The sequence below is a fragment of the Eulemur rufifrons genome, chromosome 16 (genome assembly GCF_041146395.1).
Source record: "Eulemur rufifrons isolate Redbay chromosome 16, OSU_ERuf_1, whole genome shotgun sequence".
Taxonomy (NCBI): Eukaryota; Metazoa; Chordata; class Mammalia; order Primates; family Lemuridae; genus Eulemur; species Eulemur rufifrons.
In genome coordinates this window covers 38,854,177-38,924,498 of record NC_090998.1, presented here as the reverse complement: position 1 = coordinate 38,924,498, position 70,322 = coordinate 38,854,177, and the positions used below count along the sequence as shown (strand labels likewise).

General features: G+C 50.4%; 2 protein-coding genes across 2 annotated transcripts; both read left to right on the top strand.

Annotated features, from left to right (window-relative positions):
- The first annotated feature begins 13,997 nt into the window (after positions 1 to 13,997).
- Positions 13,998 to 45,887, top strand: FAIM2 (Fas apoptotic inhibitory molecule 2). Its single transcript, XM_069490809.1, has 12 exons — positions 13,998 to 14,053; positions 16,514 to 16,709; positions 19,004 to 19,107; positions 19,526 to 19,590; positions 19,997 to 20,050; positions 26,441 to 26,491; positions 26,834 to 26,873; positions 27,391 to 27,428; positions 27,982 to 28,069; positions 28,354 to 28,449; positions 30,073 to 30,126; positions 45,738 to 45,887. The coding sequence occupies exons 1-12, from the start codon at positions 14,039 to 14,041 to the stop codon at positions 45,885 to 45,887; spliced, it is 951 nt and encodes a 316-aa protein (XP_069346910.1). The 5' UTR covers positions 13,998 to 14,038.
- A 16,020-nt stretch (positions 45,888 to 61,907) lies between these two features.
- BCDIN3D (BCDIN3 domain containing RNA methyltransferase) lies at positions 61,908 to 67,738 on the top strand. The gene is made up of 2 exons (XM_069490492.1): positions 61,908 to 62,147; positions 66,112 to 67,738. Exons 1-2 carry the CDS (start codon positions 61,911 to 61,913, stop codon positions 66,754 to 66,756), a joined length of 882 nt encoding a protein of 293 aa, XP_069346593.1. The 5' UTR covers positions 61,908 to 61,910; the 3' UTR covers positions 66,757 to 67,738.
- The last annotated feature ends 2,584 nt before the right edge of the window (positions 67,739 to 70,322 follow it).

Below are 70,322 nucleotides of genomic sequence, written 5' to 3'. Positions count from 1 at the left end.
TTTTTTTTGAGACAGAGTCTCACTCTGTTGCCCAGGCTGGAGTGCTGTGGCATCAGCCTAGCTCACAGCAACCTCAAACTCCTGGGCTCAAGCAATCCTCCTGCCTCAGCCTCCCGAGTAGCTGGGACTACAGGCATGTGCCACCATGCCCGGCTTATTTTATGTATATATATATATATATATTTTTTTTTTTTTAGTTGTCCAGCTAATTTCTTTCTATTTTTTTTAGTAGAGACAGGGGTCTCACTCTTGCTCAGGCTGGTCTCGAACTCCTGAGCTCAAACGATCCACCCACCTCAGCCTCCCAGAGAGCTAGGATTACAGGTGTGAGCCACTGTGCCCAGCCCAGAAAAACAATTCTTAAAAAATACCCTTATTATAATGGCAACAAGTTGACACATTTTAAATATATTTAAATCCATGAGTTCATGATAAGAAACAAATCATTGATCACTTTTAGAGATGCTAGGGAACGAGCTCGTTATTTTGAAAACTGTAAATAAAGGGAAAGAAGCGCCGATTCTGCTTTTTCTGCCTAGTTGATCAAAGTTAACTCACATTAACCAAATGGTCGAGAGAGGGAAGTTTCTCTTAGTAAAAGTGCATCAGCTATTACGTGCAGAAGGAGTGGTGGAAAATCACCGTTTGCAAACCCTAATGAAATAGAGGAGCCAGGCATTGATCTCCAACAGCTGCTTTCATTACGTGTCACCCATGGAAGAACACAAACCACCGGTGAAATCGTCGTCCCAAACGTTGAACCTAAATCCCATCAAGCCTCTGGTAAAGGGATGCAATCAAATGCTAGGCTGTGGGACACTCTACAGGAAAAATGAGTTGGTTTCTTCAACAAATAAATAATAAGGGAGGGGAAAAAGAGACAAAAGGAAAACCTGTAATTTAAAAGAGACCTAACAGACATCAAACATTTGCAACACAGTATGTGGACTTTATATAGACTCTGATTTCAACAAATTATTTTATAAATGAAAAAACTATAGAATTGGAACAGAAACTGGGTATTTGAATTAAATAATTGTTAGTTTTTCAGGTGTAATAATGGGAGTGTGGCTATTATTTTTTCTTTTTAAGAAGTCCTCTTCTCTTAGAGCTACATCTGAAATATTTACAGATGAGATGGTACAATGCCCGAGATCTGCTTTCAAAGAAACCCAGGGCATGCCAGGGCTACAGACGAAACTCAATTGGCCACTGAAGTGGGGCCATGAGTACATGGGGGTTATCGTATTCTTACTACTTTTGTATATGTTTGAAATTTTCCATAAGAAAAAGTAAAAGAAAAAACTGAGTGATGTAAAACCATTTTGTCATTGTAACTGTGTCTAGATGTTGCTCCTCCTCGGGCCTCATTTCCCCAACTGCAAGTGGAGCTAAACTGTCCACCAACACTGAGTGCTCACTATGCACGAGGCACTGTTCTAAGCTCTTGATTTGTTTTCAGTCATTGAATCTCTGAACCTCCCTATGGGCAGGGGACTTTTGTGCCCAATTTAGAGATGAGAAAACTAAGGTCTAAAGAAGTTAGTCAACTTGCACAAGGTCATATACTGCAAGTGGCAGAGCTGAGATTTGAACCCAGGTGTGCTGGCTCCAGAGCCCAGGTGCTTATGCTCTACGATGGGCTGCCTCTCAATATGCAGGGCCCACAGTACGTCCACCTGAGCTGCTCTGGCATCTTTTCTGTATCTATGGGCTCTCCCCGATCCTGCCACATCGATACCTTGCCCGCTGCTGGACCGGAAGAGGCTTGCTAAGGGTGGCACCTCTGGGAACTTGCCAGTGGGACCCCACCTCGAGAGTCAAGGTGTGTGAGGAGGGTGCTCCTGAGAGTCGCTGACCCATGACTTAAGTAAGGGTAGGGCCCAGGCTTGAAGTGGGGGCAGGCTGTGCCAGGCGGAGGCGGCTCAACGTTTCCTCCTGCCTGGGGCTACACGTGTGGCCTTTACCACCCTGGCCCGAGTGTGGGGAGACCGCCTGGACTTCCTCCCACGTGCGTGTGCATATGGGGAAGGAGCAGGCTGGAGCTCCTAGGATGACTGCAGGCGTGGGAGGAGTCTGCTCCTGTGCAGGGGAGAGAGCAGGAGGCTAGACGCAGTGACCCTGGGGTGTCCTCACTGCCTGTTCCCAGTTATCTCTAGCTACCGAGAAGTGCACATGTGGTGTATAGAGTTTGGCTTCCCTGCTTTCTGGGAGATTATAACCTAAAGGATTTGAGGATTCAAAATCTCCAAACACTCCAAGCCCTGGAGCCACCCAGGCAGGCCTGGCACCATCTCGGCCCAGTGCTTTGCTGTCTGGACTCTCTCCCCATCCTATCCCTCCCCTCGTTCATTAATTCAGTTCATGTTTTCAAGCACTTACTCTGTGGCAGGCACTGTGCTTGGCCCTGAGGATATAAAGATGAATTATTTTTCTCAGGGTGCTCATAGTCTACTAACAGAGAAATATGAGGGTAAAAGAGAAAATACGTGTTCCACGCTCCCCTCTTCCCAGGAGCCCGGTCAGGCTTAGCTATGTATCCCCTTTGAATCCCTCCCCATCTCCAGCCCGGTCTGGGTGGATCTTGCTCCAATGCGTCACAATCCCTCTCCATGGAGTCTCCCCCATAACCTCGCCCTGGGAGATTTCCCTCCAGAGTAGGAAGTGGGGAATGGTTCAACACAGATCAGCACGGTTCCATAGACAGAAATATAACATGAGACACTAATGCCAGTCACATATGCCATTTAAATTGTTTTAATAGCCACATGAAAAAGTAAAGATGGGACGTGGTGGCTCACACCTGTAATCCTAGCACTCTGGGAGGCTGAGGTGGGAGGATCACTTGAGGTCAGAAGGTCAAGACCAGCCTCAGCAAGAGTGAAGCCCTGTCTCTACTAAAAATAGAAAGAAATTAGCTGAGCAACTAAAAATAGAAAAAATTAGCTGGGCATGGTGGTGCATGCCTGTAGTCCCAGCTACTCGGGAGGCTGAGGCAGGAGGATTGCTTGAGCCCAGGAGTTTGAGGTTGCTGTGAGCTAGGCTGACACCACGGCACTCTAGCCCGGCAACAGAGTGAGACTCTGTCTCAAAAGAAAAAAAAAAAAAAAGAAAACAAGAAAAGTAAAAAGAACAGGTAAAATTAATTTAATTTAAATCAATTAATTTTTTTTTTTTAGTGTCTCATTCTGTCATCTAGGCTAAAGTGCAATGACATTATCATAGCTCACTGCAATCTCAAATTCCTGGGCTCAAGCAATCTTCCTGCCTCAGCCTCTCGAGTAGCTGGCACTATAGGCATCGTGCGCCACCAAACCCGGCTAATTTTTTAATTTTTTGTAGAGATGAGGTCTTCCGATGTTGCTCAGGCTGGTCTCAAACTCCTGGCCTCAAGCGATCCTACCACTTTGGCCTTCCAAAGTGTTGGGATTATGTAAGCATGAGCCACTGCATTTTAAAACCTGCCAGTTTTAGTAACATATTTTATTTAACCCAATATACCTAAAATATTATCACTTCAACATCTAATCAACATAATTACAAAAAAGATATTTTGCATTTGCTTTTCATACTGTCTTTGAAACCCAGTGTGCATTTTACACTATAGCACATCTCAGTTTGGACTAGCCGAATATAAAGTGCTCCATAGCCACATGTGGCTAGTGGCTACCATATTGGACAGCACAGATCTAGACTACCCATCCTGGGATTTGGTCTGCCTTACTTAGTTTTGGAGCTGGAGACACAATTCCGTTACCTAAGAAACAGGCTCCACCTCCCTGGGAGACTTTGCCTGGAAGGAGGACTGCAGCCTTGTTCCTGCCTGGAGTCCCAGCCTGAGGTGCCAGGCAGAAGAATGGGCTGAAGATGGGCCAAGGGTGTGGCCCATTAACCACTCAGAGCTGAGGGCTGGGGCCCAGGAAGATTAAGGGTCCTGCCTGCCTGTGGGTACCTAAACAGCCTGGAAACACCACACCCTCGCTCTGCCGTGTCCTGCATTCTGAATGCCTTTCCCCCTCTTCTTTCAACTGCATCTGCCAAATGCCACCCTTCAAAATGCTTAAGCTACAAAATTCAGTGAACAAAGAAGGCAGTGTAACACAGAGAAAAGACCAGAAGAAAACACACCTATATTTCAACCATAGTTTTCTCTGGGTTTTGGAACTAGATAACTATTCTCTTCTTTTTACTTTTCTACATTTTCTTTAAAATTTTTATATTATGAGAATAGATTCATTACTTGTATAATTGGAAAAAGTAATCTGCTTAATATACATTTTTTTTTTTTTTTTGAGACAGAGTCTCACTCTGTTGCCCAGGCTAGAGTACTGTGGCGTCAGCCTAGCTCACAGCAACCTCAAACTCCTGGGCTCAAGCGATCCTCCTGCCTCAGCCTCCCAAGTAGCTGGGACTACAGGCATGCGCCACCATGCCCGGCTAATTTTTTCTACATATTTTTAGTTGTCCAGCTAATTTCTTTCTATTTTTAGTAGAGACGGGGGTCTCACTCTTGCTCAGGCTGGTCTCGAACTCCTGAGCTCAAACCATCTGCTCTCCTTGGCCTCCCAGAGTGCTAGGATTACAGGAATGAGCCACCGCACTGGGCCTGTTTAATATACATTTTAAAAAATCCTATGTGGTCTTCAAAGACCAGTTACAACACCAACTCTCTGAGAGCTTCCCGGCCTCCATCTGCATCACTTGCCTGTGTTGAGGTTCTTCCCACACAGCCTGCTGGCCCTGGGTTCAACAGTTTCACGTGGGCCTGTCTTATCTTCTCTGCAGCATCTTGAGGGTGGCACAGCGTCAGCCACCCGGTGGGGGCTCTCTGTGCCTTGTGGATGGGAGACTGAGGCTGGATGCCTCCGGGCTCTGCAGAGTCCCCCGTTCCTTCTTCTTGGTGACCCAGTCAAGTGACTTTCTTCCCGCACTTCCTCCCCCAATATCTAAAATCACAAAACCTTCAAGCCAGAGGACCCCTTGAGAGGTCACACCGTCCAGTCCCCATGACTTTCTGTCCTCCCTTTCCTCTCCCAGCCTCAGTATAGGTTTTCTACTTAGTCTGCCCAGCCTGGGTAGGTGTGGGCATGACCCTACCCCTGACCCTGACCCTAACCCCAGAGATCCAGGCCCAGGTCTACTTGCTCTCAATTCTGACTTCATTCCCTGCTGTGGGGGCACAGTCTGTTCCTTTCCTTTCTTTTCTGGGTTCCCTGCAGCCCTCCCAGGCCCCGTGGTTCTAAGTCTATAGGTTGGGTGTGAGTGTGCAGTTGGAGCAGCCCGTGCATGGCTGTCAGCGCTTGGCTGTGGCCGTGTTTGGAAACGGGACCGTGGGCTGGCCCATGCCCTGGCTTCTCTCCAGAAAAAGCCTGCAGATCTATCTCACCGCAGAGATTGTCAGCTGTTCTGAGGAAAGGTCTTTTTTTGAAACTGCAGCTGATCAAACACTTGTAACAGGCCCTGAGACATCTCCAGATCTCACCGTCACAGGTGCTGCAGAGAACAGGCTTCACAGCCTTGACTACACAGAAACCACTGAAATATTTACGAGGCTCCTGGCTTGTGAAACAGAGCTTTTGGCTCAGGAGAAAGGGAAGGGATGTGGCACTTGGTAAATACCTGCCACGTGTCACACTGTGCAGGGAGCTTCCTGGCTCAGTGAGGGAACTGCCATTAACCCCATTTAACTGGCTGGGACACTGAGACCCTGAAGTGGATGACATGGTGGCTACAGGGGCTGGAAGGCTGGTGCCATCACCCGCCAATTGTAGGAGACCCTGGGCAAGTTCCTTAACCTAAGTCTCCATTTCCTTGTCTGTAAAATGGAGATTATAAGGGACCTACCACTGTCGTGAGGACTGAGCAAAATAGCCTGCGTAGCAACTGAGCGGTGCGTAGCAACTGAGCGGTGCCTAGCTTATGTTAAATGCTCAACGTTATCCTTGTCGGCCAGTCACATCACACAGCCAGAAAGCGAAGGGGCTTGAGATGGAACCAAGGTCGCTCACTACCAACGGCAACCCTCCAAGAACTCACCAGGCCCTCTTCTGTCTACCTCCTGTCCCGTCACTCAGCTGCTCAAGCCAGAAACCTCTCCCTCTCTCTCATCGTCTTCACTGGACCCTGGCCATCTCCCCCCTTAAATAAGTCCTGAATCTGTGAATTTCTTGCACCTTCTCTATCCAACTCAGGCCCCAGCTTGTCACCTCTGTCACCTTTGCTGATGGCAGCAATGGTTTCCTCTGTCTTTCCTCTGTCCTGCAGCCAGGGGGGCCTTTTCAAATTGCAAATCTGAGTGGGTCACCTCCCCCTTCACTCCCCCACCCCATAACTTCCCAAAGTCCTCCCCAGGCGGCCTGCGCCAGCCCGTTCCCATCTCGCAGCCTTTGCACGGGCTCCCTCTGCTTAGAACACTTCCCTCACCACCTGCACCAGCCTCCGGGGCTCCCACAGGCCTCCGTTCTTCTGTCTAAGTGACTGCCCTGTTTCTAGCCCTCGTGGCAGCTTGGCTTTTCCTTCGGGGCCCCTCCCAGGGGGGCCTGATTATGCGTTCAGTGTGTGGCTGTTTATTAATGTCTGCTCACCCTGGGCTGCTTGTTAGCTCCTGGAGAGCAGGACTGGGTCTCCTGCTCACTCCCGCACTCCCAGCTGCCCCCCTGGCACTGGGCTGTGCTCAGCACCCGTTGTTGAAGGAGGAGTGCAAGTTCCCACCCAAGCAGGGAGGAGCAACCCACAGTACCGCTGGGCCAAACTACACTGAAAATACGGCCTTGCTGTGTGGGCCTGGCACAGCCCGCCTCCCAGGGGCACAGCAGGAAGGGCTGAGGAGCCCTGGCCAGGTGAGGGGAGGTTGTGGACACAGCACTGACACTTGCTCATCCCTTCCCAGTGACCCAGTCCAGCAGTGCTCCGTCAGTTACAGATGGCCTGTACCGCTGAGGTCATGCACGAGACCTGGCATGGCGAGGGCTCTGGCCCCTCTGGTACTGCTGGCTCTCCACTGTTCCCAGGTCTCTTTTTCCCAACACTCCCTCCTTGGTCCAGAACCATCCTTCCATGTTATTTCATGATATTCCTCTGGGGATGCTTTGCCACCCACCTGAATGCTTGCCCAAGGAGGGAAATTTCTAACAGTGGAATTTTGAGCCTGGTGTGTAGTCTCGGCCAACGGCAGAGGGCTGGGAACCCCACTTCTTGGGCAGCTGCCTCCTGTTCCTGTGAATTCAGCTGCTTTGCCTGGGTCAATCTCCAGCCTCACGCTGGGCGAGGTCATCTTTTTCCTGGGATTAAGCACAAAGTTGGTGCCTCATGTTTTCCTGTCTCGATGCCTTTATTTGCATGTCATTCTGGTCCTCTGGAGTGCCTCTTCTTGGGTACCACGGTTTCTGTCTGTTGAATCTTATTCTTTTCTTCAAGACGCAGCTCAAAAGCCACCCCTCTCTCCCACCAATCCTTTCTGATCTCCCAACCAGGTATAACCTCTCCTTTTTCTGAATCCCCCAAAAGCACAGTGCTGATAATCATCAGTTATGTGCGGCTTTGTCTGAGGGATATTGGGGGTGAACAGCTGTCTCTGCCATACCTGACATTCTAGAGTTTCACGGTTCTCTGTAGCATGCAATACAAGTTGGTTCTGGTCACGAGCTTCTGAACAGTGATGAAGATGATGCTGTTTGACACACAGTAGGTGCATTAGACTGCGGGTTTCTTGAGGGCATGGATGACATTCCACATCTTTGTCTCCCAGCACCTAGCATGGTGCCAGCACATAGTGAGTTCTCGATAAATGGTTCTGAATGGATGTTCACAAAAATAGCTCTAACTTGTCAGGCCTACCACGTGCCGGGCACTGTGCTGAGCCCTGTCCATATGTCGTCTCACTGAGTGCTCACAATCAGTCACTCTCTGAGATGAGCACTAACAGTGCCCACGAGGAAGTAAGCCCTCTAGGACAGGGGTTTGCGTCTATGGTGGTTAATATGCATATTAATGCTTGACATGTAATAGGCCCTCCTAAATATTGGTTGAATAAATGAATTCATTAATGAATATTTATTTTACAGGTGAGGACACTCAAGCTCAGAAAGGTTGAACGACTTGCTGAACATCAGTCATCTAGTAACTGGAAGAGTCAGAATTTGCATTCTGACCCGATTCCAAAGCCGGCATTCTTTGCTGCTGAACTCTCCCAGGTGCAAGGAATTGGGGGACGGCGCCGCAAGGCTCGAGATACACAGCCCGTGGCTTTAAGGAACTTTCCACCTGGTGGAGGAGCAGAAACACACACACACAGCAGCACATGTGATGGTAACAGGACCGGTGCCCATCCCAGGCATTAGGCACGGCAGGTGCAGACACAAGACCCAGGGGAAAGGATTGACTTCTCAAAGGCCTACTGCAGGTGAGCGGTTAAGCCTGGACTCAAACACCAGTTTCCTGAAAATTCTGGTTTTTTCCATTCATCTAATCTGCAGAGTGCCTGACCCAGGCCTGCTGAGGAGAGAAAGGCTGCTGAGAGCTTGTGGAAGGCGAGGCTGGGGTGAGGAGCCTGGAAACCGACTCTCCTGCACTCAGCCGAGGGCTGCTGCAGCCTCGGCTCCCAGCAAAGCCCGCAGGAGCAGGCGGAAGGGGGAGAGAAAGGAAGAGGGAGGGACAGGAATGTGGTTTCACATCTTACCCAGCAATTCCTGCCGCTGGGAAGAAGGGTGATTCAGGATGTTGATGCTTGCCAAAGGCTTTGGCTTATGTCCTGTGTTTTGGAGACTGTATCTGGGGAGGCACAGTGGGAAGTGGGCAGGGAGGCAGGAAGAGAAACCCCAGCATAGAGGGGTTGTGCAACCGGGCTGCAGGTGATCCGTACAGGTGTGCTGAGTTCTTTGCTGTAGGGCCGCCGGGGGTTGGGGGGCTGCCATGGCTGAAGCCCAGGTATACCTGGGAGGAAGCAGCCTGATGCCTGAGCTTACCTGGACCACCCACCTCTCGTGGCCCACCCTGTGAGTGACCTGAGCTCCAGGCCCTGCCTCTGCCTCCGCCATCACTGGCCTCAAAAGCACAGGTTCTGTCTTTACCTGAGAGGTGGGAGACAGCAGTGCAGGCTGGCGTGTGGGTCCACGTGTGCGTGGGGTATCAGTGAGGCTGTGGGAACAGGTGCCTGGACGGCTCTGATTCTGCCCACCTAGGAAACCTCAGAACCTTCCAACTCCTCCCGCACTCCCAGCCTAAGTGTTGTCACTGAGCTGATGGTCCCTGAGCTGGGGTCAAGTGTACCATTTTCACTCTGGCTTGTCCCCCAACATGTCGTGTAATCTTGGGTTAGTCACTCAACCTCTTTGGCCTTGTGTTTCCACATCTGTAAAATGAGAAGTTGCCTCTGTCCACACCTTTGGTCCCCTTCCCTCCCCTCCCTGGCACTTGTCCCAAACAGAGCTGGCTGGCAACCAGAGCAGAACGTGAAGTGGGACGGGCCACCATGCCACGGTGTGAGCCTGCAAGGAGTAGAGAGGAAAATGCCTGGGGCCCAAACCTCCCTGGCCCCTAGGAGCAGCCCTGAAAGTGTTGCCACCTGGTCTTTGAATCCCTCCACTCTCACTCAGCCTGGGCCCAGTCGTTGAAGATGGCGAGGGGATTCCAGAGGCAGGACAGAACTTCCTTCTGCCTCCTGCTGCTGCCTGGGGCCGCTCACCCCTGTCCTCTCCCTGTGCTTTCCTCTCTTTGAGCCAAGGAGTCCCAAACTCCTGTGGCCAGCCCAGTCCGGGGGCACCAACTGCTCAACTCCATGGGCCCAGGGCTGGGCTTCTGCATAAGAAGGGATGTGGGTCTCCCCCAGAACACAGTGCATGGTGCCTCCTGGGGCTGTACATGGAAGAGGCCCTGCCTGGCACCAGGAGTCTCTAGCTGACTGCCCACAGGACATCTCCACCTGGATGTCCCACAGGCCCCTCACACTCAACTCGATCCCAACTGAGTACATTAGCTCCTTCCTCCCTTTTCAAACTGGCACCATTCTCCCAGGGACTCCATGGGCAACTCTGTCCCTTCTGATGCCCCTTCTCCCTTTTTCCCACATCTAGCCTCTTCCAGTCCTGTCAGTCCTGTCCCAAACTGTCCCTTCTCTCCATCTTTTCTGCCTCTTGATCACTTGTCTTTTTTTTTTTTTTTTTTTGAGATGGGGTCTTGCTATGTTGCCCAGGCTGGTCTCAAACTCCTGGCCTCAAGTGATCCTTCTGCCTCAGCCTCCTGAGTAGCTGGGATTACTGTACCCAGAGGTAATCTGGCTTGTCTTATTTTTAAATTATGAAACAGGAATAGAGCATTTGTTAGATGTCTGGTTCTGCCCTAAGTGCTTTATAAATCCTAACTCCCTTAGTTCTCACAACTTTCAGTTTACAGATGAGGAAACTGAGTTTTAGAGAAGTTATGCATCCTGCCCAGGGCCAGGATTGGGGCCCAGGCAGCCTGCTCCAGAGCTGGGCTCGGAGCCTCTGTCATAAGGCTATCAGGAAGTCTCCATGCTTGTCCCTTCACTTTCACTCTCTTCCTCTCTCGATCCCTCCCACATGCTGCTCACAGACCAAACTTTCTTTCTTATTTGAGAAAATACTATAATAACAAAAATTACTACAGCAGGTAGATCTCTCTGAACCATGGCTTTGAACATATCATTCTCCTTACTGTCCCCCAGCCGTCCTGTCCATGCCTGCGCCCCCACCCCACCCCAGCACGGCCCATCCCCTTCCTGCACAGGACTGAGTCTGAATGAACCTCATCCTCCTCAAAGAACGGCTCCTACTGTGGTGTGTCACAGAGAAGGGCATGGCAGACATGATGAATAACTGAAACCGAGCTGCCTTATGGGGATGGAAATTAATTATTTCATTAAACAATACTGCGGAACACTGAAAGCTAACACAGTAGCTAACGGCAAGAGCTTATTATGTGCTGGGCCCTCTGTTAAACACTTTACACACATTATCATTTAATCCTCTCTACAATCCTATAAAGTTCATACTATTCCCCATTTTACAGATGAGGAAACTGAGGCTCTAAGAGGGGAGTTCACTTGTCCAGAGTCACACAGCCTTTTAGTAGAGGAGATGGGCCTGGACCAAAGCTGCCTGCCTCTGTGGCCTGTGTCTCTGACACCACGCTTAACTGCCTCCAGATGCCAGGGGAGTGTACACAAATATTTCAATATCTGGGTGATGTCCAAAGACCACCTAATGGGGACATATATGTGATGTCATGGTAAAGAGTCCAACATCTGAGAAACATCATAGCACTGACAATGTCAATTTGTCTGAGGCATATAAGGATTTTGTATAATGCTGTACTTTACATGTCCAAATATTTATCAACCTGCCATAGTGCCAGGTGCTATTTTAACCCACAGGTGTAGAGCAATGACAAAATACCCCAAAACTCCTCCCCTCGTGTAGCTGACATTCTAGTGGCAGGGGTCAGGGGAGAGAGAGAGAGAGGTAAACAAAAAATATATATCAGAGGTGACAAATGCCATGGAAAAAAATAAACCTGAGTCAGGAAAAAGGGACTGTCCAGTGTGCTGGGTGGGGGTATGTTGGTGGCATTGCTACGTTGTGTAAGATCAGGAAGACCTGCCCTATAAGTGACGATTGAGCAGAGCAGTGAATAAGCGAGGGAGAGAGCCGTGCAGGGATCTGTAGATACTCCAAGCAGAAGACAGAGCAAAGGCCCTGCACTAAGAGCATGCTTGGCCCCATCAAGGCACAGCCAAGAGGCCTGTGTGGCTGGAGCAGAGCGAATAGGGAGAGAAGGAACAGGAGGAATTCCCAAATATAAAAATTCTGAGGCCCACAGGCTCTGCATAATGCCACATGTCTGGAAATATTAATAGCTACAATGTATTGAGTGCACGCCACATGCCTGCCACTGTGCTCAGTCCTGCTGAGGCAAAATTGCTCCAGACAGGATCCTTAGGGTCTAAGAGGGAGACGGACCAGGAAACTTCACAGTGCCATGTGACAAGTGCTACTTCAGGGTGCTACACCATCACAGAAGAGGAGCATCTAACCCCAACAAGGGGGCAAGAGGGCTCCCTGGACGAGGTGGCACTTGAGTGGTCGAACAGAAGAAAACACCTCCAGAACGTAGATGTAGAGAGGAAAGGTAGGCCAGAACCCAGAACAGTGGGGCAGAACTTCAGCAGCAGTGCTGGGGGCCAGGGGCCAGCTTGCTGGAGGAAGGGCTCATGCCTGCGGGGGCTGAGAGAGCCTCTGGACACAGAGGTCCAGGCTTGAGTAGTGTGTGGGAAACTGGTGTAGGCAAAGGGCAAGAAGAATTGGAACAAAGGCCAGGCGCAGTAGCTCATGCCTGTAATCCCAGCACTCTGGGAGGCCAAGGCGGGAGGGTCACTTGAACTCAGGAGTTCGAGACCCCGTCTCTACAAAAACTAGAAAAATTAGTCAGGCATGGTGGTGCATGCCTGTAGTCCCAGCTATTTGGGAGGCCGAGGCAGGAGGATCGCTTGAGCCCAGGAGTTTGAGGTTGCAGTGAGCTATGATGACATCACTGCACTCTAGCCCGGGCAACAGAGTGAGACTATCTCCAAAAAAAATGAAGTAGAATAAAGACTTTAATAATTTACCTGCCTACCTAAGGTCCTGTTTCTCTCTGGTCTTTAGGTGGGTCTAGCTGGGAGACGACAGGGAAGCAGAAGGTAAGGGGCCACCCCCACCTGCCCCAGGTCTTGGTTTCTCATCCCATCCTCGGAGGTTCAGATCCTTCACTGAGGCACGTGGCTGAGTCCTCACTCTGGGGCGGCCTAAGACATTCTGATAAGAGATTCCTCAGTTAACAGTAGCAACTTGAATACATGCAGCGTGCGGCACTCGGGGGCTCCAACATGCCTTCACTGCCATAACCTGCGTCTCACAGTCAGTCTGGGACGGACAGTGCTTGGTTCTTATCCTCCTTTTCATAGGAGATGCTGTAGCTCAGAGAGGTTAAGGGCCTTGCCAAGGTCACACAGCCAGTGGGTGACTAAATTGGGACCTGAGCCCAGCTCTTGAGATTGCAATCCCCACAGTGACACTGCGTCAGCTGCAGAAAATGGGGCCTGGTGATGGCTGAGCCCCAAGGACAAGGCTGGGAAAGGGAGTGGAACCAGCTCTGGGGGGGGGCGGGGCAGATGGAGACAGGGGTGATGGAGGCTGAGAGTGGAGGCAGGAAGAGAGCAGAGCAGGGGGTTGGAGAGGCTTTGAGACAGAGCTGGAGGTGTCTCCAGAAAGACCTCCTTATATGTCCCGGCAGGGTTGAACAAAACAGAAGCTGCATCCTCCCAACCCCTATCTCTGTGAGACAAGGGGTGGGGGGCGGCTATTGTTCCCATTTCGCAGGTGAGAAAGGGGAGGAAAGGACAGGTGGCTACTCGGCTTGCCCAAGGCCCATAGGAACTTGGGGCTCAGGGGCCCTGTTAGAAGCGGACAGGGTGGCAGGACGTAGGGGACTTTTCTCACTCTACAGGGGATGATGAAATAGGGGGAGTTGGAGATGGCGACAGAAATCAGGGCCGCATCCAAAGAGAAAGGGGGAAGGCAGAGGCCCGGCCTGAGCCTGTCAGCGGGCAGGGATGGTGGAGAGATGGTGGAGCAATAAGGCCCGGCCACTCAGCTCTGGTTACAGCAGGCAGCATCAGCTGGTCGGTGTCACAGAGTTCCCGCGCCCCTCCCCCGCCCCCGCGGACCCATCCACTTGGGCTGCTCCGCAGCGCGACGCTCTGGAGTCCTGGGGGAGGGGGTGAGGGCCCGGTGTGGGGGGCGGGGGAGGGGGCGGTGCGGGCCTCCTCCCCCTGGCTAGCGAATCCGCAGCGTCCTCCGCAGCATCCTCCAGGCCCGGCCCCTCCTCCCCCCGCGCGCGGATGGTACGCTCCGGTCCGCCTGGCCCTGCTGCGGTGGATGTTGCTAGAACCCACGCGGAGGAAGGAAGAGACGCAGGCAGGCTGCGGTGACCCAAGCGGCCGCCCCTGCCTCAGGGACCCCTTTGCCGAGAGACAGACGGCACCATGACCCAGGGCAAGGTACTGGCATCTTCCCCGCCTGCACCATCCTCCATCCTCTGGCTCCCCCGCTCCCCATCATCCTAAGCAAGCTCTCTGGACCACTGTAAGCATCCTCCTCTGGCTTTACTGCGAAGGTCCTCTGTGGTCCTTGCTGGAGTCAGAGAACCAAAAGGCCCACTTCAAGGAATGGACTGGTCATCTTCCAGCCCATGGGCTCTCCTCTCCTCCCCGGCCTCCCTTCCACCCCGCGCTTTGGCATCACGAGACTCTTCATAGGCGCCCAGGCCCCCTTGTGTGAGCCTGGGTGTCTGGTGTGACTGTGTGTACGTGTGTGCGTGTGTGTATGCCAGGGTGAGCACTGAGGGGCAGTGCCTATAGGGCACCCCACTCTGGTCCAACGCTCCAATTCCAAACCCAACCACTTTATGTTCATCTTTCGCACCCTTTACAGACCGCCCCCCCACCCCCTGCATTATTCCTCATCCAGATATCTGGATACATCCCCTATGGTTGGGGGTTACTATGGCAACCCTGAATCAAGATGCTCTAATTTTTGTTTTGGTTTTGGCCAGGCATGGGACTGAATGAGCCTGGATAAAACATCTCCATTTTTTTCCAGTTTTAGGCCTGAATTGCAGGGGAGGGGCTGGGCAGAGACTTGGCTGGCCTAGTAGGGTTATGTAACATCAATAGCCTGTGGAATTACACAACCACTAGGGCCTGGGGAAAAGTGGGGGGGTCCTCTGGCCCTCTGTTTGGGGGTGCTAAGGATTGGGCAGAGCAAACAGAAGGACCTCCCCTATACTCCCCCTTCTTGCTGAGCTGAGCCTCAGAGCCAATGGCATCCTTCCCTGGGCCCTAGGACCCTCCTTTCCTTGATTTTAAGCTCTTCAGGCCTCAAAATGATGTCATTGGGTGATATCACCTCCTGCCATTTTTAAGACGTCACTTGGGAATGCCATATGTGTGGAGGTTGGAGGGATAGGGTTCAGGATGCTCTGGGGGGCTAATGGCAGGTTGGGCGCTGACATGGATCTTCCTGGGCATGATCCTTCCAATCTGGGTGATGAGACGAAGGGGGTCAGGCAGTGGGAGGAAGCATCCCCACAGGCCTGGGTGCTGGGTCCCCTCCCCCAGGAGGCCTGGGGAGTGTCCAACGTGGAGAGCACCCCTCTGCTGGGCCTCTCCTTCCACTCCCCACCGTCCATCCACCAGTCACTTCGCTGACTGCTCCCTGTCCTGGGTGAATGCACAACCCCTGCCTCCTCTGCCCCTTGCCCCCCACTTGATCATAGGCTTTCTGGGGGATGGGAAAGACTCCTCCAGTCCAGTGGTCCTGGGCCCCCATAGGAACCAGAAATCTTCCTGTGCTTGCCCGTCTCCGGGCTGCCTCAGCTAGACTCCGCCTGCAAAGAAGGAACCCTGCAGCCTTCCTCAGTGGCCCTCCAGGTCAACACACTCTCTCGGGAACCAGACCTAAATCCTATTGAACGAGGTCCAGTCCCTTTGTTGCTGTTTCAGTTTTCATACCACCCCTTCCACCCCAATCCTTCCTTCTCTGGCTACGTCATCAGCCCTCCCAGCTCATAGCCTCTCACCAAAGCTAAACGTGTACACAGGTGTGGGGAGGGGCTAGGGCACACCTGAGAGTAATTGGACTTGAGTTTTCAACCTGCCTTGGGCACATTTCCCTCAGAGCCTCAGTTTCCTCAACTGTTCAGTGAAGGAAGGGACTAAACTAGATGTCTTCGAGGTCCCTTTCCCCAGGGATGTTCTGTAATTCTACTCTGGTTTTGGGGAGAGGCTGAGGTTCCAACAGGGTGAGGCCAGACCAGGACGCTTAGCCAGAGACCTCTTGCCTTCCTCTGTGCTGCAGGCCCCTCCACTTTTCTCCCTCTCCTTCCTTCCTGTTGTCCTTGTCCCCCCTTTCTCCACTCTCCTTGTGTCATTCCCAGCACAGCAGAAGGAGGCCATTCCAGTGGATGGTGCCTAGGCCCTGCAGCCCCATGGGCCACGCGTAGCTCTTAGATGACTCACTCTTCCTCTCTGATTCTCACTTTAAAACAGGAGTCAAAACACAACTAGCAAGTGGCAGGAAGATTAAATGAAAGGGCCTTTCATTCAATAATATTTTGGAGGGGCTACTGTGTGCCAGGCCCTTCCCTGGGCCCCAGGGAAATAGTGGAACCATAGAGGCCCCAGCCCTGCCCCAGGGACAGTAACAACCAGTAGTGAGCACTTAAGAACTTTCTCCTTCCTCGATTCTTACCCCAGCTCCACTATGTGTCCCTGGCTAGCCAGGACCCTCCTGGATCCCGGTTCTCCCATGTATAAAATAGGGAAATTCTTGTCTGTATTCCTGCCCCTCCTAGTGCGGGTGACAAAGGACCATGGAAACTGCAGGAGTTGAGGAGCTGGTGAGGAGGAGTTGAAAGGCTCCCTTTCCCTGGTGACTGTCTCTCTGCCTCTACTCCACAGATCTCCGTGGCTAACAAGGCCCCCGGGACCGAGGGGCAGCAGCAGGTGAATGGCGAGAAGAAGGAGCCTCTGGCAGTGCCCTCGGCCCCACCCTCCTATGAGGAGGCCACCTCTGGGGAGGGGCTGAAGACAGGAGTCTTCCCCCCAGGCCCCACGGCTGTGCCTCTCCACCCAAGCTGGGCCTATGTGGACCCCAGTAAGTCCCTCAGCTCCTGCAAGCTGGAGCATCAGAGGAGTGGTGGACCCAGATGGAAAACCTGGGTAGGAGGAAGTTGCCCAAAAAGAGATGCACTGTGTGGTTGTTGTAGGAGGCTGTGTTGTCAAAGGCTTAGGATTTAGAGGACTGTTTTGAGGGTAGGTCAAAGAGGACTGCACGAAAAGGGTAAGAGATACTATGTCTGCAGTCAGAGTGCTCCTACGTAGGGAAGAGGGGTTTTTTTTCAAGTCAAGTGCTAGGGCAAATTTCAAGTCAAGTGCTAGGGGACAGATAGGGGAAAAAGCCAGGGGCTATCCTAGAAAGGCCCTCCTAGAAGAAAGATGTGGAGAGGAGCGGGGAAGACATTAGAGTTGATCGAAGAAGGGGCAGGGTGAGGCTGCCACTGGCCACGGCCTTCACTGGGCCTGAGCCCCTGTGAGTGTGGCGCACTGTTTACACAGTGGCTGATCTGAAACCTCAGTGGGGACAGGTCCCCATGGAGGCCCCAGGGTTGTCTGGGGATCCACCTCACTGATCACTCTTCCTATCTCTTTTCCCTTTGCCAAGTCTTTGCTGGGGGAGGAGGGCACGTGTGGGGAAGGTGCATGGATACCAGCCTCAGTGTCCCTTGCAGCCAGGCACACTCACCCGGGCTGATGCCAGTTCCTTGCACACTAAGGTTGGCAGCCGGTGGGAGCTCCTCTGTTGGGTTGAGCAGCCTATGGGAGCTTTGCTCAGGGCTGGGAACATACGCTTCCCACAAGTCCCTCTAGCCTCCCCCAGCAGCCCCGCCCCTCCCCCACTTTATCACCCCACCCCCAGCAGAATTCTAGAAGGGTTCTCCGGGACAATGCCCCAGACAGACCCTCTGCTCACAGAGAGTGGCCACCATGGTCCGCACCTCCCGCCACAAACCCCCTGGACCCAGAGCCCAGAGGACTCATCACACCGTGGCCTACTGGAAGGTCAATCCAGGTCTGATAGTTGTGGACCCCTCTTGCTGCCCTACACACAGGACTGCTTGCCCTCTCTCCCGTCTGTGGCCTGGCCACTGGGTGTTGGCCGGGGATGTAAACAGAATGTGAAGGAGAAGGTTTGGGTGAGAGGGTGAGGGTCTCCAGGACCCAGGTTTGCAATGGGTCCACCTTTCTTCACTGTCCTCACTTCCCATATTTGGTTGCCAGGACTGGAGCCTTAAGGAACGTTTTGCAAGGAACTGTCAAGGCAGGGCGGCAGCTCTTTTCAGTCAGCAGATGACAGACTAACTTTACCAAGCGTGTGCCAGGCACAGTGTCTGGCTCCGAGCATATTCCAGGGGATTCGTTGATCGGCAAGACCTGCTGGGATCTCTGCCTCCAGAAAGCTGACTGTGTAGACAAGCGAATGGATGACTACCACACAGTGACACGGAGGCAGTGACAGAGGCCCCGGGCACCGCACCTAACCTGCCTGACAGTCAGGGAAGGATTTCTGGAGGAAGGGGTAGCCACACTGAGTCCCGAAGGATGGGCATGAGTTAGCCTGGTGAAGAGACAGGGAAACACGTGTTTAAAGCTGGAAGAATAGAATGTGCAGGGGCCTAGAGGCAAGTGAGCAGACGGCTGAAAAAATACACCCAGGCTGAGAAAAGTGGGGGTGTGCAGTGGAGCTGGAGGGTTCCACTCACAGAGACTATGGGGCTTTGTTAAAGAACTTGAACTTGAATGAAGGGCAGTGGGGGGCCACTGAAGAGCTCAGTGCCATGGCCAACATTGAAAGACCAAGACAGAGGCTATTGCTGGGGGAGGGGAGATCATGGAGACCTGGTGGGGAACAGAGTGGACACATTTGAGGACTTGGAAATGGCCCCAAAGAGGGGCACAAGTTGTGGCATGAGGCTCTGTTGTCAGAGACTTAGGATTTGGAGGACAGTTCTGAGAATGGCTGTCCCTTTGTGATCCTTAACCACAAGGGAGCCAGAGTGTCCAGGCAAGGGGTGGGGGCACAGTAGCGGAGGGCCACATTTATATGGCAGAGCTTGGCCCCCGGGGAGCCCCAGCAGGGGTGGAGGGAAAGGGAAGAGAGATGACGGTTCATTCCCAGGACCCAGGCAGGACGAGCAAGAAATGACGAGGGAGGGAGATCTGGGGGTGGACTGGACTGGGCCGAGGTGTGGCGTTTGACAACGGGGCTGGAGAGAAAGACTTCAGCAGGTCCAGACAGCCAGGCTGACAAAAAGGCAGCTCTGGGCAGGTGGCCATGGGGGCAGCATTTCTATGGATGAGGGGCCCTCATGTCCTCCCCCGGCCTTTCAGGCGGCAACTCTGGCTATGACAATGGTTTCCCCGCCGGAGACCATGAGCTCTTCACCACCTTCAGTTGGGACGATCAGAAAGTTCGGCGAGTCTTCATCAGAAAGGTAACTGCCTCTCCCAGCTCTCTGGGACGGGGGACCCAGTGGGGGCAGTCCTGGAGAGCCCCCAGCTCAGCCCTCTGCCTGCGAAGCCGTCCTTCAGCTTCTCTGGTGATCTCTGCCAACAGCTCCTTCTGGGAAATGACTCCCAGGTTTTACCCCAGCGCCCCCTGCCACACCTAAACACGTCGTCTCCTCTGCCCCCTGGATGCCGTGGGGCCCCTTCTCCTGTGGCTCTGGGCTCTGGAGCATTGTCCTTTCATCTTGTCCTGGGTCCATTTCAATGACCCCTAAAAAGGAGGGTGGCACGCCCAGGATGCAGGTCTGGAGAGTCAATTGGGTCACTGGGGGGCTGGGGTCTCCTGAGCCTACCTGGCCTCAAACAGGGCTCCCCAGGCTGAGTGGCCCCCCCTCTTCCCCCCAGGTCTACACCATCCTGCTGCTCCAGCTGCTGATGACTTTGAGTGTTGTGTCTCTCTTTACCTTCTGGTGAGTTGGCACCTTCCAGGGGTGGCTGTGGCCAGGTCTAGGGCAGGGGAACCCACAAGCAGGCCTCTCCTGGAATGTTTGCCTGGAGGGCGGGGCGGTGGGCCTCCCCATGCTGGGGAGGAACCTTTGAAAGTACGTAGGGTGAGCAGTCCTCTGTCCAGTGTGTGGCGGGCCCGGGGTGCCTTCTGGGTCTGCAGGTATCTGTGTGGCAGTCATTCCTGTCCAGTCCACTAGATGTACCCCGCAGCCACCCCAGGTCTCAGCTTGGGACTCCCGGAGCCTGCAGGGGCTGCCTCCCTTCTTCTCTCTTCCTCTCGAGTCCTGTGAACTGTGTGGGGCAGAGCAGATTTGAAACAGAAATAAAGACATGGGGTAAATTCTGACACTCTCTCTCTCTTCTCTGCAGTGACATCGTCAAGACCTATGTCCAGGCCAACCCAGGCTGGTACTGGGCATCCTAGTGAGTATACCCCAGTCCCCCAGGCCCCTTCCCAGAGAGGCTTAGTGACAGGAAGAGGGTATCTCTGTTGATAGACCCCAAGCCCATGGCCTCCCCCTACCCCTATCCTCACAGATACCCCTCCAGCCCTGCCTCATTCTTCTGGCTTCAGAGCATGGCCAGAAGGCCCTTTCTGGGGTGTTTAGATCTGATGGGGCAGAGAGGGGATGGGGGGTGTCCTGGTGCCTGCACAAATTGGGAAGGGTGGGGTGGGGGCCATGGTTGGAGAGACCAAGACCTTGGCCCTAAGGGAAAGGGCGGCTGGCACACCTTGACCCACATTAATGATAATGTTGCTACTCTTTTTAACTTTGTTGTTATTAATGCTTACGAATCATAATAGCTACCACTTAAAGAGTGCCTAATAAGGGCTGGGCATTTTTCTCTGTGCTTGAGGTACAGTATTGCATTCTATCCTCACATCTACTGGCTATGATTACCTTCAAAAACTAAGGTTCAGAGAGGTTGAGTAATTTGCCCAAGGTCACACAGCTAGGCAGTGGTAGAGCTGGATTCAAACCCAGGATTCAGGTTAAGGCTTGTGCTCTTAATCCCTCTGCTTGGCAGCCTCCCTTCCGCCCTCAAGCCACTTGGCTCTTGCTTGTCCTATACTCTTTAAGGAGCGTGGCAGGTAACTTGAGAGAAGTTTGGAGGTGTAGGTAGAACCTCCTTTCTGGGTAATTAAAGAGTCATTCTGAATAATTCCAGGCCAGAACGCCCCTGGGGATCAAAGCAGAACTGTTCTCTCTGTAGTCTACTTCAGCACCCACTGTGAACCCAGCCCTGTACTGGGGCTGCTGGAGAGAAGCCCCTGCAGGGGAAGGCAGTGGGTGGTACGAAGCAGCATGTAGCATTCAGAGAGGGGCGGAGGGGAGGGGTGAGCCCAATGCACCAGAGCACAGCCCATGTCAGGGGGTGCATCTCAAAGGATGGGCCAAGAGGGCTGGGGACGGCGTTCCCAGGAGAGGAAAGCCTTACGCAAAAGCCTGGGGTGAGAATGCACGTGATACCTTCAGTAAATTAGGAACAAGACTGGCAGAGGGCTGGAAGGCCACATATAGGGAAATCTGAGATATCTCAGAGAGCAATGGGGCCTGTGGGGCTCGGGTTCTGACTGTCTGGCCAAGGAGCTTGCATGTTGCGGCTGTCCCAGGACTGTTCCTGAGGAGGGATCTGGTGGGGGGATGGGCTGAGCCCAACTTCCCCTGAACCACCCTGAGCCCAAGCAGTCTCAGAGAGGGGCCTAGAGTTAACACCCACCTGCCAGAGGCTAACAATAAGGAGACTCATCCTGGCCCCCGGGGCTCCTCAGAGGAGTAGAGTTGACTCTTCAAGTTGGGGATTCCAGGGGGGCAGACATTCCTATCCAGAGCCTTTCCTAGGGCCCAGGACACAGGGCCTGTCTGCAGATCAGACGGGAGGCGTGTGTCTTGGGGAACCAGGAGGTACTGTATGGTGAAGCTAATGAGGCGCCAGGGACAGCGGCAGGTTGGCACGGCTCCCAGCACGTCAGTGCCTCCTGGCAGCCTCAGCCTCCTGAGAACTCGGAAATGGAGTCCTTAGGCCCCTCTCTGAGCCTTCCGTGGAGGGTCTGTGGGACTCCATGCCCTGAGCAGGTGGTGGCAGGGGGACAACCCAGGAATGAGCAGGCTCAGGAAGTGGAGGCAGAGTCCACTGCACTGGGGGAGGAAGGGGCATTGAGAGGGGTGGAGTGTGAAACTCTGACCTCTGACCGATGAGATATGGGGTCCTTAACATCTCCTGGCAGAAAACAGAGATGCTGTCTCTGGCTCAGGGTGCGGGCAGGTGGAGCGAAGTCAGATGTGGGTGTGGACTGTGCTTTCCATGGGGTGTCACAAAGCTTTAAAGGTGCTTGGGAGTTTTGCCAGCAGGGTGCTGCCCTGTTCCTCCAGAAAGCCCACTTGGGGGCTGCCCTGCCCCTTCCCCCACCCCCCAATCCTGCCAGCGTCTGCTCTTGTCTGAGTCCTGGCTCTCACTTCCTGCAACACACCAAATGCTCCTGAGGGCTCCATCCTCCTCTCTTCCTTTTAGAATAACAATAATCGCAATAAGAATCAAACAGCTCTTTATCTATGTGTGGAGCACTGTGCTAAGCACTTTACATTTACTTTTTTTTTTTTTCTTTTTTTTCTTTTTGAGACAGAGTCTCACTCTGTTGCCCAGGCTAGAGTGCCATGGCGTCAGCCTAGCTCACAGCAACCTCAAACTCCTGAGCTCAAGCGATCCTCCTGTCTCAGCCTCCCGAGTAGCTGGGACTACAGGCATGCGCCACCATGCCCGGCTAATTTTTTTTTTTTTCTATATATATTTTTAGCTGTCCATATAATTTCTTTCTATTTTTAGTAGAGGTGGGGTCTCGCTCTTGCTCAGGCTGGTCTCCAACTCCTGAGCTCAAACGATCCGCCCACCTCTGCCTCCCAGAGTGCTAGGATTACAGGCGTGAGCCACCGCGCCCGGCCCATTTACTTTTTTTGTTTGATTCTTTCAATAACCTTCCAGGCAGATAGTATTATTATCCCCATTTTACAAATGAGGAAATTGAGGCTCAGAGAGATTATTGCATTCTGAGCGGCACAGCCAGGGTAGAAACCCGGGTCTTTCTGGCAGTGAAACCCACGCACCTACCCTCTGTGGTCCGCTGCCTCCCTTAGGGCCCAGGACTGCGTCCTAGAGCAGGACGGGCTGGGGGAGGGCGTTGGGTTTGGACGCTGGCCTGCACCTGAGCCTCACGCCCCTGTCCTGACACTCTGTAAACAGACGACGTTCCTGCCCAGGCCCTGGGGCTCAGGCTCTGACGTGTAAATCAGAGGTTCTCTCTCTCACTTCTTCTGTGACTCATCCTCTGCCCCCTGGGATGCCAGCCTCCCCTCCCCCACCCATAGCCCCGGCTTTCTCAAGGCCCTAGTCACCTCCCTCCGCGTGTTCTCATGGGTCTCACTTAACGTCTGATTGCTCCCCCTGAGCCATGGTGTCTGCAGGGGTGGAAGGCTGGCCCCCAGCTGGGAGCAACCCAGGCAGAGGAGGAAAAGTGTGAGACCAGAGCTGGGGTGGAGGTGGGTCAGAGCCTCTCCAGGAAGCTGCCAGCCAGCTTCCAAGCTTAATAATTGCAGCTCCTGGGGGTCGTCCTTACCCTGTGCCAGGCCCCGTGCTCAATGCTTGAACCGCATTCTCTCAGCAGTCCTCCCAACAGCCCCGTGAGTTGGTACCAGTATTCCTGTTTCACAACGAAGGAAAACAGGAAGGCTGGCAGTCAGAAACAGGAAAACAAAAGTAGTTGGTTTTCAACACTCTTCGTGGTCCATGGGGAAAAAATAAAAAAAAAATTAAAAAGTAGTTGGGGCATGACTATTGTCCAAGGCCACACCATGGTAGTGGCAGAGCTGGGCTGTGAATGGGGGGTGCCAGGCTCCAAAACTGTACCACGGTCCCTGGGTCTTTCTGCCTCTGCTCTGCTCCTGCACCCCTGGTCTTGAGGGTTGAGGAGCTGTGGACAAGAGAGAAAAGCAGTCTGGGCCCTTGCCCTCAGGGGGCTTCCAGTCTGGCCGGGGAGACAGCACCCACACACCCAGGATACACATGGACAAGGTCATTATTATCATTATTGCCAGAGTGACTGACCAATGACTCAAGTGAGACCAAAAGAGAGCAGATGCCGGGTGTTTCTTAACTGGGGCAGGATGGTTCTGCTGTTTTGCACGGAGCAGGATATTCACAGCCCTGGCCCCTGGCATCAGCTACCAGTAGACTCTCCGGATCACCATGACAACAGTTCCTCATTATTTGAGAAGCGCTGAAGAATAGGAAAGGTTAAGATGAAGGTATCCTACTCACCAAGTCCAATAGGCGTGTCTCAACCTCTGCATTCCCTGTTTTCTTTACATTTCCTCCAGAAATATTTGAAAAGCACCTACCAAGTGCTAGGCTCCAGGTTAGGTGGTGGGAATACAAAGTGAATAAGTTGCAGGCTGGCCTCCAGATGCTACACCTGCTTGGGGAGTCAGATGAGCTGGCCTGTAGGGTGTGGGGGTGCAGGCCTAGTAAGCCCATGGTGCACACAGGACACCCCTCTAACTCAGGCCACAGGTGTCCTTGCCAGTTGGCCCCTTTCAGCACCAGCAGAGTGTAGCAGGCATGTTTTTTAAGGGTGCAGAGCAGGTTGTGATGAGGGGGTAGAGTGGAGAGGCGGAGTGTGGTGAGAGATGGCCTGCAGGGGAGGGCAGGCGGGGGTGTGGATTGCACATGGCAATGCCAGGTCTTTGGGAATTTTATACAGGGGAGTCACATGATTGGCTCTACCTGTAGCCTGGAGGGTGGAAGGCAGGGCTGCAGGCTGGAGGGTCAGGTGGACTCTTGCAGTGGTCCAGGCCAGAGAGAGGTGACCTGACCCTCAAGGGTGGATGGTAGTGGGGATGGAGGGAAGAGGGCAGATTTGAGAACTGTCTGGGTGGGAAGATCAACAAGTCTAGGTGATTAATTGGGTGTGGCAGGGTGAGCGTCAAGGATGATGCTGAGGTCTCTGGCTGGGTGACTTAGGGAATGCATGATGTCCTCTGCAGTAAGGGGTTCAGGAGAAGGAGCAGGGAAGATGGGGAGTTCTGTTCTAACCTGTTGAAAATGATTCATTTCTGAATAGCCATGCCTGCCCAGTAGGCAGTTGGATATTTGAGTCTGGGATTGAGAAGGAAAATACAGAACAGAAATACGTGGACGAGTGAGGCCACTTGGGGTGAGCATGGAGGAGAAGAGTCTGAGAGGACCCTGCTTGAAGGAGCCAGGCAGGTTGATCGAGGCCCTGCAGGAGGCTGGAAAGGAGAGGCGAGGGAGGCGGGAGGGACCCCAGAGTGCCTCTCATGGAACAGGGAGACAATGGCAGGGATCACAGGTCGAGAAGCCAGGTGAGGTGAGGACTGACGAGCATCGACTGGACTCAGCAAGGCCACAGAGATGTGGCAGAGCCAGCTCCCATCCAGTGGGGCTGAGGCTGGGTTTGCAGGGCTCAGTGACTGGAGACTGCTTTCTCAAGAAGCTTGGCCGAGAGGGCAGAAAAAGGGGCAGTAGCTTGAGCCAGGGGAGATGTTGGCTACAGATGGAACAAAGCTGAGGTTTGTGTGGGAGGAGAGGTGCCAGTAGAAAGGCTGAAGAACAAGAGACCCCAAACAGGTGGGACCCAGAGCCCAGGCTGGGGGATCGGCCTGGGATGGGAGGAGGGACGGGGGGCTCAGTGCCCACATGATGTTTGCATGAGGCAGGCAGAGAGCCAAGGGAGCCCCCCCCCATCACCTCACATCTTTCTGGGACACACGAGGCAGGCTGTGCAGGAGAGTGAGGTGCCTGGGAGGTTTGTGGATGGAGGAGAAAGTTTGGAATTGCTGCAGCAAGTCTGGAATTGTGGGGGATGGGTGAGAGGACGCAGGAGGGAGATGAGGGAAGGATGGCAGGGCCAAGCTCAAGGCCCACTGGGGGTTGAGGCCATGCCTTGGCAGTGGCACTAACCCAGGTAAGCATGGGCATGCCCTACCCTTGGATCCTTAGCCCTCATCTCCCACCTCCTGGACTGGCCTTGCCCCTACTGCTCTCCGGAAAATCCCCAATCACTATCTCCGGATTGCCCCTGAGCTCCTGCCAGCCTCCCATGGCCACCTGATCCAGAAATTCATTCCACAGGTGCCACTTCCAGCTTGTGCCAGGCGCTGGCAGGACAGATGAGGGCCCTGCCCTTACTGAGCTCACAGTCTAGTGGACTAGACCAATGATAAAGTCGCTAACAAGATCGTTACAGCTAACGATAAGGGCTGTGAAGGGCCTGAATGAGGCAGTGTGTGCCCGTGGTTACAAGCAGGGACTCTGGAGCCAGAGTGCCGGGGTTCAAATCCTGCTTCTGTGACAAGGTAGCTGCCTGACCTTGGACAAGTCATCTGACCTCACCTGCCTCAGCTACAAAGGCCAGAACATACTTCATAGAGAAGATGTGAGGATTACATTAGTTAATATTCATAAAGCACTTAAAACTCTGCCCAGCACATAGAAAATGCTGTATATGAGCTTTTTAAGTAATAAGATGGTGACTGGGGAGGCCACTTTGGATTGAGTGGTCAGGAAGAGCTGTCCCATGGCACCCATCATTCACTATTTCTAGAAGCAGGCTCGTCCTGTCCCCCTTCTTCTCTTTGGGGATTGGACCCACCACCTGGCCCATTGCCAGGTTCCAGGGTGACCATGCCCCCCTCCTGCCTGGCTGCCCTGTGGGCAGGGTGGCAGAGAGTGGGATGAACAGGGGAACTGGAGAAAGGCCTGCAGGAAGCTGACTTCCCATCCGTCTGTCTTTCCCAGTGCTGTCTTCTTTGCAACCTACCTGATCCTGGCTTGCTGCTCTGGACCCAGGTATGATAACGGCTTGAGGAGCAACTTGTGGGAATATGAGCAGGATCTTAAAAGTTCTGGCCCCAGCCCTGCCTGCGAGCAGTGTGCTGTGCATCCCTGAGAGGGCCCCATCCGTCTCTGGGCCTCTCTGTCAAGCAGGCCTGCCCCTCCCTCCTTTACTGGGCACCTCTGAGGTAGGGAGAGGGTAGATGCACAAGTGGGGGCACACAGGGATGTAGCTGAAGGAAGAGGCTCCGAGGAGAGTGGAAAGGGTTGGGCAGAGACTCCCTCGCTGCAGCAGTGACCCAGCCTGTGGCCGCTGGCACCCCTACTCTCCTTTGAGCTGTGTGGTTTGCCTTGCAGGAGGCACTACCCCTGGAACCTGATTCTCTTGATGATCTTTGTAAGTCATCTGGGGGTGGGCTGGGGACAGATGCTGAGTGGGGATGAAGGAGGGAGGCAGGGTGGGCTTCGGGGCCAGGAGGTCCGGGCTGGGGATGTCCAGTGTGAGGTCCCTGGGAGGCAGGGGTGTTTTCACTCCACTTCCCCCACAAAGGCATTCCACCTTCTCTTTCCAAATGTGCTTAGTCTCCTCCTACTCTCCATCCCTTGCAATTTTGGTTTTAAGGGGTTTGTCTGGGGTACCATAGAGCTGTGGTTATGAAGAAGAGTGGGGGGCCTTAGAAAGAGAGGGGAGCAGGGCTGCAGAAGAAAGGACGAACAGCTGGCACAGGAGCCTGCAAGCTGGCCTGTGGGGACACTCCTTAGCCGGGTCCTGAAAGTCAGTGTGTGGAGGGGTAAAGCAGGCTCACAGAGTTGAGGGGTACATGCAAGGGTGGAGACCTGGGCTGGACCTCGAGGGTGCCTGGGCCCCACAGTCTGAGTTCTGGAACATTCCTCCACTCTGCTTCTCCTTTCAGACCCTGTCCATGGCCTACCTCACTGGGATGTTGTCCAGGTAAAGGCAATAGGTGCCAGGAGAGGAGGCTGTAGGCCAGGCCACACCTGAGGGGAGATGCTCCCAAATACCGTCCTTCCTGGGAGCATGGAGGGCAGAGGGGGGTCAGGCAGGAAACATTGGCCCGGGGCCTCTCCTCGTGCACTCAGCTGGACAGTGACTCCAGGACCGGGCCAGGTGGACGGGGGAGGTGGGGGATGGTGAGGAGCAAGGTGACTCCTCTCAAGCTGTAACTTAAAAGGCCCCTAGACTCACGACCCTGCAGCTGCCTGTAAACCACCTCCAGACACCAGACATCAGCACAAACCCCTCCCTACTCCCACCTCTTCAGGTTGCTTCTAACATGATTTTGAGCCTGATTGTGTTAAAGAGGGCAGGGCCCAGCAGAAGGGCTGGGGGGAGGCTGAGAAGGGGAGGATCCTGGGAGAGGGGACAGGGTTAGGGCCAGAGGTCTGGAGATCAGGTCCTGGCAGAAGAGGGTGGGCCTGCGAGGAGGGCTGGGGCAGACCAGAGCCCTGCCTGGAAGCTGACCCCTGGGCCTCACGGTCCCCAGTTACTACAACACCACATCTGTGCTGCTGTGCCTGGGCATCACGGCCCTCGTCTGCCTCTCGGTCACCGTCTTCAGCTTCCAGACCAAGGTCAGCTCCGGCACCTGCGGGCAGGGATGCCCAGCCTGAGGCTGAGCAGGGGAAGGCAGACGGGGTGGGGGGCTCCAAGCTTGGACCCAGGGCTGGGGAGAGGTAAAGCGGGTGAGTTGGGGAGGCCACCTGGGGGTAACGGGGAGGAACGCCAGGTTCTAGGGGTGAGCACAAGACTGTGACCCCACTGCATGGGCTCAGCCTATAGCTCAGCCCTGCAGAAGCCCATGCCACTCCGTGCAGGCCTGAGGGGCCTGGCAGCTGACCCTGTCTTGTCCCCACAGTTTGACTTCACCTCCTGCCAGGGTGTGCTCTTTGTGCTGCTCATGACTCTATTCTTCAGCGGACTCATCCTAGCCATCCTCCTGCCCTTCCAATATGTGAGTCTCCGGATCCCCCAGCAGGCCCAAGGGTGCTATTCCCTCCTACACCCTCCAGGAAAGGCCCAGAGCCAAAGCCCCACAGCCCGCCGTCCTTACGGCCCACCTGGCCCCTGGCCCAGGCGTGTTGGCAGTGTAAGCAAACAAGGAGGCTTTTCTTGGCAGGCCTGGGTACCTGCCTGGCTCCAGGAGCCACATCCGGCTTCACCTTCCTCATCCTTCTCTGTAGGCTGCGGGGAGGGCATGGAGCATTTAAACCCTGGGCAGGGTAGGAAGCGGTGGGGCTCCATCGGGCCCGCCAAGCCCAGAGGGGCCTTGAGGCGGGGTCTTCTGGGGCTCCTAGGGACCAGCCAAGTCCACAGAGGCAGAATCCGGCTGGCCAGGCAGGTGGGAGGTGGGCAGTGGGGTCCAGAGCGTACCCCACCCCATCTGGGCATCCACAGGCTGGCCGGCCAGATCTCGGCTCGTTAGAGGTGTCCAGCCTGCCCTGGGGAAACCCAGCTGGGACTCTGCAGGTGCCCAGGCCACTGCATGTGAAGGGGACAGATTGGGGTATCACAGGAGGACCTTGAGATCTGAATCCTAGGAACCCAAGAGACGACGTTGTTGGATCCCTGCTGGGGGGTTCAGTGCTTATACCTCCCCTCCCTGCTGCAACTGCATTTGGTCCATGGTCGCCCATCACCCCTTTTCTGCCAGGGCTGGGAGCAGTATTCCTCGCTCCCCCCTTCCCCACCTCCATCCTGCCCAGCCCCAGCCATGGGGCATTTGGCACCCAGTCCAGGACATTGGAATTGGTCCTGGCATTTCCTTGGCTTTTCCTAGGATCCTGTTGACGAAGGGAGGGGCCGGAGCTGGCCTGGGGCCCTCTGTGTATCTGGGAGGGAGAAGGTTACAGGAAGGGGCCACAGAACTTCAAAGAACCCTTTATTGACCCAGGTCTGGCTGATGGGATGCCTTTGTTTCCAGGAATCTTCTGGGCGAGGGCCCCACAGAGGGCACGGCTAGTGTGGCACCTCTTGCAGAGCTTCCACACACAGCTGGGTGCCCCTGGGACCTTGCGGGGAGGCCTGGGGGAGCAGAGGTTGAGAGGGGGCCTGTTCCATCCTCTGCAGGCAAACCCGCCGTGCGGAGCTGGCAGAGATTCCAGACAGCACCCCCACCACACCCCTGAGTTCAAGTCCCCTTCTACCACAGCCCCTTGCCCCCAAGGCAGAGCCAGGGAGCTCCCTGACAGAGGGACAGACAGACCCCCATACTGGACAGGGATGAGCACAGGGAGGCGGGGGCAGCCTTGAGCCAGACCCAGGCTGGGAGGACGACAGTGCCCCATCAGGATGAGTCATCCTCGGCCAGCCTGAGGCTGGGGCTGTGTGTTGAGGGAGGAGGTGCCAGGTTGGTCGGGGGAGGCTTCTCCCCCGCCCCCCCCCCACAGTGTCTCCATGGTCGCTCTTATCCTGGGGTTCCCTTCACCCACCCTGAGCACACAGAGAATCATGGGGCCTCCTCTCAGTCCTGGGGCGTCTTGGGGAGCACTGAGGAGCACAGACTGAGCCCTGCCCCCACCCCTTTGCCTGCTGCCCCTTCCCACCATCCCTAAGCCCGTTTTGCCTCTGTTTGCAGGTGCCCTGGCTCCACGCCGTCTACGCAGCACTGGGAGCAGGCGTGTTTACATTGGTGAGTGTGGCCCGGCTCCCTGGGGCGGCCTTCTCAGCCTTCCCCCGTCCTCCCACCCCTACCCCTACCCCATCTTCCTCATAGTCCTCTCAGAATCGTTTTGGAGCACCTGTGGCGGGGCGGGGCTGCCTTCAGAGAGATCTGGTCTCCAGCTGACCCGGGCAGGGGAGGAAGGCTGTGATAGCAGGACGGAAGCTGCATTCAGAGGCCGAGCTGGGAAAGAGATGTCCCTCCTCTGGGGAGGGTCCTGGCCAGGTGGACCAAGTCGGGAGTTGCTCTCCCAGGGGTAACCTGGGAAGGCTTCTTGGAGCTAGGGAGATTCTGGGTACTCAGAGAGAGAGAGAGACGTCATTAGACCTTCCGCTGCTCTGCTCCGTTCTCACGAAACTGAGAGTGTTGATGATACTGCCGAGATAACAGTAATAGCTAATATCTATTGAGCACCTGCTTCCCCTCAGCAAGCTCTCCATGTGCATCTCCTCCTCACCGTAAATCTGTATGACAGGTTCTACTGTTACTATAGTAAGGAAAAAACTGAAGCTCAGAGATTCCAAATAACACACCCAAGGTCACACAGCATCCTAGGCAGTGGTAGGGCCAAACTGGGAACCTGGACGGTCTGGCCTCAGAGTCCCAACCAGGGTCTGAGGCTAGGCTGGGAGTGGAGTGGCTGGAAGCAGATGCCCAGGAGACAAGAGGTGACCAGGGACAGACACTTGCCCAGAGCAGCCCAACACAGGCCTTTTGCTTAGGTGGGCTGCAAGCACCCGAATGTGATAGTACTGCAAGAGTCACCCAGGTGGGCAAGCCTGTGTTGGTGACATCGTCTTAGGAAGGGATTCAAGGTAAACATTCGTTGCCAATGAAAGCAGTGACCAGACTCCCCTCTCTCTCATTGGACGTTCAGCTCAGCTCAGTGGCCAGAGTTCCTGGCTTAGTCACAGTTCCAGAGGCTTGTGGGTAACAGATTGGGGGAGCTGAGGTGGGGAAAAGATCTGGAGTCAGAACCGTGAGCAGAGGTTTTGGGAGGTTTGGGTAGAGATCCAGCCAGGAGCGGGGTGTGCATTCATCCTCTTCCCAGGTCCTTACTGAGCACCTGCTGTGTGTGAGGTGCTGTCTGTGCACCCAGATGCCCCTGCGGCAGGAAGAGCACCATGCGCGGCCCACAGTCACACGCACCACACCCTGGGCAATGAATAGCCGACCACCAGGCTGGGAATCTGAGGGCTGGGAGGGACTAACAAGGGACCTAGTGAAACTCCAAGCCCCTCTTCTTAGAGATGAGAAAACTGAATTCCAGAGAAGTTAAGTGATTTGTCCAAAGTTTCCTGACAAGATAATGGCAAATCAACTGAGTGTGACCTTGGTCCAGGCTAGGCTTCCAACTTATCCTGGTCTACCTGGGACTTTCCCAGTTTCAGCACTGGAAGTCCCACTTCTCCGCGAAGCCCTACACCCTGGGTAAGCTGGGGTGGTTGGTCACCCTAAGACACTAACCTCTCTTGGCTCCTGGACTAGTGCTCTTCCTTCCAGGCAATACATCTAAAGGAAAGTTTCCTTTGAAAGGAGGGGGTGGGGAATTGGGCTTGGAGGTTAGAGAGGGGAGGGCCTCATTCAGGAGAGCGAGCCCGGGCAGTAGGGCAGCAGTGTCTGGAGGCCTCGGAGGGCAGCATTTGCCAGGGACAGAAGAGGAGTCAAGTCAGGGTGAACAGGGCTGGTGACGCTGGAGGGGTGAGTGTCTGCGGAGGCTTCATGCAGGTCAGGTCACAGCGAGTGTGTGAGCTACGCCGGGAGGCTGTACAGGCAAGTAGGGCTAGGTGAACAGTAATCCTTAAATTTGCTTAATAATCCCTAGTGTTATTAGAATAATAAAAATAATCCCCACCGTGTGTTCCACCCGTTAGGGTTTACAAAGACTCTCGCACCTATTGCCTCACTGTATCTCCACCACAGTCCGGAGAGGGAGGCGGCGCTGATGCCGCAGGAATCACTTTCTGCATCTGAAGCCCTGGGTTAACCAGGGCCTGGCACAGAGTCTTGCGGCCCGCAAGGGGCGGATTTAGGACCAGGACCCACGTGTCCTATGCCCAGCCCGGTGCCATTTCCAGTGCCCCTGCCTCAAAGAGAACAACTTCTATTATTGGCTGGAGACGGGGAGGGAGAGGGGGCTGCGGAGGTCTCTCCAGCACTTCCGTCCCTCTCTCTTGCATCATCAGCATTGACCCTCTACTGGATTGTCCCCATCAGCATAGAAACATGCCAAAATCTCCCCAGCTGGAAAAAAATTCACAAAACACTCTTGGCCCACATCCCTCTGGCTCCTGCCCCATTCTTTGCTCCCTGTATAGCAAAACTCCTTAGACTCTCCAATCATGTTCTCTAACTCCCCTCCTCCATCTCTCCTTCCTCCTGTCTATCCTCCCAAGGCCTCTGCTCCTTTCTCTCTTAACCTTCTTAAAAATGCTCTCATCTAAACCATCAATGGCCGCCATGTTGCTAAATCCGAGGGCCAAGTCTCAATCCTCAGCTTGCTGGACTTGCAGTAGCATTTCATGCGATTGTCCCAGCCCTCCTCCAAGCCAGGAGCATCTTCTTCCCCTGGCATCCAGGCCTACCACCTTCCCCTGGTTTTTCTCTTTCTACACTTGCTCCCTAGGGGATCCCAGGAAATCTCAAAGCTTTGAGTATTTTATGCTGATGACTCTAAAATTTACATCTCTAGACCAGTGTGGGTGATGGAGGCTCACCTAGCACTCTGAGAGGACTAGGCAGAAGACCTGCTTGAGCTCAGGATTTCGAGACCAACGTGAGCAAGGGCAAGACCCCGTCTCTACTAAAAATAGAAAAATTAGCCGGGTGTCATGGCACGAGCATGTAGTCCCAGCTACTGGGGAGGCTGAGGCAGGAGGATCCCTTGAGCCCAGGAGTTGGAGGTTGCAGTGAGCTATCATGATGCCACTGCACTCTAGCCTGGGTGACAGAGTGAGACTCTGTCTCAAAAAAAAAAGGAAACTGAACCCTTCTCCTCACTCCCCCCTTTATATAAAAACAAATAAGCAATAAAATAAAATTTAAAATTTACATCTCTAAGCTAGATCTCTCTCACTGAATTCCAGACTAGAATTTCAAATTGCCTAGTCAGTGTCCCCATGTGGAAGTTTAATGGGCACCTCAAACATAACATGTACAAAACCAAGCTCCGACTCTTTCCCTGGACACCTGCCTCTCCCAAAGCCTTCCCCATCTTCCTTTCACTCAGGACAAACGCCCTGGTGACATACTCGACTTCTCCCCTCTCCTCACCCCCGACACGAGGCCCGGCAACAAATCCTGTTGCCCCACTTCTTATCCAGAGTCTGACCACTTCTCTCCACCTTCTTGGCTACTGCCTGGTCTTCCCTCCTGGAGGGTTGCGGTGGCCTCCCGCAGGCTGTCCCTGCTGGCCTCCACGGGCCATGCCCACCAGAGCAGCAGATCTTCCCTCTGCTGGGCATCCAGCCTCGCCCCTCCCCGCCTCCACTCTGCTGCAGCCTCGATGGCCTCCTTGCTGCCTGGGCAGGCAGGGCAGCTCGCCCCGCGCCCAGGGCCTCTGCACCTGTGGCTGTCTCTGTCTGTTCCCTGGGATTCGCTCACAGTCCTCTCTCCCCTCCTTCAGGTGTTTGCTGTAGTAACAATCCTGTGTGCCCGAGCACACAGGCATCACTGCCCGGCTTCCCTGCTTTATTTCTCTGTAGCACTTCCATCCCTGGCCCACTGTATCTTTTTCTGATCTGTGGCTCACTGTCCCCCTCCAGCAGAATTTAAGTTGCTTAAGGGCAGGCACTTTTATCTGGCTTATTCCCTGCTGCAGTCCCTGCGCCTGTAACAGGGCCTGGCACACAGGGGGCACCCAGATGTTCATGGCATGAATGGAGGCCTGGGAGGTGTGGCCGAGGGGCGGGGCCAGGCCCACACGGTGGAGTCATAGCGAGGCAGAGAAAGCAGGCTGCCCAGTCAGTCTTGTGTGAGTCACAGGGGAGGGGAACCGCAGTGCCAGTTATCTCATTAGGAGATCAAGGAACCAGAAGGCCTGGAGTGGGATCACACTGAGGGTTATATAAACAATGGTGGAAAGCACAGAGGCCAGAATCCCCCGTCTCCATCTGGGTCAAAAGAGGGAAGATAGGTGCCATGGCGCAGGGGAAGGTTGACGAGAGGGGCCACTGGACTCACTCCCCTCCCCTCCTCTTAGTTGCAGGTGGACAGAGGCCCTCAAAGGCCCGGCCCAGCCCAGTGAGGGCTAAAATCCCCATGCCTTTCCCCTTAACCCCAGCTCAGAAGCATGCTCTGACCTCATTCTGCCCCTTGGTCCTGTGGACTCTGTCTCCAGCACCCTGGTCTCCCTGCCCATCCTGTCCTCTCCCACCTGCCTTTGGGCAATCTCAGCTCAGTGGGGGGTGCCCAGCTGCAGGCTGCACTCTGGCATCTCTGCCTGGTTGCTGCCCCAAGGAGGATGCACGAGAAAGGGGTGAAGTGTCAGAGAAGGCCCCAGACCCCCAGTGCGAGCCTCCCTCCCAACTCTCACCAGCCTGGGCTCTAGAGGGGCTGTGAGAACCCAGTGATTTTTGTCTCCCTGAAACCTCCACCCCTTCCCTGAGATTCTGCCATCTCTGGGACAAGGCCACCCAGCCGTACTGGGCTGCAACTTAGGGGGTGGACAGCCAAGGCTTCTTGGGGCTCTGGTCCAGCCTTAAGGAACAGGCCCCTCCTAGGCCTCACCCATGTCTAGGCTTGGTACATTCTCGGGAAGCCTTGGCTTTGGGGCCTCCCCCACACCCATGCCCCACACTGGATGCCGGAACCCAAATGCCAGTAGCAGTGCGTGAGTCAGCTGAAAGGCACTGGCCACAGAGTGGCTGTGTCTTCTTCTTCCCTTCTGGTCGCCTCTCCTTGAGTGCTTTTTTGTAGAAACTCATGGAAAGTCAGAGGGACTCAGGGAGCATGAGGGTTGGGCTGGGAGCGGGTGATGGGGCAAGGTTGAGGGGCTGGAAATGTGGAGGGCAAGGGCCTGGCCAGCTGGTTTCCAGCTGCGGCTGGGCCTCCAGGGCCCACATGACTTTGGGCACATTGCTCCATCTCAGCATCAGTCCTTTTGGGGAGAAGCTAGGGTCTCTGAGCCACCTGAATCAGGAAGCCAAGTCTCAGGGACTGAAGGAAGACACTAGGCATACTTTGGAAATTGGGTGGTGGGCCCGATGGGAACAGAGCCCTCTGCTCCCTGCCCAGCCCAGCCCGTCCAGTTTGAGGATCTCAGGAACCACTGACAGTTGATAAGAAACATCGCAGTCCCCATACTTTAGGGAAGATTAGTGAGAAGCCAAGTGGATAGGCCAGAATCTGGGAGACCAGTTAGGAGGCCACTTCAGTGTCCCGGAGTCAGGTGTGGAGTGGCAAGGAGACTGTGTGTGGCCAGCACTGGATGCCTCAGGGCTGGACAGCATTTAGATGAGCTTCAGCTCTGATGGGAAGATGCTTTGTAGGGGTTCTGGGCTTCCAGTCCCCTGACCACTGGGGACACACAGCTATCCATTAGCTTAAATAAGTTATCTGTGACTGATAACAAGAGTTACACTCAATTAAGGTTTATTGAGCCAAGATTTTAAAGAGCACCTGGGAAAAATACACCCAACCCAGGAAGTATCTGTTGTGGACTGGGCTGTCCATAGAAGAGGTTGAAGACTTCGCATTTTTAAAGGAAAAAGGGAAGGGTGAAGGAGGTGGTATTGGTGGTGTTCTTGTGAAATTCTATTTGGTGCCCAGTAAATCTACGTAAAATAAGATGAACATTCAAAAAAGTGTGTAGAGGAAATAGCCAATGTTATGAATCTTCTCAGGGTAGGTAGAAGAGTGATCATATCTCTTCCTTAATTTGCATCTGTGGAGATAAACTAGTAATCAACATTTATGAGTTCATTCAGGTCCCTGTGCCAGTGGCTCACACCTGTAATCCTAGCACTCTGGGAGGCCAAGGAAGGATTGCTTGAGGGCAGGAGTTCGAGACCAGCCTGAGCAACGACAATGAGAGCTGGTCTCTACTGAATATAGAAAAATTAGCTGAGTGTCGTGGCTTGCACCTGTGGTCCCAGCTACTCGGGAGACTGAGGCAGGAGGATCGCTTGAGCCCGGGAGTTTGAGGTTGCAGTGAGCTACCATGATGCCACTGAACTCTACCCAAGGTGACAGAGTGAGACTTTGTCTCAAAAAAAAAAAAAAGTTCAATCAGGCTACAGTCCTAAGATTTTAATTGACACACACACATTTTATAGGGGTTACATATCTTGAAGGAGTTTTTTAAGGGCTGAAGGAAATGAGAAATATTTTAACACAAAATATAATTTCTTTGTCACATTTTGAGATGGCTGCAGGCAAACAGGACCACGCTGCAAGGTCATCTGGGGGCTGAGGCGCTGGGGCAGAGATCTGTGTCCACAGAGAATCTCTGTTAATGCAGCCCGGCCCTGCCTGTTTGACCTGGGACAGGTGTGCAGAGTTAGACACCCGTAAAGGTCTGGATAAAAACCTTTCCCTGGCCGGGCGCGGTGGCTCACACCTGTAATCCTAGCACTCTGGGAGGCCGAGGTGGGCGGATCATTTGAGCTCAGGAGTTTGAGACCAGCCTGAGCAAGAGCGAGGCCCCCTCCCCCCATCTCTACTAAAAATAGAAAGAAATTAGCTGGACAACTAAAAATATATATAGAAAAAATTAGCTGGGCATGATAGCACATGCCTATAGTCCCAGCTACTCGGGAGGCTGAGGCAGGAGGATTGCTTGAGCCGAGGAGTTTGAGGTTGCTGTGAGCTAGGCTGACGCCACGGCACTCTAGCCCAGGCAACAGAGCGAGACTCTGTCTCAAAAAAACAAACAAACAACCTTTCCCTGAGGGCTGTTACCCAGAAGTTTATCTGCATAGCAGGACCACCTTGTCAGCTAGGCTTCCCATACCGGTCCAAAGAAAAATCCCATTTTAGTCATTTTATAAGCCCCTTCATTTCTTAAAAGAGGACCCCTTACCTCCTGGGGAGAGGACGGCAGTGTTTGCGTGACTCAGTTCTCAGGCTCCGTTCTCCCTTTTGGCATAATGAATTTTGGGAGGTCCTGAGATTTTTATTTTTCCTTCACATGTCTATCCTCAGTCTCCAGAAGAAAAGGAGGGCTGAGATCCCAAGCCCTTAGAGCTGGCAGGGACCTCCCTCAGGGAGTGTGCGCCGAGGCCCGGAGAGCACACGTGCAGACACACACAAGCAGTGTTAGTAGCCATGCTGGATGAAAGCTCACCTTCCTGATGCCAGCCCAGCATTCTTCCCACTGTCTCCCTGTCCATTTCACAGATGGGAAAATAGAGGCCTAGAGAGATCCTCCAGATCAACTCACCCCCACAGCAAGAGCCCCAGAGAGGCCTTCTGAGCCGCTGCTGCACCTGAGGCTACGCTATGGCAGTTGTATCCAAGTTATCTCTGTCCTGCCCCAACAGAGAACCTGGTCTCCCACCAGGCCAGCCTAGGCCAGACCCACAGTGTCTGAGGGGCTTCAGAGAAATACTCCAGTCCCCGACACCGGCCTTCACCCTGCTTTTCTAGTGGGGACCGTGATATATGCCCTACCTTCTTCACAATTAGAAAAACACTTAGAAAAGTACAATCGGCTGCACGAATCCAAGGCCGGGGTATGATTTCATTTTAGACTTTTTTTTTTTTTTTGAGACAGAGTCTCATTCTGTTGCCCGGGCTGGAGTGCTGCGCGTCAGCCTAGCTAACAGCAATCTCAAACTCCTGGGCTCAAGCAATCCTCCTGCCTCAGCCTCCCAAGTAGCTGGGACTACAGGCATGCGCCACCATGCCTGGCTGATTTTTCTCTATATGTTTTTTGATGTCCACATAATTTCTTTATATTTTTTTAGTAGAGACGGGGTCTCACTCTTGCTCAGGCTGGTCTCGAACTCCTGAGCTCAAATGATCCACCCGCCTCAGCCTTCCAGAGTGCTAGGATTACTGGCGTGAGCCACCGTGCCCGGCCTAGACTTATTTTTATTTCATTCAGCGATTAGAGGCTCTTTTGCCTCAGTGGCTTCCATGAGCCTGAAAGAGCCCGTGAGAACTTTCTCTGTTCTGTCACCCCTCCTCTGTCACTGAAACAGCCCTGACACCTCACCTGGGGCCTCACCTGAGCCATCAGGAAGTTGAGTGGATTCTTCCTGGGGAGGGTGGGTGGGTGGACTGGCCGGTAATTGCTCCTTCAGGGGAAAGTACGTGCAGGTCCACTCCCAGGCCTGTCTCAGTCTCACCCCAGGCCTGTCTCAGTCTCAGCCCCTCTCTGCCACCAGGCGCTAATCTTCTAATCCTCCCTAGTGACCTAGGATCTAGCCTGGTAGGAGGCGGTAAAGAGCTCCAGGGCTGGAGGACTGAGGGGGCTGCACTCAGAGGCCCTGCAGGGAGCAGGCAGAGAAGAATCCACACCTGCTTGCAGTGGAGGGGAGGAATCCCTGTTCTCTTATCCAGGCTGCTGGTTTTCAGGGCAGAGCCAAGAAGAGGCATATTGGCAGGACCAGGGACTGTGTCTAGTTGGGAGGAGCCACCTAGCTGGCCAGAGCCCTGACCTGATCACATTCAAGGCCTCACTCATCCTCTCACCACTCTGTGACCTTGGACGAGCTACTTGACTGACCTCTCTGTGCCTCACTTGGCTCGTCTTTAAAATGGGGCTAATATTACCTGTCGCACAAGTATAAGATAATATATGGAGGGTAAAAAGAAAACTTAGCCTAGCACCTGGCATGTGGTAGTTTCTCAAAAGATGGTAACTTTCACTCTTACTGTAAATGTCAACCCTGTCATGTAGAGCACCAGATTTTGGAGCCAGGGTACCTGGGTTTAAGTCCCTTCTCTGCCACATTCTAGCTGTGTGGACTGATCAAATTATGTAACATTGCTGTGCTTCAGTTTCCTTATCTGTAAAATGGGGATAATAATTGTTAACTTAAAAATTAATTAATGAGAGCTGGGCGCAGTGGCTCATGCGTGTAATCCTGGTCCTCTGGGAGGCCGAGGCGGGAGGATCTCAAGGTCAGGAGTTAGAGACCAGCCTGAGCAAGAGCGAGACCCCCATCTCTACTAAAAATAGAAAGAAATTAGCTGAACAACTAAAAATATATATAGAAAAAATTAGCCGGGCATGGTGGCACATGCCTGTAGTCCCAGCTACTTGGGAAGCTGAGGCAGAAGGATTGCTTGAGCCCAGGAGTTTGAGGTTGCTGTGAGCTATGCTGACGCCACAGCACTCTAGCCCAGGCAACAGAGTGAGACTCTGTCTCCAAATAAATAAATAATGAGGTTTATATGTTGGAAAAAGGAGAGCTTTATTTCTCACAGAGAGTAGCAACCTGCCTGGTGGCCATCCCAACAGCTTGGGCAGCTGAGCCGGCCTGCGGGAAGCCAGGCACAGGTGCAGACAAAAGGAGCAAGGTTTTTTTTTTTTTTTTTTTTTTTTTTTTTTTTTTTTTTTTTTTGAGACAGAGTCTCGCTCTGTTGCCCAGGCTAGAGTGAGTGCCGTGGCGTCAGCCTAGCTCACAGCAACCTCAAACTCCTGGGCTTAAGGGATCCTCCTGTCTCAGCCTCCCGAGTAGCTGGGACTACAGGCATGCGCCACCATGCCCGGCTAATTTTTTCTATATATATTTTTAGCTGTCCATATAATTTCTTTCTATTTTTAGTAGAGGTGGGGTCTCGCTCTTGCTCAGGCTGGTCTCGAACTCCTGAGCTCAAACGATCCGCCCACCTCGGCCTCCCAGAGAGCTAGGATTACAGGCGTGAGCCACCGCGCCCGGCCAGGAGCAAGGTTTTATACTGGGTGGGGTGGTCAAATATACACATTCAACAAGCTATAGTGGGGTCATGAATATTTATGAATAGGGAAATTATGTGCATTTGTAACTGTGCTTATCTCACCCATCCTGTCATGGCTGGGAACCCAGTTTTAAGGTGTTTCTGGGGTCCCCTCAGCTGAGAGGGGTCCATTCAGTTAGCAGAGGGCTTAGAATTTTATTTTTAGTAACCACCTCATAGGTTGTTGTGACTTTTAAATGAATTAACATATGTGAAGCATTTAGAAAGTGCCTGGTGTATCATCTGTGACCAATAACTCTTACTTGTTAGTTATCGGTTAGCCTAAGGTCAGAGCCAAGATCTGAACCCAGATCTGTGTGACTGTATATACTGAACTCATGCCCTTCCTCACGCCACCACACACAGGCCCTTTCATACACTTTTCTTTTTGGTTTAATGCACCAAATATTTTAATCCATTTATTGCCACAGGCTACTGAGGCCTACCTTTACTCCAGGTTCACTTTTTTAAATTGATATATAATAGTTGTATTATTCATACACTTTTCTATACTACTTCCCTTTCATCCTGGGCCAGGCTTTCTGGCTCGAGTATCTGCCAGACCCTGTTCCATCAGGGGCCCACCTGTGGGTGCAAATGTTGTCTGTGCCATTTACATTTTTGACACCAGGGCAGTGAAGAGAGGAGAAGTACCTTCTACTGGCATCAAGAAATAGACCCCAGGTCTCCACTCGCAGCCTCTTTCCACTCCCTGGCTCCCTCCCTTCTGTCCTGCAGCCCCGCCCAGGGCACCAGGACTTGTGGCTGGTAGTCTCTTTTTTTTTTTTTTTCGAGACAGAATCTCGCTCTGTTGCCCGGACTAGAGTGCCGTGGCGTCAGCCTAGCTCACAGCAACCTCAAACTCCTGGGCTCAAGCAATCCTACTGCCTCAGCCTCCTGAGTAGCTGGGACTACAGGCATGTGCCACCATGCCCGGCTAATTTTTTCTATATATATTTTTAGTTGTCCAGCTAATTTCTTTCTATTTTTAGTAGAGACAGGGTCTCCCTCTTGCTCAGACTGGTCTCGAACTCTTGAGCTCAAGCGATTCTCCCGTCTTGTCCTCCCAGAGTGCTAGGATTACAGGCGTGAGCCACTGCACCGGGCCACTGCTAGTCTCTTTCTAAAGAATCCCCAAAGCCCAAGCTCAGCCTTCAGCTCAGAAAGTGGTGGCAGGGCCAGGTGGGCCCAGCACTCCCTGCATCCCCCAGGAAGGCTGCATTGCCTTTGGCCATGAGCTCTCTGTGCCTCTCTTCCCACCTCTTCCATCCTTCTACACACATGCATACAGACACACACATGCACACGCACACACGTACACACACATGCACTATGCTCCAGAGCAGCGTGACGTGGTGGAAAAAGATTGGGAGTTGGAGCTGGACGACTTGAGCTGTCCTCTTGGCTATGTGACATGGCAAGTCACTTACACTCTCTCTGCCTCAGTCTCCTCAGCAACTGATGGAGATAATAACGTGACACCTGTCACAGAGGCTTATGGTGAGAATTAAATGAAAGAGTGCATGACCTCTTCTGTGCTATTTTAACCCTTCTGTTTTAATTTCTAATTATATAATATAGGAATATATTTATTCGCACATTTCACTTTCTTAAAATCTTAGTATAGATAAAGCAAACATTGTTTTGAATGTGTCTCCCATTGCCTTCCTCAGTGAGAACCACTGTGGTCAACTGTTTCTCCTTCCAGAACTTTCTGCATGCATTTCCTACATATTTGCTATAGAGGCTCCTCTGACATGTATAGTTTAATGGGATCATATGATGTGAATTTTTCTGCAACTTGCTTTTTTCTCAGTGGCGTCAGAGGCACCGCCTCGTACTGCTGCCCACAGGTTACTGAACCGTTTCCTGCTGGTAGACTTTGGGTTGCTCCAGCATCTCACTGCAAAGCACGGCCTGGGGGGTGCCACTGTGCACTCTCATACTGGCATTTCTGTAGGACAGACACAGTCCATATGTTACCTTTTATGCTAATTCAACACACTGCAACCCCAGCTTTTTGTATTCAGTGCCTGCCTGCTGGAGGCTGTGAGCGGACCTTTCCATGGCACGGCTCTCCCAGAGCCCCTAGCTTCAGCTTGGGGGCCACACTCAGGGAGGACAATAGACATAAAAGCCTGGATCCTGGGCACTGCATGGTCAGACCAAGTGTGTGGCCAGGGGGCCCTGACCAGGTCCCAGCCCTGGCCATAGGGTGAAGCAGGGATGTTTTGCCCCACTCTCCCAGCAAGCCCACTCTGCCCACATCTCTACCAGGATGGGAGACAGATGATCTTGTCCCACCACTAGATGGGCAACCATCAGAAAGTCACCTCTGTGAGACTTCCTTCCTCATAAGCAAAATAGTGATAATGTCCACCTCCTAGGGCAGATGGGGAGAGAGATGAGATGAAGTGTTAGCGTGCAGAAGGACCATGTCCTGGTCCCACTGCTGCCTGTTGGCCCATCCCACGTGCTCCTCCTGCAGGGTCTTGTGTTCAGCTGGCTACTAACTCAAGTACCTGCTTCCCTTTCAGGTGTTAGCAGTCAACTCAGTTACTCGCCCTCAGCTAAGGTCTTAGCTGCCAACTAAGCTGTTAACTATAACCAAGCTGTCTGCTCTCAACCAAGACATTAGTTAACAATGCTTTCTATCACCCAAGGAGATATCCGCAGCTTACTTCCCCTATAATGAATGCATTGCCAAAACGGAATCTCGGATAATGTCTTTTGCCTTCATTAGACTGTCAGTTCTAAGAAGGCACATTCTCTGGAACATAGTAGGTGCTCAGTAAATATTGCTGGGGATAAATGAATGCAAAGCCTTTGGTTGACTCACATGCAGGCGGTTGCAGTGATGGGAGGTACCAGGCAGTGGCGTTGAAGCTTGAGGCAGGCCATCCTATAGGGAGCACCATGTAGATAAGCATCCCTGGCCACAGGCCAAGTGCAGGGACAGAAATCGTTTCATTCCTCTTCTCTCCAGGAGAAAAGCCAGCTGGCTGCTCTAGGGGGCTCCCTGGGTCGGTGCTCCTTGGAGGGGCCACCCCTGGACCTGGGCAGGTCCAAGGCTTCCAGGTTGAGAGACTTGAGTTCATTAGCTCACCCAGGGGTGACCAGGCTCTGGGAAATCAACCAAGCCAGCTACTGATTGATGAGCCAGATCAGCAATTTATTAACTTATGTTGGCAGCTGCGACTGCTCAGCAGCCTGTAGCATAAGATTTGAGTTGGTCCCCCTAGCTGCTCCTTGTCTCTGCAGAAGGGAAACTTAGGTGGGGATCCAAATCAGATGCAGGAGCAGAGTGGAATGGAGTGAAATCATACTACAGAATAGTAATAGTTGACGCCCCATACACTGTCATGTGTTTACCATGGTGTGGGCATTGTTACTATCCCATTTTGTAGATGAGGACATTGAGGTCAAGCGGGTGACTTCACTACTGAGCAGTGGAGTCAGGCCTCAAACTCAGGCATTCCAACTCCTGTCCCTGTCTCGGATGCCCTTCCCTCGACGCTGCTGAGCTCAGGAGCCCGACACACCCTGTGCAGGGCCCCTGGGCCCCGGCCATGGCTCCCCATTTTCTTTCTCCTAAGGCCACATAGCTCCCCTGAGGAACATTTCCGCCTCCCTGATGAGATGCAGGAGACACCTGAGTCTCATCAGCCACACATACACGTTCTCAAGAGGGCACCTCTCCTTCTGCAGACAATAACAAAAACCACATTAATAGCTCCCATTCATTAAGGGCTCACCGTGTGTCAGGCACCGTGCCAGGCTCCTTGCTTGCATTACCTCGCTCTCACAACAGCCCCAGGAAGCAAGCATTCTCATCCCCCTTTACAGATGGGGCCTTCCAGGCTCAGAGAGATTAAATACCTCGCCCAGGGTCCCACAGCTAGAGAGTGGCAGAGCAGAGACTGGAAGCCAAGTTGGGCTGACTTTCAAGCCTGTGTTTGTAATCCCTGCTCCCTCTCCCCACCTTCCAGGGTGACCTGCCTCAATGTCCCACATGCTGGAGTTGCTCCCTGTGGGATCCTGTGGTCCCCTGTGTTGGCACTAAGATTCTTCTAGGATTCCATGGGGCTGTGTCTAAAGCAACTCCAAAGTCTGGATGCTGGGAGTCAAGAGGGGGTGGCTGGGGTGAAGGGAAGGGAACTGGGCATGCCCTCAGCCTACCGGCCAAGTGCAAGCTTAAGGGCAGGCTCCAGCCCCTCCCTCTGCAATCCCCTGCCCCCATTGCTCCAGCCACACTGAGTTCCTCCCTCTTCATGCCCTGAGGCCTCCCCAAGGTTTTCTCAGTCTAGCAAACTCCTACTCACCCTTCAAGTCCCAAGTGAAATGCCACCCCTCCTGGGACACCTCCCTCCTGCCCAATCAGTAGCTCCCTCACCGTAGCCCTAATTATGCATTTACTGGGTTTTCCTACAATTATCTTAAGTGTCTGCATGAAGCTGAGAGCTTCCCCTAGGCAGGCACGGCTTTGTGTTTCTCATTTTCTCTTCTGCTCGCAGCAAGTCCCTGGCACGCAGCTGTTTCCCGTACACATTTATTGTATAATGAGCGAGTTTCAGAGGACCAGGAATGCGAGTCTTCCAAACGCCAAGTGGCGGAAGAGCTGGGCACAGCCCAGTTAACAGGAATGTGGATCGATTTAAAGAATTCCAATCCCGTGTGGACCAGTGGTTCATAACTTTTGAGACACTAATGGACTTTTTGGCCTTTTTCCCCAGAAAAGTGTGCCGTGCCTGCCAAATTTCATAGGCTGCTTCTGGGGGGTTCTGGTCCCTGGGCTTGGACCCCGGAGGAAAGCCATGTGGGAGGAGTAGGAGTCACTGTAGACAGTGGGAAGGCCTGCTAGGGACAGCAGGTGGGGGTGGGGGGCACAGAGGAGCTATCTCTAAGGGAATCTGTTCTTAGTCACTTAGGCCAAGAAGGTGCCCCAGGGGAGAGGATGTTTCCTGGGAGGAAACACATGAACCCCGGGCGCAGCAGAGCAGAATGGTTAAGCATGGAGGCTCTGGAGCGGCCTGCTCAAATCCTGGCTTTGCCATTTCCCAGCTGTGTAACCTTGGGCAAATATTAAACATCTCTGGGCCTCATTTCCTCTGGGAATAATATGATTTCTGCTTGATAGGGTTTTTAGTAGGACTGAACGGGTTAATGTCTGGAAAACATATGACAAGTGCTCGGTCCCTGCTTGCATTCAGCTGTCCTCTAAGAGCACAGTCCTGAGGGAATGGCAACAAGACTAAGCCTCAGCTTGCAGACCCCCTCCTCCAGGAAGCCCTCCCTAACTCCTGCCTTACTCGCCTGGGAGCGGTTCCTTGTTATCAGCCCTCACCACCACTGCTGGGCACTTTGTGTTTTTCCTTGGTTATACTCAGCATGGCAACAGTTACTTCCCTCTAGACTCTAAGCTCTGCAAGGACAGGTATCCTGTCTGTCCTGTTCTCTGCCGTCTCCCTGTGCCTGGCACATAGTAGATGCTCAGTAAATAGTTGTTGAATAGAATTAGGGATGGAAGGGGCTGGGAAAGTTCTAGATTCCAGGCTATCACAGGAGGGTCACTGGGCAGCCAGGCAGCAGGTGGGGGTGATGAAATCAGGGTGGGCCTGAGTGGGGCAACTGAGCCACCTTACTGTCACACTAACCGGACCTCTGACTTCTCTTTCTCTTCCCATTTCCCCCAGTTCCTGGCATTTGACACCCAGTTGCTGATGGGTAACCGACGCCACTCGCTGAGCCCCGAGGAGTATATTTTTGGAGCCCTCAGCATTTACCTAGATATCATCTATATCTTCACCTTCTTCCTGCAGCTTTTTGGTACCAACCGGGAATGAGAAGCCCTCCCCAGCCCCACCTTCCTCCAGAGAATGCTGCCTTCCTGGTCCTCTGACCCCACCCCCCACCTCCACCCCAGCCCTGTGCTCCTGCAAGACCAGATATAAAACTAGCTGCCAACCCAGCCTATGGCCGGGCTGCTTACTCCCCACAGCCCAGCCCTCACCCTCACCCTCACCCCTGCAGCTTGTACATATGCCGGCGGGGCCCTGCGGAGCTGAGGCCACATCATCCCCTGTGCTGCCCTTTCCTCCCAGTTACATCTCCCAAACTGGGACAGCAGAGGCTGAAGGCTCCTTTGGGTTTGAGGGCCCAGAGGACAGGTGGGAAGAGCCCAAGAGGATTTCAGATGTGGGAAAGAGACCCCAGGATGCCTGTGCCCCACCAAGATTCCTGCTAGGGCCCCCACAACCATGTGACCTTGGGGCACACTGTCCCGCGTCCAGCCTACCCCTCCTTTGTCTCTCTCTCTTCCAGGTCAGGCATTGACACTTTGTAAGAAAGGCGGGGGGCACAGCTGGGAGGGCAGGGGTGCTCTGCAGGAGAGGGGGTGTGGGTGGACAGAATGGCTGTCACTGGCTGTCCGTCTTCTCTCAGCTCTGGGACCAGTGGCTTGTTCTAAGGACTTGGGCCCTGGGGCCAAGGGCAATGGGAAAGGGCCAGGATACCAGGGCCATCTGCTGCTTGCCTTGGTTTACCCTCCTGGGTCAGGAGGGTACTGTTGGGGCAGAAAGCAGGGGCAGGGGGCCCTGTTTCTAAGTGGGTCCTGTCCTGGGGTTCCCAGGGAGGTGGCAGCAGGGCAGCTGAACGGGAGGTCTGGGGCCTGCGATACCGCCAGTCCACCCAGACCTGTGTCTGCCTGGGAGGTGTTCAGGTTTGCAGGACTAAGACCCACATCCTCTCTTCTCTCCACCCCCCAGGCTCTCCCACAGGCCTGGGGCTGAGGGAGGTGTGCTTGGGCCCTCTGGCTGGATGTTCTGGGGGCAGAGGGAGTTGTTCTAGCTGCTGGGCCAGCCCCATCTGGAGGGAATCCTACCCAGCCCTGACCTGAGACTGTGCCAGAGTCCCTTCAGCACCTCTTATTTCCTAACCCTCCCCCACCTGCTGCCACTAGCTGGCTCATCCCCAGCCAGGCCTCCTGAGGCCTTGCAGTTGGCAGTGCCCACATCCCTGCCCCTAGCTTCCCTGGCCACTCACTCAGCCCAGAGTCTCCAAGCCCCTCCTGCCGTATCTCTGCATCTCTCTGATTTGGAGGCTGTCCAGCTGATGCTAACAGCCAGGCCAGTCCCTCCAGCGGGTCCCATGTGATGAGGCCGGGGCTGCTTATCAGCCTCTAGGCGGCTGGGATCTCAGGCAGGGTGTGCGTCAGCCACCCGGGCCCGTGGCGGAGTGCCTGCTGGGGAGGGGACGGGGGCCCACACCTGGGGAGCCAGTGGAAAGTTACTGTGCGCAGACGGGGAGACTCTGCGTGCATAGCAGGACCCTCCCTTGGCCCCTCCCTCCTGGACTCTCTTCTCTTCCCGCTCTGCTGGGGCTCCCTTTGCCGGGAGGGGGACTAGGTATGCTGTCTGTTCATTCCCAATCCTACCCTTCCTACTTCCAGCTTTCAAGAAATGTTACAAAAGCATTTGAAGTTTCGTTCCATCTTGGGTATTTGGGGAGAGGAGGGACCAAGAACTGGCGGATGATGTGTGTGTGAGGCAGAAGCAATCGGGGAATGGGTGGGATGCCCACTTTGTGCTGGTCTAAACTAATCCATGCAGGAGTCCCACAAAGGCAGCACTCTGCACATCGCCAAAGGTGCTTAGAAAGGCTTGATAATGAGTCCAAGGTCATACAGCCAGCAAGCGGTGGCTCACTTAAGTGGCATCACTTTTGCCCTGCAGTTTGGGTGGGGGCTGGAATGAGACTGCACAGGTGCCCAGCAAGGCGGTAGGAAGGCCCTGAAGTCTCTGGGGATTTCTTGTCCTCAGTGCCACCTGGATCTTCTATCCATCTCCCCCCCCACCACCAGATTTTGCACCCTGAAGTTTGCACCTTCTGGACACAGCTGGGAGACAGGATTTCTGGTTTCTGATTCCTAGCCACACTGCCAGCGGGCTCATGGCATTAGGTGTGTGTTTCTTGCTGTCTGTGATTCAGTTTTCCTATCTGCAAGATGGAAGTCCATGGCGTGGCTGGGGCAGGGTCAGGCACGAGAACACTTCTTTTCACTGACTTCCTCACCCAGTTGCCACCTGTCCTCCAAGGCCTCTTGGGTTCCTCTCCAGATCTCAGTTCTAGAGGGTTTCACCCCCATACCCCATTGTGCTGCCACCCTCAGACTGGGCCTTGGTCATGCTTCCCAAATCTACTTGTCCGAGTCCTCCTCTCCCTGGGATAATTTATGCAGAAACTGGGGATTGAAAAGCTTATCCAAGGCTGAGCGCCAAAAGCTTGGGAGCAGGGCAAGCCCTCAGCCATAAACAACGTTACTGGCAGAATCACAGCATCACAAAGACTGCTCTTTGCCGAGGCAGGGAGGCCCAGCTGAAGATGCCGCTGTCTCCTACCCTGGGTCCTGAGCGGGGTCCAGGGCCCCACTGTGCTGGCAGCGGGGCCAGGGCCGAAGCCCATGCGTTCCACCTCCGATCCAGGCGTGAGGAGCCCCAGGAACACCTGGACGGGTGTTGGAAGGAGGAAGGGCGGGGAACAGGAATGCAGGATTATGGAAACCAAAGCTGAGCAGGTGCCACCAGCCATTGAGGAGGAGGGGAGCCTGCTGGCCCCTCACATTTCTGACCCAGGGTAGGTTGGATTTTATAAAGCTAGAGGCAGCCAGGAATCTGACCATCTGTGATGCGAGGTTGGAGGTCTCTTCCTGAGGGGAAGACCGATGAGGAGATCCTGCTGCACTGGGCCAGAGAGGCACACACAGGTCTAGGACTCCCCACACCAGTTCTGGGGCACATGCACGGCTCCTTCTGTATCACCTGGGGAGACCCCCAAGAATCTTTTTTTTTTTTTTTTTTTTTTTGTTGAGACAGAGTCTCACTTTGTTGCCCAGGCTAGAGTGAGTGCCGTGGTGTCAGCTTAGCTCACAGCAACCTCAGACTCCTCGGCTTAAGCGATCCTACTGCCTCAGCCTCCCGAGTAGCTGGGACTACAGGCATGCGCCACCATGCCCGGCTAATTTTTTCTATATAGATTTTTAGTTGACCATATAATGTCTTTCTATTTTTTAGTAGAGACAGGGGTCTCGCTCAGGCTGGTCTCGAACTCCTGACCTTGAGCGATCCACCCGCCTCGGCCTCCCAGAGTGCTAGGATTACAGGCGTGAGCCACCGCGCCCGGCCCCCCAAGAATCTTAATTCTTCCATTCTCTACTCTTCCTCCCTAAGGAGTTGGAATGAGACCGACGCCCTTTTTCCTAAAGGCTCTGTGCCTCCCTCCCTGTCCCCCCTGGGGACAAGTCCCAGGTGACCTGCCTGCTCTCCTGGTTGGGTGGGATTTTACACAGGCGCTTTTCTGCCCCCCTGTGGCTGCTCGAGGAAGAGCAGGGCCTGGTTCTGCGGGAGAGAAACCCGGGAGGCAATTTGGCCGGGGGAAGGGAGGGTGGGGGCAGGGTCTGGCTGCCGGCTCTTCTCAGACTTCCCAGACCTGTCTTCTCAAAAGCCGCTGTCCAACGATCGTCACACCTCTCAGACACTGTTTACCTGTCTGCTCAAAATCACCCCTGTGCGGCGCCGTCCCCGGAGCTGTCCTGAGTGTCTGGGGCAGACACAGCACCCCGGACGGCTTGTCTGCCTCACCCCACACAGCTGCTGTCCTCTGGCCTCAGCTCCTCCAAGTTCCCCACTGTCCTGCGCCCCTTCCCTTCCCTGTCCTCACTTTCCTGGGGTCTGGGACTGACTGGAGATAAAAAGAAAAGCAGTTCTGTCACTGAGCCGCGTCCTTCGCCCGCCCTGTGCTCGCTGCCTCAGGCGGTTCACGTGTGTGTGTGTGTGTGTGTGTGTGTGTGGTGTGTGTGTGGTGTGTGTGTGTGGGGGGGTGGTGTGTGTGTGTGTGTGGTGTGTGTGTGTGTGGTGTGTGTGTGTGTGTGGTGTGTGTGGGGGGGGGTGCGTGTGTGTGTGTGTGGTGTGTGTGTGTGTGTGTGCGCGCGCGCGCGCGCGCGAAGGGTCTAACTCCGACCAGCGTGGCAGCTTTCACGCCAGAGCTGCTGCTCCCGGCGTAGCTACGTTTGAATTAAATCTCCATGCTCGTTTTTATCTGGAAACAGTGCTGCTGGTCCTCCTGCTCAGTGAACCCTTTAAGGAGGGTCTTGGGATCCCAGAGTTGGAAGGAATCCCAGAGAGGGACTCACCCCACTCCATGGAAGCCTGCTCTGTTGTGGGCAGTTCTGGTGGAAGATTCTCCCTATTTCGAGCCAAAATCTGTTCCCTAACGGGGAAGCCTCTGTGTCCCTGGACAGATCCCCAAGAGCAGAAGCGGTAAAACTAGAGCTCCTTGAAGGCAGGAGCTGTCCCATTCGCCCTTGAATTCACAGGATTTATGGCTCACAGTCTCAGTAAACAGCTTTGGAGTGATTGGAGTGAGATGGGGAACCGGCAGGCACTGCTTAACACAGAGTCAAACGCCCCTAACCACCCCCGTCAAAGACAGGATGTGGACACGGAACAGGTTAAGACCCGTGGAAACCAAGATGGCAAGGAACAGCTGCTCATGATACCCTCGTTATATCAGCATGCTGAAAGAACTCCCATAGATGCCACGCAGTTCCAGCAGGGTCCTTATAAAGTAAAAAAATAGGGGGAGGGTTCTCAGTTTTAGGAAATCATTGCCCCTTTCCAAGAAATAAATATTCCTCCCCTGCTTAGCATATGATTAAGCCATTGTTTAAATAAAAAACAAAACAACAACAACAACAAAACGCCAAAAGGTGTTGTTCTCAGCAGGGAGAACTAGCCTCTACTCTGTCTGTGGAGTGGATCTTTATTTCCTAAATAAAACTTGCTTTCACTTTATTCTGTCCGCTAGCTCTTGGAGTCTTCTTCACGCAAAGCCCAGGACTCACTTGGACTCTGGGGGATTCCCAGCATTGGGAATTATTAAACATTAATACTCTCCTGTGCCAGGAGGAATGAATGGATGAATGAACGAATCCATTCCAACCCTTTTATTTTCCTGAGAGGAAACTAAGGAGCAGAAGATGCAGGGACTTCTCCAAGTTTCTGCATAAACTAGTGACTAGGAGTAGGGTAGAAGGCACATGGGTTAATGATCAATTACCACGTTCCTGTAGGGAGCCTGTGGCTGGAGGCGGCATGGCATGCCGGAGGAGACACAATCACACTGGCGCAGTGGGGACAGTATCCTCATCTCTGACAAGGTTTGGCACAAATTCACCTGGGGCAGGGAAAGGAGCAGGGGCAAGAGCTAGGGGACTCTGAGGAGAGAATAAGTGGCTTTTATTAAGCTCCCCTGTGTACAAAGCACCTCCACGGACAGCGAGAGGTAGGAGAGGGAGAAGAAACCAACCGTAGTGCGAGAGAGAAAATGTGCACAACAGCTCCAGACGACGCAGCAGAGAGTCCCAAGTCAAGGCTCTTTAGTGCAGCCCAGTGGAGAAACAGTGCTGAGACAGGGCACCGGGGAAAGGCAGGCCTCTGAGTCAGGGCTGGAAGCCTGTGTGTGAGAGGCCAAGGGGCAGGGACTGGTAGGAAGGAAGGGATGAGCAGTCTAAGTTGCAGAGACACTGGGCTCCCTGCCACCACAGTCCAGCCTCACGGAGTCTCCTACCCAGACTATCTGTGTTAGTGTCCCAGGGATGCCCTAACAAGAGGTTCATGTGACTCATTTGCACACTCAAGAGTTCAGGAAGCTCTGATTTAAAGACTTGGGACTATATTCTGGAGGCACCAGGGAGACTTTGAGGGCTTTCTGCAGGGGTGGGACACAGATGCTCTGTCCTCCTCCCTTGGTGTCCACTGCAGGGCATGGCTCTTCACCTCCTCATCCTGTTTCTTCCCCAGCTTTCTGCCACCACGAACCCAAAAGGCTTCAGTCCTCCATCCACTGTTTGCTCTCACAGACTTTTCCTCAGCCACGTTGCCCTGAACACACCTTACAAAATTCTTGAACGTATGGAATTCCTTGGGTCTGAACAATAATATACAAAACTGCAAGGTTCTGTTCTTCTGTGAAAGACTTTGCACAGCAGGGGGACCTTGGGGAATTCATTATGCCCAAGCAGTGGCATGTACTGAAAATACAAGTAGGCTCACATAACATTTAGAAAAATTCACAGTTGCTAAATCCATGGTGAGTTAGGAAGGGAAGTTGGGGAAGCTTGGAGACATGGCTCCTAACCTTTTCTTTGTAATAACCCGTATTGGTTTTTTTTCTAATTATAAAACTACTGTATTAATATATGCGTTATAGAAAGCCTGGAAAATACATTAATTTGAAGAAGAAAACAAAAGGGCAGTCAGAGAAAATATCAGAAAGGATTAATAACAAACTGGGAAAGAGGAAGACAGAAATCAAGAGTAAGCACACACTTGCATGCACACTCGCACACACACACTCTTGCCACTACCTTCCACCACCCTTACCCTGTCCTTCTGATTTGGTTATTTCCATAATCATGGATTAATCAATATTTAATGTTTACATTACCAAGACTGTAAACTCTGTTGACCACAGAACTATATGGTGCACAACGATCACTTTTCCTTTCCTGCTGCACATTTTGCTTTTCTGGAAGCTAATCATTGTTAGTTGTACGTTCATTGCTTAGTTTTCTATATGCTTATTAATAACATTATATTTCTTATCTCTCCCCTAAGTGGGTAAATATCCTCTCACAATGTTCAGATACATAAGATGTTCTATCAATGTCATCTTGTTGATGCCATCTTCTTTTCTGGAATCTTCCAACTGCTCTAACCTGCGTTGGTTGCTCTGAAGATCTGCTGCCCAGCTGTTGTCCAGGAACCTTCCTTCATCTCCATCCTGAGGATCCCTTCACCACTCTCCTCTATTGGAAACCTGCTTTCTAGATTCCACAGACTTCTCCTTCTTGGCTTTCTACCTCATTTTGATGTCCAGCATTCCCTAGTAGTTTCCTGAAGGAGCTCATGGAAGACAATGTTTTTACCTCCTTGCATGTCTGGAAATGTCTTCATTCTGTTCTCACACTTAATTAATCATTTGTGTATAAAATGAATGATTGGAAATCATTTTCCTTTGGAATTGTCAAGGATTGTTCCATGGCCTTCCAGCTGCCAGGGGGGCTGTTGAGAAATCCACTGCTACTATGATTCTTGATCTTTTGTATGTAATCTGCTTTTTTGTTTTGTTTTTAATCTTTCTGAAACATTTCTTTATGTTTCTGAAACATCAAGAAGGCTCTGCAAACCTCCCACCTGGCTGCCAGTTGTCTGGAAAGTGGGAGGGCAAGAAGCTGAGGCTCCCAGCACTCACCGTATAAACCTCCCCTTATGCTTGCAGCGGGTTACCCTTGCCTCCAGTGGACTGGAGTCTCCCAGACCAGAGACCCTCGGTTTTACCCTCTCCACTTTGCTGCCGGGGTTGGAGAGGGGCACGGTCAGATGGCTGCACTCGGTGGAGAACCGGTGGGGTATAACTGCTTCTTATATTGATTCTTTAATAATTCTTCATATTTTTTTATTTTGACATAAGTATAGATGCACAGGAAGTAAAAAAATAGTACAGTGAGGTTCCCTTTACCCTTCATTCAGTTTCTCTCAATGGTTATGTATTATGTAATTATAGTGTCCTACCAAAACTGGGAAATTAACTTTAGTACTATATGTGTGTATAATTTTGTGACATTTTATCACATGTGTAGATTCACATAACTACCACTACAATCAAAATCCAGAACTATTCCATCAACACAAACATCCCCATTGAGCTACCTCTTTATAGTCACATCCACTAACCCTACTATCCCTAACCCCTACCAACCACTAGTCTCTTTTCCATTTGCTCTAATTTTGCCATTTTGAAGTGTTCTATAAATTGAATCATACAATATATTCTTTTGATATTTTTTCCTATTCAACATAATGCCTTTGTGATCCAGCCATGTTGCACATACCAGCAGTTAGGTCCTTTTTATTGCTAACTAGTAGTCCATGATTTGGACATATCACAGTTTTTTTTGACCATTTCCATATTGAAAGACATTTTGGTTGTTTCCAATTTTTGGCTATTACAAATAAAGCTACTATTAACATTCAGGTACAAGTCTTGTGTGGAATAAGTTTTCATTTCTCTAGGATAAATGCTCAGGAGTGCAATTGCTGGGTTGTATGGTAAATGTATGTTCAGTTTTTTGAGATATAATTCACACGTCATGCAATTCACCCATTTAAAGCATACAATTTAGTATTTTTAGTATATTTAGAGACTGTAAATATACCATCACTACAATCTAATTTTAGAACATTGTTTTTCCCCCAAAAGAAGCCTGATATCCATAAGCACTCAATATTCATTCTCCCTACTCCAAATACTCCCCCTCCATCCATAAGCAACTACTAATCTACTTTCTGTCTCTATAAATGTGCCTAGTCTGGACATTTCATATAAATAGTATCCTATAGTATGTGATCTCTTGTAACTGGCTTCTTTCACATTGCATGTTTTCAGGGGTCATCCATATTGTTGCATGGACCCATACTTCATTCTTTATTGCCAACTAATATGGATATACCAATTTTATTTATCCATTCATTAGTTGATGTACATTTGGGTTGTTTACATTTTTGGACTATTATAAATAATACTGCTGTGAACATTTGTGTATAACTTTTTGTGTGGATGTATGCTTTCATCTCGCTTGAGTGTATACCAATGAATGGAGTCACTAGATCATAGGGTAACTATGTTTAAGTTTTGAGGAACTGTTTTCCAATTGAGCTGTATCATTTTACATTTCTACCAGCAATTTATGAGGTTTCCAATTTTTCCACATCCTCATAAACACTTGTTACTGTTTCTTTTTTATTTTAGCCACTCTAATTAATGTATATTTAGTTGTTCTTTTTTTTTAAAGAATTTGTTGAACTATTTACCAGAGTGCCTGTCATTTGACATTCTCACAAACAATATATGAGAGGTCCAATTTCTCCACATCCAAGCATTCAAGAATTTTGTGTTGTCAATGTGTTCTTTATTTTTACTATTCCAATAGGTGTATAGGGATATCTCATGGTGGTCTTAGTTTATATTTCCCTAATGGCTAATGATGTTTAACATATTTTCATGTGTTTATTTGCCATTCGTATATCCTCTTCAATGAAATGTATCCAGATCGTTTGCATATTTTCTAATTAGATTAGGTTGGTTTTTTTTAGTATACAGTTTGGTTTTGTTGGTTGGTAATAGCTTTTTTTTTTTTTTTTTGAGACAGAATCTTGCTCTGTTGTCCTGGCCGGAGTGGAGTGCAGTGGCATTATTACAGCTCACTGCAGCTCAAACTCCTGGGCTCAATCAATCCTCTCATCTCAGCCCCCAGAGTAGCTAGGACTACAGGCATGGCATGCACCATCACATCTGGCTATTTTTTAAACTTTTTTGTAGAGACAGGGTCTTGCTGTGTTGCCCAGGCTGGTCTCGAACTCCTGGGCTCAAGTGATCCTCCCACCTTAGTTTCCCAAAGTGCTGGGATTACAGGCATGAGCTACCACGCCTGACTGCCATAGCATTGTAAAAGTTCTTTGTATATTTTAGATACAAATCCTTTGATAGACATGTGATTTGCAAATATATTTTCCCTATCTATAGCTTGTCTTTTTATCCCCTTAACAAGACCTTTCACAAAATAAAAGTGCTCAGTTTTGATGAAGTCCAATTCATTGATTTTTTCTTTTATGAATCATGCTTTTGGTGTCATATCTAAGAATTCTTCCTCAAATTCTAGGTCCTAAAGATGTTCTCCTGTGTTTTCTTCTGAAAGTTTTATGGTTTTAGATATTATATTTAAATTAATTTTTGTATACAGTGTGAAGTTTAAGTGAGGTTCTTTTTTCTATTATTTTCTTTTTGTCTATCAATATCTAATTGTTTGAGCACCATTTACTGAGAGGAATAATTCCTCTGTTTTTGAGACAAATCTACTCCCCACATACCAAAATTGTCTGTTGCCACCAATTCCTGAAATTTTAGACGATTCAATAGTATTAGCTGTGTAGCTTTTTGATTTTCCCCTCCAATGGCTTAGGAGTCACTGCTCCTGGTCAGCTAAATCAGTTAACAGTTGCCATCTGCTTTCCAGTGTCCCACATTTTGTTGCTGTTGTCCTTTCTCTCATTTTCTTTGTCCTTGAAGGTTTGTGGCTTTTTCTATTATTGGAGTTTCAGAGAAGAGTAAAAGTGAGTGAGTGTATGTATGAGAGAGAGAGAGAGAGAGAGAGAGGGTTTTCAAACCACCCCTTTAAGCCCTTAAGCCCTTTTCAAGCCTGGTTCTCCTGTTTTACTTTTACAATTTGCGAATTCTTGTACATCCTTTTGATAAATTCCTTTTTTGTTTATCAAACAGAGCCTGTTCCTGTTCCTTACAACCGAGAACTCTGATACAATGAAAATAATTTACTTCAGGTGGGAAAAAGAAGGGATTCTGAAAATAGCTGACAAGATTAACTGTTAATCACCTGCAGGGCCTGTGGGATTTCAGAAGGGACAAAAATGGTTTAGATTGTGGAGGGTAGGCTAGAGAATGCCTATGCAAAAGATCCTCATATTAATTCTCCAAAATCTTAGTAATTAGTGAAGTCAGATTATTGGCTTAATGAGCCCCTTGAGGTCTAAAATGTGCCTGGGGAGAAAAATGGAGGATCCCAAATATCCTTGTTTCTATTTTACCTTCCATGTGGGATTGAAGTTAAAAACATACCAATGGCATAAAGTCACACCTAATGGCCACAATGCACACTATCTGGGTAACGGGCACATTTACAACTTTGACTCAAACTGTACAAAAGCAAACTATGTAACCAAAACTTCTTTAACCCTGTAATATTCTGAAATAATAATAAAAAAACCAACGTGGGAACAAGGAGAATTTTAAGTCTGGAACAGATTAAATGAAATAATGTATAAAAGCCTAGTACCAATCTTCTGGTCAATATTCCACAAATATTCACTCCCTTCCTCCTCTCCCATTCTTCCCAGACAGAGACTAGTTAGTTTTCTCCCAAATTCAGATTTTCTTCTTCCTGGACACATTGCTAGACTATATGCCTCACACCTCTTAGTGTGGACCCATGGGACTGAGTTCTGGCCAATGGAATCTGTGTGGGAGTCAGGAACACCTCCTCTGGATCTGGCCCCCAAATCTTCCCTTGAGATTCTCCAGGCTCTCTCCTCCTTCATCTGCAGCCTGATTCAGAAGATTCATTAAGAATTCCAAGTCTCCAAGGAAAGGCAGAGCTTCCAGATGGGTCCATGAAGTCTCTGAGAAACAGAGTGCCTGCCTTCCCCTCTGACCCACATTGGACTGTGATATGGGGTGAAATAAGCTTTTATCATGGTAAGCCACTGACATTTGGGGATTGTTAGTTACAGCACTTAGCCTACCCTGAATAATTCTGCCCTATCTTTGGAGAAATTGCCTTTACCTCCTGGGTCTCAGTTTCTCCATCTGAAAACGAGGGGTTTAGAGTAGGTACTCTCCTGGTTGCCATGCTGCTATCACACTCCATTTATAAATTGTATGGTTATTATTTCCAAGTGGTTTAAAACTCCACAAGGACTAATTGTAGAATTTCTCAACTATAATAAACACTAAATCTCTACTTCATAGATAAGTTGTGTTCCAGAAGTTCAGGTATGAGTCCCTAGTTGGAACATTGTTTCTATGACAACATAGATTTAATTTTTTAAAATATACAGAGATTCCTGCTTAATCTTCAGTTCTGAGGCCCCCTGAGGCCTACACCGGCAGTGAGCGAGAGCAGAGGCTCTGAGGTGTGATTGGAAAGTGACAGGACAAGAGGGTAGGATGGGCTGTACCCTGGGCCAGGATGCTAGCTGCGCAAGGTTCCCTTGGGAAGCACTAGAAACCATTATACATGTGAGTCATTCCCAAATTAGATATTTCCAATTTCCAATTCTATATCTACCTTTTCACTTTTTTTTTTTTTTTAGAGACAGGGTCTTGAACTGTTGCCCAGGCTACAGTACAGTGGGGTGATCACAGCTCACTGTAACCTCAAACTCCTGGGCTCAAGCAATACTCTTTCCTTAGTCTCTCAAAGTGCTAGGATTACAGGAGTGTGCCACTGCACCTGGCCTACTTCTTCATTTTAACTATGCTTAGGTACATGTTCCATGCAGGTCAGAGATAGATTTACCATGAAGCTAACGAAACTTAAGCTTCAGGGTCCTCACTCCCACCCAAGACCTTTCCAAGATCCTCACAATGTGTTCATGAGATCATTTATTTTGTGAAATTTGAAAAAGTACGATATTTAACTGCAGCTGGTTAAGGCTGCTGTTTATTTCCACTTTTTATTTATTTGTTTTTCTGAGACAGAGTCTTGCTCTGTAGTCCAGGATGGAGTGCAGTGACATCATCAAAACTCACTGCAACCCCAAACTCCTGGGCTCAAGTGATCCTCCTGCCTCAGCCTCCCAAGTAGCTGGGACTACAGGTCTGTGCCATGACGCCTCACTCATTTTTTTATTTTTAGTAGAGATGGGGTCTCACTCTTGCTCAGACTGGTCTCAAACTTTTTATTTCCATGCTGATTTCTCTTCCTTCACATCTCTCCTTGTGTTAGATGGCACTAGAGGGGCCACAGGCATCTGGGGGATTCAGCTGAGGGGAAGTTTAGTTGGGAATCCACTCCATTTCGGATCTATTCACATGATTTACAGTCACATCCATGCATAGTTATCACCTGCCTTCCAGAAATACTCTTATCCACTCACCATGCTGACTCACCTGGTGTTGTGACCCTTAAGTACAGGGCCGGAGATCAAATGAAGATACAAATGTGTCCTACAACACCTAGCATAGGAAATATGTGGGAATGGAGGAGAATCAAGGTTTGAAAACTAATGAAGCCAGAAGCCAGTCTGAAGACAATTATTTCCATCATCAGCCATGTAAAAATATAAGCGGAAGATTCTGTCTCTTATTGACACCAGTGAAAATAAGTTTTGTCCTGTCAGCAATATATTCAATAACACAGTGTATATAATTATAAATGCACCATGTATTCTTTTTTTTGATAGGAATTGTATAAACTATAATTTATCAGAATTCCTATGTTTAAATTTTTTGATGACTTGACACAAATTACTGATATCAATGCAGATAATAAAAAACTTACAATGTACCATTCATAACAAGGTTTTCAAAGACAAATTGGCTAAGAAACATAGTCAATTTGGAGACTATATCTATGATTATTCTTTGCATAAGAAAATTTGAAATGCTCTGAAATCCTGCATCTCATGGGTGAAAGAAATTTGATCAAGATTTTCCCCCAATTTGATAACAAAACTAAAAATTTATATGACATTGCCAATAACAACTGTGAACCTGAAAGAATTTTTTTAAACTATCAAATAATAAAAGACAAATTTGATCCACTGTGCTAACATTGAATTACCTTTCTACACTCTCTCTCTAAAATGGTATTATCAAATTATTGCCATGTGAAGAAGCAATCAAAGAGCACGCAGCCAAAAATGCAAGAAAAAAAGTAATATTTAAGTGTGACTGGTATTTAATTAATCAAATTATTACAGAAATTTTTTGCAATATTTGTGGTAGTCAGCTTTTTAAAATTTATAATTTATTGTGATTTCTCATTATAAATAAATATTCACTTTCATACCTATCTTTATATTTGTAATTTGGTGGGGTTTTCTTTCCTTAAAGAAGGTACCCCTTCTGCCCCCATCCCTCTGCCCCCAGAATTATATAAACATCAGGCTCCACAAAACCTGGCTGACCAGAGCACAGCGCAAGCTCTTAGGAGCTGCTACAGTTATTTGAGGGGTTGGGGCTGGCTATTCAGGCCACAGGTCCAAGAGCTGAGCACTGCCAAGTCACCTAGGTTAATAAGGCACTGAAAAATGGGCACAAGTTAGAAAAGTCACCAAAGTGGGTCAAATTAAAATGCCTCTTTATGGGGTCACCTCTGAGGTACTTTAGGTCACCAGTAATGTTACCAGGCCTACACCTATCTTTGCTTCTGCAGGAATCCCAGCATCAGGAGAAACCTGCCATTCTGCCATTCATCCTCTGGCCCTGTTGCTTATATTTCTTCTAGTGAACAGTATTTCAAGAACTCAAAACGTGCCCATGCCCTTAATAAAATTAAAGCCTTTTACTGACAAAAAAATTATATACTGGTTTAAACAAACAAAAAAGTGTTTACAAAAGCAAGGTGATTCCAGCTCCTTGAAAATTAAGGATTGTCAATTGTGTTGGCATCACCTAGTGACAAAAAACGGGTAAGTTCAGCTCACCAAAATTGTTCAAAAACCGGGAAGAAAAATGGAGATGCTTCCCCTTCCCTCCCTTTTCTGGTAGCTATGCTGAGTACTGCGGTTTACTCAATTCCACTGTGACTTTTGGTTATTAACTTATGTCCCCAAATCTTATAAGAAAATAGTGAAACCACAAGTCAGACAGAGATGAAAGAATGAATAATTCTGCTGACCCTCGCTGACTCTGTTGAATATTCTGGGCCATCCTGGCTTCTGGCTTGAACCTGCTACCTAGGCTGACTCCTCGACTTCTCTCCTTACCAGCTCTTTCTTTTTTTCTTTCTTTCAAGAGACAGGGTCTTGCTTTGTTGCCCAGGCTGAAATCAGTGGCTATTCACAGGAGCCATCACAGCACACTGCAGCCCCCAACTCGTCACCTCAAGCGATTCTCTCTCCCCAGCATCCTGAGTAACTGGGACTACAGGCTTGCACCACTATCCCCAGCTCAACTCTTTGTTTTTTGCCCAGTCTCTGGCTCAGCCCGCATTTCGCCTAGCTCCATTCCACCATGTCTGTTTCATTTCAACTCCTTTCTCCCTTCCGTCTTAATTTTCCCCAAACTGACCTAGCTTTAGTTGCCTACTTGTACCCTCTATTGAATTTTCATTCAACAAATATTTGTTGAGCATCTTTGTGGAAGGCATTATGGTAAGCACGGGGGACTCAAAGCTGAGAATAACATAGTGTTGCAAGCACACCCTCTGGAGCCAAACTGCCTGGGTTTGAATCTTAGTACTATCATTTCTCACTGCGAGACCCTGGACAAATTACTAACTTCGTTGTGCCCCAATGTCCTTGTTAATACCTATAAAAGGTTTAGAAGGGTGTCTGGTGCCTGGTAAGCATTCTTTAAGTGCGGACTCTTAAGGCATAGTCCTTGCCTCTAAAGGAGCTCACGGTCCACGATTGCCCTGTCTGCCTGTCGCTCCTGGCAGGGAGGGCTGTCTGAGTCTTCTGGCATCTCAAGTGACCAGCAGCTCCTCGCTACCCTTTCCTGAACTGGGTGCAAGTTTTTGCGTCACAGTTTCACTGTGTGATCCCTGACAAGTAATTTCTCCTCTCTGGGTCTCATTTTCTGCATTTGTAAAGAAAGGAAGCTAGACCAAAACTGATTTCCGAGATCCCGACAAACTACTTGTTCTGTGTCAAGTGGCCCAAGTTTCAAACTATGTCAGCTTGGGCAAGACGCTTAACCTCCTCAGCGCTTGTTTCCTCCCCGTAAAAAAAGTCGATGATATTACTAATCCCCTCCTAGGATTGTGAGGAGAGTTCCAATAAAATAACGCAAGCCCCGGGTGTCTGGCACACATGGAACGCTCAGAGCAAGCCAGCCCTCCGCATCCACTGCATATTCCCACCCACCCGCCACCCGCCACCCGCCACCCGCCACCCGCCATCCGCCATCTGCCATTCGGAGGGCTGGCCCCGCCCTTGCCCCGCCCTCGCCCTCGCCGGCCGCAGGATTCCGGCTTCCGGTTCCGCCCGGACTTAGAGGTGGGGCTGAGGCTAATGGCGGCGTCCACGAACCTGGCTGAAGGGGTAGTCAAGGAGGCTGCGGCGGAAGAGCACCCGCGAGTTCTGGAACCTGGGGCTGCCCTCTTCGGAAATTTCCCTCATTATTCCCGCTTCCACCCTCCCGAGCAACGGCTCCGCCTCCTGCCCCCGGAGCTGCTTCGACGGCTCTTCCCTCCTCAGAGTCCTGAGACGAGGCCGATCCTGGGGCTCGACGTGGGGTGTAACTCCGGGGTGAGTGACGGGGGAGGGACCGGAGCACCGGGAGCCAAGCGGTTGGCAGCCTCCACGTCCACTGTGGTTCTGGCCTGGGCGCAGCATCACACCCACCAAACTTTCCCAAAATGAGCATAAAGCATAGCGTTGACCAGTCCAGACCAGTGCTGCTGGTACCTGTCCGTCAGGGTCCCACCACCGTCTCTCTTTAGGAATCTTGGAGAAGAATCCTTGTCAACTACGTTCCGAATTCCTACGTCCCCGCCTCAGCTTTCGCCTCCCTCAGGTGGGGAGGATCACTGTATCAGGAGTGGCCCCTGTGCAGCGTACCTGGCGACCTTGCTGGGGAGAGGGGACTTTCAGAGACCCACGTCTGGGAGCTTGGGGGTGGAATTGGTTTACCGAGAGAGGAGCCAGGGGTGACAGAATCGTGACTAGAATTAAGACTCGTGTGTGCTGTACAGTGCTGAACGGATCCTGGAGCCAGATGCATATTTTTTTTTTAAAAGCAGTGAGTTGATGGAATATAGTGGAAAGGACAGCATTCTGCCACAGGAGTGGAGGAGGGAGGCTCTGCCACTCTTCTTACCACAAAGTATTATCATGCATATGATTATAGTCAAACCACATACAAAATAAGGAAATGTCTCCCTCACACCTATTTGTTGCCACTGGGCTAGGCTAGAGGAGCAGGCAGTCTGACCCTATGATTGCAAATGCTTCCAAAGTTAGTACCCTCAATCCACTCCCTTGATCACTCCAGACCAGAAGGTGGAGGGGGTGTGGTGGATTTTACAGTGGCAGAAAAGACTTTAGTGGACAACTGAAGACCCTGAAGGACACAGCTGATAAGTGGGAGGGGGACATTTGGATACTGTCTCAAAGACTAGAATGAGTAGATGGGTGGGTGTCTGGGTTTCCTCTGCAAACATTCTCCACTGTAATGGTTTAGAAAATCAGAGGGTAAAAGCATTGAAAAAAGAGAGGCTGGGCTTAAGGCTTGGGATTTCATGAAAGGCATTAGGAAACCAGAGATTTTTAAAGTTGAGAGTAGCATGTATATACATTAGTGGCAAAGACATAGTTGGCAGTAGTTCCCAAACCTGGCTGAATGTTGAGGGAGCTTTCTATTTTGTACCCTGTAAAAAATGCTTGTACTTGATAAAACAAAAAAATTCCAAATACAAAAGGGCATATAGTAAAAAGTAACTCTATACTCCCAACCCTAAATCCTCCTTTTCCGCCACACAGTGGCACCACTAGTTGCATAATAATTTCTTGGGTATTTTTGTCCTATGTGTATACCAGTAATTATGTATGTATAAATATCATCCCTCTTTTAGTTTTACAAATAGTAGTACACTGTTTTGCGCCTGCTTTTCATTTAATAACTCAGATATTCATGCCAGTGCATTCTTTTTTTAACAGCTTCATAATATTTCACTGCATAGAGGTGCCATAATTTATGGGTGCTTTTTTCCAACTTTAAAAACTTTCAGGTCCCACTTTGGATCTACTGAATCAGTTTCTCAGAGAATTGGGCCCTCGAGTCTGTATTTTTTCATTTAAACTTCCAGGAGACTATAGGGTCGGGGAATTGAGGGTGGAGAGGAATGAAGAGATGTGGTGGAGAAGGGACGGATGTGAGGAAGGGATCAACCATAGGGCCACACCCAAGATCAGATAGGAGGAGCAAGATAGTGAAGAAGTAAATAGAAAGGTGGGCAGGGCCGGGCGCGGTGGCTCACGCCTGTAATCCTAGCTCTCTGGGAGGCCGAGGTGGGCGGATCGTTTGAGCTCAGGAGTTCGAGACCAGCCTGAGCAAGAGCGAGACCCCATCTCTACTAAAAATAGAAAAGAAATTATATGGACAGCTAAAAATATATAGAGAAAAAATTAGCCGGGCATGGTGGTGCATGCCTGTAGTCCCAGCTACTCGGGAGGCTGAGACAGGAGGATCACTTGAGCCCAGGAGTTTGAGGTTGCTGTGAGCTAGGCTGACGCCACGGCACTCACTCTAGCCCGGGCAACAAAGTGAGACTCTGTCTCAAAAAAAAAAACAAAAAAAAAAAAAAAAAAAAAAAAGAAAGGTGGGCAGAAAATTAAGCAGCGTGGTCAAGGGCCTTGCTACTCAAAGTGTGACCAACTACAGCACTGGCATGATTTGGCAACTTACTAGAAATATCAAATCTCAGCCGTCACCCCAGATCTACTAAATCAGCATCTTTATTTTAACAAGATCCCTAAGTGATTTGTATGCCCATTAAAGTTTGAGAAGCCCAGGTAGAGGAAAGAACCTAATATAGCCTAAGACTTGCCATATACTGTGTGACATTGGACAAGTAAGTCATTGTGAACTATGCCACACATACAGAAAATTACATAAAACACAAACCTATACTTTATGAATTATAATAAAGCAAACGCCTGTATGACCACAGTTCAGGTCAAGAATAAAACGTCAGCGCCCCAGAAGTCCTCCATTTGCGTTTTCCTGTTCATAAATATATCCTATATCCACCAGAGATAACAACAGGCCTGACTGTTATTATCATTTCCTTGCTTTTCTTTATAGTATACTGTTTATCTTTCCTAAACAATGTAGTTTAATTTTACCCATTTTTGAACTTCTTATAGGTGGAAGCTCATCATATATTTTCTTTTGTGGCTTGCTTTTTTTTTTTTTTTTTTGAGACAGAGTCTTGCTCTGTTACCTAGGCTAGAGTACCATGGCGTCAGCCTAGCTCACACAACCTCAAACTTCTGGGCTCAAGTGATCCTCCTGCCTCATCCTCCCCAGTAGCTGGGACTACAGGCGTGCATCACCACACCCAGCTAATTTTTTCTATTTTTTGTAGAGACAGGGTCTCGCTCTTGCTCAGGCTGGTCTCAAACTCCTGAGCTCAAGCAATCCTCCTGCCTCGGCCCCCCAGAGTGCTAGAATTATAGCTGTGAGCCACTGCGCCCCGCCCTGTGGCTTGCTTTTTAACTTAGCATTATATATTTGTGAGAGTCATCCATGTTGTTGCACTGAGCTGAGTTCTTTTGTCTTTAACTGCTATTTAGTATTCTGTCTTAATGACTATACCACACTGATTTGTCCATGCTATGATTATTGGACCTCTGAGTGGTTTCCATTGTGCATTTTCTTGTACAAAAGGCATAAATAAATATTTTCCTCACACACTTGTTAAGCAAATCAGATATTAAATAGGAAAATCCCTTGAAAAATACCGTATGTAACAACACAAATTTGAGTTAGTTATAATGGTTATAGAAGTCAAAGTTAGATAAAGGAGACAGTGACTTGTTTAAGAGTAAAAAAGGTGCTAAGGTGGTAAAAATCACAAATCACTGGATTTGGCTAGAAGGAGGTCAGCGCTGACTTTTAGGAGTGATGGCTACAGAAACAGAATTAAGTCTCAGAAGAAGGTGACAAAGCATAAGACAGGTAGTTAAAATTGAAGCTGCAGAGTGAAAGCTGAATGAGGACTTTTTGAAATCCAGGCTTTTTCCAACCACAGGTCTGAGAAGCAGGTTTCTATAAGATGGGGCTTGCTCTATTTCTCACCTTCCTGGTAAAGGACACCTATAACATTATGGCTTTCTTCTTCCTTAAGGTCTGAGATACCCAGAAAAAGATAGTGAGTGTACCAGCATATTACTTACTGGAATATACTGGTCTAGGCTCCTTTGCTATATCAATTTGGCTGTAACTTTCAACTATACCAATCTACCATCAGGGTCAGGGAAGACATAGGGATGATGCATTACAGCCTGTGACCTGTGGAGGACACTGAGAGCCTACTCTGTGGAAAACTTTTTATACAAAGTTTAAACTCCTTAGGTTATAGTTTAAGGGCCTCACATCCTATAAAGCCAGGGGTAAGTGGCATTCTGAGTGGGAGGATGAGAGACACAGATTTCTCTTCCATTCACTGGTTGAGAGCTGCAATGACAAAGCTCTTTTGGATTCCTCTAGGATCTGAGTGTGGCTCTATACAAACACTTCCTTTCCCTACATGATGGGGAGACCTGCTCAGATGCCTCAAGAGAATTCCGTCTCCTCTGCTGCGACATAGATCCAGTCTTGGTGGAGCGAGCTGAAAAAGAATGTCCTTTTCCGGATGCCTTGACCTTTATCACCCTGGACTTCATGAATCAAAGGACTCGGACGGTTCTCTTGAACTCTTTCTTAAGCCAATTTGGACGTTCAGTTTTTGACATTGGTTTCTGCATGTCAATAACCATGTGGATTCATCTAAACCATGGGGACCATGGCCTGTGGGAGTTCCTGGCCCATCTTTCCTCCCTCTGCCACTATCTCCTTGTGGAGCCGCAGCCCTGGAAGTGTTACAGGGCAGCTGCAAGGCGTCTCCGAAAGCTGGGACTCCATGATTTTGACCACTTCCACTCCCTTGCCATCCGAGGTGATATGGCCAGTCAGATTGTGCAGATCTTGACCCAGGACCATGGCATGGAATTAGTATGTTGCTTTGGCAACACGAGTTGGGACCGAAGCCTTCTGCTCTTTAGGGCAAAACAAACCACAGAGACTCATCCAATCCCTAAATCACTGATAGAAGAGGGGAAAGAAATGAACAGATTAAGATTCTGGAGGCAGTGAGATGGGAGGGCAGGAAGACCAGGAAAGAAATATCAAAAGGGTCTTATATTGAGAATGATGTTTACTCTCCTTAACTCTTTAACAATCAAACAGCCTCAAAACCTGGCAGAAGCTTTTGGCAAAATATCCAAGGCCTGTAATTGTGATAATCAGTATCCGTTCCCCATTGTTTAGAACAATCTCTGAGGAAAGTGAATCTGTGAAGTAGTGGAGCTAGGCTGTCTGGATTGAGATGGCCTAGAAAAAGTGATCCTGGTTGTTGGACACGGAAGGAGCTGCTTTTGGGGTTTATTTATAAAGACTAGACCAGGCTAGCCTTAGTATGTATCAGTTCCCATGGCTCCTTGAATCTGATCTGGTTTCTTCAGTTTTCTTTACTAACTAGGCCTGCCTTTGGGCAAACTCACAGTGCTATCTGGAATGAAGAGTCACTGGCCTGGCTAAAGGAAGGGGTTAGTAGGAAAAGCATGTTATCTCTCTAAAGCAGGTCAAGTCTCCAACATGCCCAGGCTTGGCACAGCGGTAACAGATACTAGCCAAGATGCATTAACTGCCATTTAAAAGATGTTTAAAAGATTTAAATTATGAATCCAGAGATAGTGATTCAGGTCTGGAATGGCGCTTAGGAATCTGTTGCGTGTGTGTGGTGTTGCATGCTTTTGTTTTCCATTTTGTTGGTAAATTTTAACTATTTTTAAGTATACAATTCTGTGGCATTAAGTACATTCACAGTGAGGAATCTGTTTTTAACAGGCACCCCAGATGATTCTGATGCAAGCAGAGGTAGACCACACTTTGAGTGCTTAGGGTCCATCCAGCCCCACTCTGTATAATTTTCCTGGGGTTAAGTTCTTCCCCATGATTTTTCTAAATTAACTAATTAATTTTTTTTAAGAAAGACTTCTAGATTCCCCTTGGTTTTAACAACTACCTATAAGCTAATGAGCCCCAAATACCAAATATATTGGTAGCCTCACATCTGTGGTTCTAGACTAATATTTTTCCTGTTTTGTAATTATATCTCCTAGATATTAATAGTTCTTAGGGACCTCAAAGTCAACATATCCCAAAAGCAAACTCATTCCCTCATTCCAAACCTAATCATATCTCATTGGGAGCTGCTTCTTTCCTCACTTATATTCCCCACATTGAAATAGTCACAAAGTCCAGCAATTACATAAATCCCATTTATTCCATCCATGTGGCTGGTCCCTATCAGAGAGTTCCATGTTAAATCATCTACCCTCCAATCCTGCCTTACAGCCACAGTTTACTCATCTGTACAACTGAAATAACACCACCTTCCTTTTCCTGTGCCCACATGAGCTAAAGGATGTGAATGTATTTTGTAGGACATAGAGTGTTAGACAATAATAAGGTGTTATTATATACTGTGTCAGCATGCCACAGACCACAACTATGCTTCGACCGAAGGCTTATGAGAAAAACATTTCATCTTGTAGAAGAAAACATGCATCTTACTATCTCTAATAATTTTTTAGGATGAGGAAGTAAAAAGGAGTTTAGCTTCAGTGCTACAAAGCATTTTAAAGGAAACAGTTTTGAGAGGGAGGGATATGGAGTCAATGGAAATGAGGCCAGTTTATGATGGTCTCAGAGTGATCACAGATCACTGAATTTACCCACATCTCTCTAGATCTTAATTTAGGAACACTTTGAAACCTTGTGACCCTGCTGGGTTCTCTCTCCTACCACCTTTCACCAATGCAGTGCAAAGAAATGTATATGGGGCTGTCGTAGGCTGAATAATAGTCAGTAAGATGTCCACATTCTAATTCCTGGAACCTGTGAATGTTACCGTAGATAGCAAAAGGGACTTTGCAGATATGATTGAGCATCTTGAGATGGTGAAATTAACTTGGGTGATCAGAATGAACCCTAAATATAAGTATCATTATAAGAGGGAGGCAGAGGGAGATTTGATCCACAGTAGGAGATGTAATAACAGAAGCAAGAGGTTACAGTGATGTGAGGAAGGGCTGCAAGCCAAGGAATGCAGGTAGCTTCTAGAAGTCAAAAAAAGGCAAGGAAATATATTCTCCCTGGGAGCCTCCAGAAGGAACGCAGCCCTGCCAACACTTGACTAACTTTCAGAACTATAAGAGAATAAATTTGTGTTGTTTTAAACCACTAAGTTTGTGGTGATTTGTTTCAGCAGTAACAGGAAGCTAACATAGGAACTCTGACTACAGTGAGATTGGCTTACACGCCAAGTGGCACCTGTACCAAACAACTCCTCAGTGGCAGAAAATGGTCCCAGTGACCAAAAGGATACACAGAGGCTCCATTTACATGGTTAACTTAAAAATCTTCAATAACTAAAAGCTTTGGGAGATGCTTCAGCATCTGAACTTGATCTGTTTCCTACTAACATTCTATTGGCTGAGCAGTTACCTGACCTGGTGGGAGAAACCGTTGTTTCAAGTCTGTGCAGTCGGTTTCAAAGAAGATATGTCATTAGTGCTCATAAAGATGAGGCCCTGGTACCAAGAAAGTAATGGCTATATAATGGTCTATGAGAGCCCTTGGAGACAGTGAGAATCTTTGGCTCCAAGAAAAGAACATCTTATTTATCTTCACACCAGCCTAATTTAGGAAACAACACCAAGCATGATGAAACTTCTTGAGGGACAAGAAATAGAGAATGGTCCTGGATATACTTGAACATTTAAAAATATATATTTTATGTAATCTATTATCTTCAAAATACTACATTTCAACATGTAGTCTATAAAAATGAAATACATCATTTTTATACTAAATATTTAAAATCTGTGCATATTAAAGTTCATCTCAATTTGGACCAGCCATACTTCAGATGCTCATTAGCCAGCCACATGTGGCTAATGCATGTACTTTTCATGGGAAATCAGGAAACATTTTATCAAATTCCTTCCATATTTGATTCATTCAGCAAATATGTTAAAATTGAGGAGAAAAAGAGAGTTCATATAAGGTAATAAGCAATCTTGTGAGCTTTAGGAAAGGAAAGTCTGTGGGCAGCAATGGGCATGGAAGACTTTCTGCAGGATGTGGGACTTCAGCTGTCCCTGAAAGGAATACAGCTTTTGGAACAGTGGACAAGAGGAAAGGACCATTCCCTGTGAACCTGGAGAAAGGAACCTCTTGGCACGGGTGTTTTGCACATTTAGAACAGACAAGACTGACTGGTCTAGAATGGAGATGTTATTCTGGGCAGTAGTGGGAAATAACAGTAATCTTTGCCATTCACTAGATTTTAGATGGAATATCTGTAAGTAAAAAGAAAACTATAAACATACTAGAGAATACAGCTAATTTTAAAAAGTGGCATAGTCTCCAAACAACAGAAAAACTCAAAAGCCATAAAGGAAAAGATTGATAAATTTGACCACATAAGGCAAAAAAGAAAAAAACCAAAATCCAATAAAGTTGCATGACAAACTACCAACTAGGAAAACTATGCAATGCTTGTGAAATACGAAGGGCTAATTTCATTATAATATAAGTAACTCAAATCTATTTAAAAAAGGCTTTCACAGAAAATAATAGCAGATAAACACCCC

Excerpts from the sequence above, each read along its gene's own strand:
- FAIM2 (XM_069490809.1), top strand. Across the intron at positions 19,108-19,525 it reads GGCGAGTCTTCATCAGAAAG|GTCTACACCATCCTGCTGCT; the intron begins GTAACTGCCTCT and ends TCTTCCCCCCAG. Across the intron at positions 28,070-28,353 it reads TCTTCAGCTTCCAGACCAAG|TTTGACTTCACCTCCTGCCA; the intron begins GTCAGCTCCGGC and ends TTGTCCCCACAG.
- BCDIN3D (XM_069490492.1), top strand. The coding sequence starts at position 61,911 with ATGGCGGCGTCCACGAACCTGGCTGAAGGGGTAGTCAAGGAGGCTGCG. Across the intron at positions 62,148-66,111 it reads ACGTGGGGTGTAACTCCGGG|GATCTGAGTGTGGCTCTATA; the intron begins GTGAGTGACGGG and ends GGATTCCTCTAG.